This window comes from Capricornis sumatraensis, chromosome 7 (genome assembly GCF_032405125.1).
Source record: "Capricornis sumatraensis isolate serow.1 chromosome 7, serow.2, whole genome shotgun sequence".
NCBI classification, from domain to species: domain Eukaryota; kingdom Metazoa; phylum Chordata; class Mammalia; order Artiodactyla; family Bovidae; genus Capricornis; species Capricornis sumatraensis.
Window position 1 is genome coordinate 16,001,432 of NC_091075.1, and position 72,089 is coordinate 16,073,520.

The 72,089-nt window shown below is 38.8% G+C and overlaps 2 protein-coding genes across 3 annotated transcripts; one reads left to right on the forward strand and one right to left on the reverse strand.

The window, feature by feature from the left end:
• The first annotated feature begins 201 nt into the window (after nt 1-201).
• TIFA (TRAF interacting protein with forkhead associated domain) lies at nt 202-7,618 on the forward strand. Its single transcript, XM_068975594.1, has 2 exons — nt 202-302; nt 6,395-7,618. The coding sequence occupies exon 2, from the start codon at nt 6,419-6,421 to the stop codon at nt 6,974-6,976; it is 558 nt and encodes a 185-aa protein (XP_068831695.1). The 5' UTR covers nt 202-302; nt 6,395-6,418; the 3' UTR covers nt 6,977-7,618.
• A 6,282-nt stretch (nt 7,619-13,900) lies between these two features.
• Nucleotides 13,901-43,154, reverse strand: AP1AR (adaptor related protein complex 1 associated regulatory protein). Of its 2 annotated transcripts, XM_068975247.1 has the most exons (10): nt 42,818-43,154; nt 32,005-32,053; nt 30,477-30,503; nt 26,135-26,160; nt 23,749-23,845; nt 22,473-22,571; nt 20,031-20,089; nt 19,265-19,338; nt 18,312-18,440; nt 13,901-15,530 (listed from the first exon to the last, which is right to left on the reverse strand). In XM_068975247.1, exons 1-10 carry the CDS (start codon nt 42,898-42,900, stop codon nt 15,265-15,267), a joined length of 909 nt encoding a protein of 302 aa, XP_068831348.1. In that variant the 5' UTR covers nt 42,901-43,154; the 3' UTR covers nt 13,901-15,264. The 2 variants fall into 2 exon arrangements, with proteins under 2 accessions (XP_068831348.1, XP_068831349.1); XM_068975248.1 differs by lacking the exon at nt 22,473-22,571.
• Between the last annotated feature and the right edge of the window lie 28,935 nt (nt 43,155-72,089).

Sequence of the window (72,089 nt, forward strand, 5' to 3'; positions counted from 1 at the left end):
CCGGTCGGTGGAAGGAGTCGCCGCGCGCGCCGGGCCTGGAGCCCGCAGTTTCCGTAGCCCCTGTAGCCCCCGACTGGGCCGCGTCTGCGTCCCTCTCCCCCTCGGTCCTGTCTCCCCGTCCCCCACCCCAAGCCCCGTGCGCAGTAGGTGCGGCGCAGCCGGCGGGCGCCCTCCCCGGCTGCGGCGCGGTGAGCGAGCGTGGCGGTCGGCGTCCCGCGATCCCGGGCCTCCGCGGGCTCGCGCGTTAACCCGGTGCGGCGCTGAGAAAGCGAAGCGAAGTTCACGGACACTCGAACCCCAAGGTACCTGCCGGGTGGCGGTCTGGGGGGCGCGGGGGCGGGGTGAAGTGGGGCTGTGTCGTGTCTGTTTATCGCCTGGAGAGAGAAGCTCTGTCCAGGAGCGTTGCAGGGAAAGTCATCACCTTCTCCTCCCGCTGGCTCGGCTGCGGGCAGACGCCCGAGCGATTGTTTACGGCGTGATTTTAGCTTTACAAAATAGAGGAATATTTATAAATGGAGCGGAGGAGCACTGACAGGAACTATTGGGATGCGTGTTCCTTGTACTTTTCTGTGCTTTGCAAAGTCCCCCGCCCCCTTTAGTAAATAGAAAATAATTCCATGTATGAAGTGTAGCTCACCGCGCGATTGCGAGTATACCTGCCTTGCTTCAGACTGCTTGCTGCTGCTACTGCTGCTGCTAAGTCGCTTCAGTCGTGTCCGACTGTGTGCGATCCCATAGACGGCAGCCCAACAGGCTCCCCCGTCCCTGGGATTCTCCAGGCAAGAACAATGGAGTGGGTTGCCATTTCCTTCTCCAATGCATGAAAGTGAAAAGTGAAAGTGAAGTCGCCCAGTCGTGTCCGACTCTTAGCGACCCCATGGACTGCAGCCTACCAGGCTCCCCCGTCCCTGGGATTCTCCAGGCAAGAACACTGGAGTGGGTTGCCATTTCCTTCAACCCACTCCATTGTTCAGACTGCTTGGTTAGGAAAATAACGTAATCCGTGGTTTTCTGGGACTTTCTCTAGCTTTCAGATTGAAAGGAATTTCTCAAATTTTTTGGAGCTTGAATACACACTGAGCCTCGCAGCGGAAGTCCGCTGCCACGGGGCATCCGACGCAGCAGTTTTGGCTAGAAACAAGCCAATCAGGCAGAGTGGGAGAAAGACACCATCTCTGGGGGGAGAAAAACCTGAGCCTTTACTAAGCCTTTCCTCCTGCTGATTTTGGTTTTTACGACTCTTTTAGCAAGACCTGTTGCTTAACTATTAATTCTGCTGAACGTTCCGTTTGTCTTCAGAGCGAGACTGCTGGATGATGACCTGGTGCAGAGGGTCAGTGCTGTTTTTTGCTGTGCTTCCAAGTTTTCTCTTCCTTTCCTGTTAGCTCAGTGTCAGCAAAGTTATTGTGCTGATTTGTTAACACAAGTATTACTGTATGCCACACATCATTGCAGTGTTTTACAGCTTTTTGATGTCAGAGAACATAGTTTACCAGCTTTGATAATAATCTCTTAACTCCATTTAGTTCCGTAAAAATCAGGTGGTTTGTGACCTCCCAGTTGGCTCAGATGGTGAAGAACCTACCTGCAATGCGGGCAGATCAACCTGGGTCTCCACCCAGGTTTGATCCCTGGGTGGGGAAGATCCCCTGGAGAAGGGCATGGCAACCCACTCCAGCATTCTTGCCTGGAGAATTCCGTGGACAGAGGACCGTGGTGGGCTACAGTCCATGGGGTCAACAAAGAGTCAGACACGACTGAGTGACTACTGCTTTCTGACTTTGTAAAGAAAATACTTGTTATATGTTCGAATAGATATTAGATGCACATGGCATAAAATCCCACAGGTACAGAGTGTGCAGTGGAACGCCTCCTTTCCACCCCCTACCCCAGGTTCCCGAAGCTCCCTCACTATTAAGCTCTTTGTTCTTAGGTTTCTTTGATAACTTAGGCCAAATTGATTTGAAAAAGCTACTTTTGAGCACCTGCACGCTAGTGATTATTTAAAAGAGCCACCAATTTTACCATTTTGATTTTTTTGTTAGTGTCTTTTTCTCCTGACCACTCTGAAATGTCAGAGATTCAGGTCACTTTGTAGAGGGAACTTGCAGCTCTGGAAATTAATGAATAGCTTAGTTTCTAAGTTCCCTGAAGTCTGAGACCATGGTTCACTAACTTTGGAGCTCCCTAATCAGCCACCATAATTACTAGAGACATGCCAACATACGTACATGAGGCTTAAGGATAACTGATACTCACTGTAATCTGGTGCTTCACAGCCTCTTCTATGAGGAGGCAGTAACAGTGCATTTTTCTTCTGAACACTAGATTCCTGGTGTCTTGCCAGTTCTGGCACACCCAACCCGTGGCCCTCTTCCCTGTTGATTGGCTGCTATAGTTTGTGAAGTAACTGGTAACGGAGTAGTGATGTCTGTAGTTGGCAAGAGAGAGTGTGCATTTCTCCTGTGTTTGAATCCTCCTTTTGGCAGGGCTTTGTGACCTGGGCTACCTAGCTAAACCCTCTGAGACTTAGCTCCCTCATCTGTGATGTGGTGATTTTGACGGGTTATTTTGAAAAGCAGATAGTATCAATAACCTCAGATATGCAGAGGACACCACCCTTATGGCAGAAAGTGAAGAAGAACTAAACGGCCTCTTGATGAAAGTGAGAGAAGAGCGAAAAAGTTGGCTTAAAGCTCAACATTCAGAAAACTAAGATCATGGCATCTGGGCCCAGCACTTCATGGGAAATAGATGGGGAAACAGTGGAAACAGTGTCAGACTTTATTTTTTTTGGGCTCCAAAATTGCTGCAGATGGTGACTGCAGCCATGAAATTAAAAGACGCTTACTCCTTGGAAGAAAAGTTATGACCAACCTAGATAGCATATTAAAAAGCAGAGACATCACTTTGTCAACAAAGCTCCATCTAGTCAAGGCTATGGTTTTTCCAGTGGTCATGTATGGATGTGAGAGTTGGACGGTGAAGAAAGCTGAGCACCGAAGAATTGATGCTTTTGAACTGTGGTGTTGGAGAAGACTCTTGAGAGTCCTTTGGACTGCAAGATCCAACCAGTCCATCCCGAAAGAGATCAGTCCTGGGTGTTCATTGGATGGACTGATGTTGAAGCTGAAACTCCAATACTTTGACCACCTGATGTGAAGAGCTGACTCATTTGAAGAGATCCTGATGCTGGGAAAGATTGAGGGCAGGAGGAGAAGGGGAGGACAGAGGATGAGATGGCTGGATGGCATCACCGACTCGATGGACAGGGGTTTGGGTGGACTCTGGGAGCTGGTGATGGACAGGGAGGCCTGGGGTGCTGCAGTTCATGGGGTTGCAAAGAGTCAGACACGACTGAGTGACTGAACTGATACTGATGTATAAAGAGCTAGCACTGTGCCTGGCATATGAAAGGCATACAGTAAGTGGCAGTCTTGTTACTGTTGGGCTCTGTAATCATTTCATATATTCCTAAGAAAGGTGAGTGCGTATGTTAGGCAGCATCATGGGTCAGTAACTGCTTAGAAGGCGGGTTGATTTGCTGCTCATATTATAAGTCTCTATGGTTGTTTTTGGCCCTCGCCTTTGAGACCCCATGCTTAGCTGCTCCTTCCGTGGCATTGACATGGCATACATGGAAGGAGGAGAGACAGGTCTATCTACATAGTGGTTTTTAAAACCTACCCTTGGAAATAAGCTTCCATGTTACTTCCATTCACATTTCTTTTATATAGTTGACACTGGAGTGGGAAGTATCATTTTTGCAAAAGGGCAGAACAAGTAGGGACAGGTCTGGTAGTGAGGGGCAGCAGATGGTAACACAGTCTACCTCATTGTTGGAGGGTCACAGTTGTGAAACCAGAAGTTCATCGAAAGCTGAGAACTGATTCACTTTACTGATTCAATTTATAAACCAGAATGTCAGATTTTTCCTCTGCAGTGAATAATGTACCTGCCCTGGGTAACTAGGCATTAAGAGCCTGTATAGGGCAAAATTTTCTTGAGGGTGGATTTGCTCAAAAGGCTAAATTCTAAGCTAATGGGTTATACAAAGATCACAAGAACAAAAGTTGGGTGCTACCAAAAGACAATATCCAGAATATACTGTGTTTTAAAATCCAGGTCTCCTTTTGGAACTGTTACTGTGCAAAGCCCAAGAATGAATTTGAGTGATGGCAGTGTAGCCCAGACAAGGCGGAGATCATGATGATAGATTCTTGCTCTTTTTAGGCTTTTTACTTTTTAACAGCGAATTATTTTCTTGTCAGCCACTAATTGCATCATCTCATGACTTGTTATAATTATTCTCCTTTAAGCTGTCTGCTTCTTGAATAATGACTTTATTATTGTAATTAAAGTATTTTCAAATCATGGTGATTAGCCAGTTCTACCCGCAGTGTGTTAATTCTTGCTGCCTTTGGTTTCATAGCAATTTTTACTACCCTTGCCCCAAGATTTTGAGTATTCTTCTCTTTTTCTGCTTATAGCTGGGCATTTGTTGTCTGATTGGCTAGGGCAATATGATATAATAACGTCAAGAAAGAACCTATTATGAAAGCAAATTAAAAACGTATTTCTAAATCAATAAAAAATTTTGCTTTGTTATATCATTTGCTGAGTAAGTCAATAAACTGAGTTTGATTTTTAGCAATACAACGATGCAAAACAGAAGAAAAGATTGTACTTTAAAAGCAAACAGCATGGAAAGAAAACATTTTGTTTTTTTCCTGTTTAGCAAGCATAATTTTGATAGCAATATCTAATATAGATGGCAGACAAAACCCAGTAAAACTACAGATTACCTTAAGGCTGTTGCTTCCCAAACGCCACGGTAAATACTGTACAGTATTTAAAGAATGTAGGGAGCACTCAGTATCATTCCATCTACTGATGTAATTTACCACACTAGTTTAAAGGAATTCTATGCAGCTGTTTAAGATTGAGGTATATTTACAAGTATAGATAACTGGAAAAAAATCACCCACTTGTATTAGTAACTGAAAAAAATGCAAGGTCTAGAACTAAATACAGTATGTTCCTATTTGTATAAGAAAATTTTTCCTTTGTAGAAAATGTGTATGTCTTTGAAAACAAAGTTTTGCTTGTTGTGTAAAGAATTCTGTAAGGATAAAACCAACTTTTACAATGGTTGGCTCTGAAAGAGTAAAAAAAAAAAATGATTAGGTCAGAGAGGGAAGATACTTAAGAGCCTTTGATTGTGTTTGAATTTTTAAAATCATGTGCATGTAATTCTTTTAAAGCGAATTAAAATGGCAGTTTTGTGTCAAACCTTTCACAGATTTTAGCAACTAATTGCTGCTTAAACTACTCCACTGACTATTTAAGGTGCATACCGTGAAGTGGAGGGAAGGTCACCACAGGGCCACGCGCTCTAGAGAGATGTGATTAAGAACAGTTAGATTGTGCTGCTTGGGGTAAATGACAGTTTGTCTGTCCAGTCATTAGGAACCACTGACAAAAACAAATAACTCCAGTATGAGTACAGACTATGATATTTAGAACTACCTTGTGGAAATTGATTATTTTTTAAATTAAAAAATTATAGAATAAAATAAACTTTTAAAGCACTTACTATTTTTACCTTTACCTACCAGAAATCTAAATCAGGATATAAAGGACAAATGTTGCAGTTACTTGTTTCTAACGTCTACATTTCTTTAGTCACGACAATACATAGTAAAAATCACAGAAGCCTTTCTCTGAGTATGACGGTTATTCATATTGTTCCACCCAAAATACAAAATTCATAATACATTAAATTTTAATTTAGCTAGTAAACTGTAGGTTTTCCTTATATGTATATCCTGAGGATTTAAACCAAAGGGATTCTTTTTTTAAAAAAAATTCATTTATTTTTAACTGGGAGATAATTGCTTTACCATGGTGTGTTGGTTTCTGCCATATATCAACATGAATCAGTATACATATTTCCCCTCCTGCTTGAACCTTCCTCTCACCTCCCACCCCCAAAGAGATTCTTTATTCCTGATTTTCTTTCTAAAGTACAAACAGCTGTTCTATTTGGTCTGGGCCCAAGTCATCCTATTTAAATGAGAAAGGAACTGAAGTTTCTATATGCTTCCCCCCACTAAATCATTTTATCAATAATCATTCCTTGTTATCGTCCAGATTATGGTCTTACTGTCAAATTGGAAATGAAAGAGAAGAAAAATAGAACGCACTAGTGCATATGGGGCTTGGTAGAAGATTTCACATATCTACTAGTTAAATGAGAGCATCTTGCCTACGTATTGTTTTCTTAAAGTCTAAATCAGTTACCTATTGGAAGGCTTTTCATCAAAATATTGGAATCAAAGATCTCAGAATCTGATCTCTGGGGTGAACTAATGTGCTGATTTAATTGTTGCAGGCAGGTCAGATTCCGGTGCTCATCATGTCCAGTTTTGAGGATGTGGACACAGAAGAGACAGTAACTAGTCTCCACATGACTCTCTACCATCCTGGCCACCAGCGAAGTGGAATATTCCAATCAATAAAGTTTTGTAACCGAGAGACACTCCCCACCAGCGAAGTGGTGAAATTTGGCCGAAATTCTAGCACCTGTCGTTATACCTTTCAGGACAAACAGGTTTCTCGAGTTCAGTTTTCTCTACAGCTGTTTAAAAAGTTTGATAGTTCAGTTGTCTCTTTTGAAATTAAAAATATGAGTAAGAAGACCAATCTGCTTGTGGACGACAAGGAGCTGGGCTACCTAAATAAAATGGATCTTCCAGACAAATGCCTGATTAGGTTTGGCGACTATCAGTTCCTGGTCGAGAAGGAAGATGGAGAGTCATTAGAATTTTTTGATATTCAGTTTTTTTTGTCGATAAGACCACTCCTGCAAGAAAACAAGTGGCTTCCCCAGAAGCCCACACCTGAGTGTGGCAGCTGTTCACCCTGTTCCATTCAAAACAATTCTCCCATGGAAGCGGGTGAAAATGAGTGGTAAATGCTGAAAGCTAAGAGAATTATGAAGGACGAAGAACTCTGTACTCGTTTTATAGGCATTCCACTTACTTCGTTTCTTAGTATTTTACTGTCATTTGTTAAAGCTAAGTTTGAGCTCTGGTATTATTGTTTGAAGTCTGCAAATTGTGTTAGTAGTTGATTGAGTCACCCGTTGCATTGTTGGATGTATGAAGAATTTTTCTTAAGTGTATATATGTGAGCATGAATGTACAACATGTATTCTTCGTGATGAAGGAACAGTGTTCTCAAAAGGTTATGTTCTTTTCTTTTTATGCTGGATTTTGTTCCTATGTTTTGTATTGTTTCATTTTGATTTGTATGTTATCGTCTCTTGGTTTGGTCATGTTATCTCACAGCAGCCATTTGTTTTCAAGGTCAAGGCTACAAGCAAATTATTATGTGTGTTGTAGCCTGTTGGCATTTATAGTACCAGAGTATTAGAACAGGGCATGTGTTTTAGTGTGTGTGCCACTGAGGTTTTAATATGGGAAGACTTACTTATTTGAGCAATAATACCTTGATTTTCTGTGTTTTTTTTTTTTATCTATAGATTTATAGTGTTTATTCCCAAGAATACAGTTCTCCTTTTCTATATTCAGTATCTGAAACTGATACTTTAAACATTGCAATGAACCACTGTTTAGAATTATTATTTTGTGTACCAACTTTTAGTTTTTAAATGTACTACAGGGTTTTTAACTCCATGAATTCAAAATTTTAACAACAGCTATGTACCTAATAAAGTCAGAGTCTAATTCTCTAACCATTTTCTTTGGAACTCTTTCTGAAGGAAGAACTGTTGTCGATGTCTGTAAGGGAGGAATGCAGGAGACCACTGGCAAAGGCTGTGAATTCAGATGCGTCCCGCTGTGTCCCTCAGCACATGCTGGCTCCGTTCCCTCTGTTCCTGCCTCCACATGGCGGCACGTGGCCAACAGTGGCTCCCAGATTTTATATGTTACTGAAGACAGCCTTACTCTCAATTCCAGCCCAAAGAAAAAGGGTCAGCTTAGGCCACATGCCCATTTTCCCGATCAACTGTCCTCAGGCCACGCTAAAAGTCGTGGCTGCTCCAGTCAGTGATCAGGTGCAAAGGAAAAGCATTTTCTCAACAAATGGCCACAGTGGGTTGGGGTCTGAGGTTAGACAGTCTAGGTAAGGTATGACATGATTTGGGGGTGAGGGCAAACAAAAATATTGGTGTCTGTTACTACGCACTGCAGCTAAGTTGTGAAACATTTTCAGTTCTCAAGGGCTCATTTGTCCCAGGAACTGATTTTTCTCTTGGGCTCTTTAAGTAGAGGGGTGTATTAATTGGTGCCAGTATTAAGGCAGTGTCTTTTTGAACCTGCAACTTTATGACAAGAGGGGCTTTCCAGTGGTGAAGTCTCATATGCTATATGATTATATAACTACATTCTAGAAGATTCTGTCTCTGCTATCTACAGCATTGACTGATCTGAGGGAGCATTACTTTTATGCTCTAACATGAGTGTAGTATTTAATTAGTAGGCCTTGTAGAAAAATTAGCTAGTATTTTATTACCAGGAGATAACTAGTGTTAACAATAGTTATATATGTTGTGTGTATATCTTTTGTAGCTGCTTCTATGTTATCTGGGCTTCCCTGGTGGTTCAGCTGGTGTGAAGAATCTGCCTGCAATGCCGGGGATCTGAGTTCGATCTCTGGGTTGGGAATATCCCCTGGAGAAGAGAATGGCTATCCACTCCAGTATTCTGACCTGGAGAATTCCATGGACTGTGTAGTCCATGGGGTCTCAAAGAGTCAGACACGACTGAGTGACTTTCACTTTCTATGTAATGGCCCTTTTTAACTTTTTCAGTTCTCCAACATCTGTTTAATTCCTTACAGTAATTGTTATGTTAAAACAACAGGTGAGGTTACTCTTTTACTCTCTGAACCCTGATTGAAACAATTAGATCTTCCATCTCAAGTGAGGATGGAGGATGAGTGCTTGAAAAGCTGTGGCTGGAATTCCCTGGGCTTCTAGTTGATACAAATTGTCCCTAAGTCCACTCACTCACCCTTCTGCTATCCAACCTATATAAAAATATTTATTTGGCCAGTGGTATCTTTTTAAGCAATGCATTTAGGGTAGCAACACTGGTGAAAAAATAGGAAAGCAGTAATTTTAGTTCTGTTTCTGGTTTCAACATTTTGTTGTGGGTTGAAGGCCACTGAGGGACTAGAGCTGAGCCAGCTTGGCACTGCTTACAACACCTTTCTTAATAGTGTTGGCGGAATCACTTCTCAAGAGTCCGTATCAAGGTAGCAACATTTTTTTTTTTAATGTTTTAGTCCTGGCTGTGCTGGGTCTTTGTTGCTGAGTGGCCTTTTTCTCTAGCTGAGGTGAGCAGGAGCTACTCTAGTTGCAGGGCACGAGCTTCTCACTGTAGTGGCCTGACGTGGGGCCCGGGCTCTAGGGTGCGTGGGCTTTAGTAGTTGTGGTACGTGGGCTCAGTAGTTGGGTGCACGGGCTTAGTTGCCCTGCAGCACATGGGAATCTTCCCAGAGCAGGGGTCAAACCTGGTCTCCTGCACTGGCAGGTGGATTCCTTACCACTGAGCCACCAGGGAAGCTCAAGGGGGTAACGTTTTAAAACAGGAAACTTCTGAGGTTAGATAGTCAAGATAAGGTATGGCGTGGGAATTCCCTGGCTGTCCAGTGGTTAGGACTCCTTGCTTTCACTGCTGAGGATACCGGTTCAGTCCCTGGTTAGGAAAGTGAGATTCCCGCCAGCCACACAGCGTGGCCAAAAGACGATAGTGGAACTTCACCTTAGGTCAAAATGCCTTTTTACAATAATACGATTTTTTATATCTCAAAACAATCTTTCAGTCATCCAAAGAAAGACAGACTTAGCCTAATAGTTAAAAAGCCTCCAAACTTCAGAAAATCCTCAAAAACAATTCTGTTCTAAATTCTACAGAAAGGAAGCATGTGTAGTGCCGAGTGTGGGCTCTGAATCACACTGCTTGGGTTTAGCTACCATTTCCTGTGTAACCTGTCATTAGCTCTGAGCTTCAGTTTCCTCTTCTGAAAAAACAGGGATTAAAACAGGGCCTCCTGTGAAGGGCTTCTGTGAAAATCAACTGAACTAAAGTACGGCGAGACCTCACCACACTGCTATATGTGGTACACGTTATTATGAGTGGCACTGAACACAAGCAGCTGCATATGAAAGATTTATTACAGAGAGTACCACTTACTTCTGAGTGTCAGAAAGAACTCCTTTAATTTGTAATATTAAAAATCACACAAAAATTTAATATCATTTTTCCAATTTAATTTCATTTTCAGCTTTAATACTTCCTGAGGATATGAGAGAGAGATACTGGAAATCTGTGTTTGATACTGAACTCTTTCATGACCTCCTTTCCTGCCAGATAATTAATCAGAGGTACCAAGTAAATGAATATGGGAGAACACTATTAATATATTTGATATACAGTCTTTTTTAGATGTCTGTGTTCTAAAATTATGATTAGGACATCTTTAAGTAAAGTAAAATGAAAATTCGGACCTCTACTAAAAAGACATATTTCTCCAATTACTGGATAAAAGAATAAAAGCAGGCATAATTCCTGGTTATACCGTTTTAAAAGTTCTAGCATCTGAACCCTCACACAACTCCACATACCCTCCAGTTACCCCGTTTCTTGCTCTGACAGTTCACTTTTCAAATAAATTGTCTACACTGACCATTCTTTATTCTTCGTCTCTTACAAGATACTTTTCAGTTTCCATTCTTTCATTTGAAAAAATGATCACAAGCAACAAATATTCCTGTCCCCAGACCCACCAGATGTAGCCGTCCTTTCTCTCAGTGCCCAAGTTACATTTGATATCACTGACTCCTCTCTTTTTCTGACTCTGGTGACATCGTTCTTTGGTTCCTCAAATTCCTCCCGTATCTCTGCTTCTGACCCATTCTCTATCCCTGACTTTTAAAGATCAGCACTTAGTTGAGCTTCTCTGCCGGCTTCCTCAGGAGGATCTCAGCTGGAATAATGACTTACATTACTATTCACCTACTGCTGCTGCTGCTGCTAAGTCACTTCAGTCGTGTCCGACTCGGTGCGACCCCATAGACGGCAGCCCACTAGGCTCCTCTGTCCCTGGGATTCTCCACTGGAGTGGGTTGCCATTTCCTTCTCCTACTACTGACTCCTAGACTTGCACCCATTCTCTAAGCTGCAGACATATATCCCCATCACCTACTTGACACCTTCATTTCTGTTTTTTATAGATACCTCAGATTTAACTTTCCAAAACAGAACTTGCATTTCCCATACCTGTACCTCCTACTACATTGAAGTCAGAAACCAAGAAGTTATTGTCAAGAGTTGGCTGCAGTTGCTAGGTTTGGTTGTCATCCTTCCACAGATTTGGCCAATAGGGAGTCAATGAGCTCAAATAGATTTAGAGAGTTTATTGCTCACAGACAGCAAAAGCAAGACCAGTGTGGAGTCAGTGACCCACATCTCTGGTCCCTAGGGATGTCCCTAGCTGACACTGAACCAGGGGAGCCAGATGACAGATGCCTTAAGTGGAGGGTAGGTCTGCTATTGAGGGGCCAACTGTAAACTCCAACCAAGCAGTTTTATTAGCCTACATACTGTACCTCAATGTGGAAATCCCATGCCACACGAGCCAGCAAGTGGGATCAGAAAATGCCTCACAGCAGCCTTCTACAAGATACGAGGCAGATGATAAATGGCCCCGTGTGGCTCCTCTAAGACTGCCTGTCTTGCCACGTTCCAGGGAGGATCATAGGGCTTTCTGTCAAGATGTGTGTCAGGCTATGGTTGAGTGTTGCCATGTGGATATGCAAAGTGAGCAAGGTCATAAGGGCCCCATGCTGACTGCATCACCCTACAGTTAACGGGCAGAGGATCTGAAGATGTTTTTCCAAAGACGACATACAGATGGCCAACGGGCACATGAAAAGATGCTCAGCATCACTAATCATTAGGGAAGTGCAAATCAAAACCACAATAAGATATCACCTCACGTCTGTCAGAATGGCTATTATTAAAAAGACAGGAAATAACAAGCTGAATAGATATGTAGAAGAGGGAACCCTTGTGCACTTCTGGTGGGGATGTAAATTGGTGCAGCCACTACGGAAAACAGTGCGGAGATTCCTCAAAAAATTAAAAACAGAACTACCATGAGATTCAGCAGTGCTACTCTGGATACTTATCTGAAGAAAATAAAAACACTAGCTAGAAAGGATGTACGTGCTCCGGTGCTCACTGAAGCATTACTTACAATAGCAGAGAGATGGAAGCACCCAAAGCGCCCATCAGGAGGTAAATGGATAAAGAAGATGTGTATCACTCAACCATAAAAAGGACAAAGCCTTGCATTTTGCAACAACATGGATGGACCTAGAGGGTATGATGGCTAAGGGAAGTGAGTCAGGGAAAGACGAATACTGTGTGATTTCACTTATGTAGAATCTAAAAAACCAATAAATGTAACAAAAACTGTCATAGACATAGAGGATAAACAACTGGTTCCCAAAGGGGGGGGTAGGTAAAGGGAATACAGAAATAGGTGAGAGAGATTATGAGGTAAAAACTTCCAGTTGCAAAATTAATGAGTAATGGGTATGAAATGCCCAGTGTGGGGAATAGTCAGTAACTATGTAATAGTATCTTTGTATGGTGACAGATGATAACCAGACTTATTGTGGTGATCATTCTGGAATGTATAATAGAAATACCAAATCATTATGTTGTATAACAGGAACTCACAGTGTTGCAGGCCAATTATACTTCAAAAACAATACAAAACAATAAAAAACAGATCAGATTTATGATTAACAGCAGTGGAGGGGAAGGTGAGGGTGAGTTGGAAGAAGGCAGTCAAAAGGTACAAATTTTCAGTTATAAGATAAATAAGTACTAGGGATGTAATGTACAGCATGATAAATATATTAAATAAATGCTGCTGTATGTTATATATGAAAGTTAAAACAGTAAATACTAAGAGCTCTCATCACAAGAAAAATAACTTTTTCCTATTTAATTTTATATGTATAACATGATAAATGCTCACTAAATTCACTGTGATAATCATTTCATGAGGTACGTAGGTCAAATCATTATGCTGCATACCTTAAACTCATACAGTGCTCCGTGTCAGTTACATCTCAAAATGAAAACACCTTGTTGGTCTACCTCTGCAGTTAATCTACTGTGCACTCCTACAGCAATCATCAATCCAAGCTGCTCCATGTGCCACTGGGAGCGCCGTACATTCACCCACAGAGGAATTTTTCAAAGATGCAAATCTTATCCCTGCACACTCTGGCTTACAAAAATTAGTGGCTTCCTATTATTATACATCAAGTAAAATTCACTCTCCCTAACATCCTATCGGATATAGTAGATTCTCCAATATTTGCTGAATAAATGTTATTTCTAGTGTTTTCTATAAACATATAAAGCAAGAAAATTGATATCCTTTTCTTAGCAGTTCAAACACAAACATTTTCAAGTTTAGTTCCATCCTGCTTTACTAATTCATTCCTTTTTGTCTTCAATAAAATAGCTCTGTCAGGAGTCAAAATTGTTGCATGTTTATGGTATAAAACTAGTAATAATCAAATAATTTATTATTTTTAAATGTAAAAATGTGTTTATTCACAATCTTTGAGAAGTCACCATTCCTTCAAAAAGTTCTTTATGAACAAAATGCCAAGAAAAATTACAATAGTAGCTTATGCCAAACCAAAAATATACATTTTATGTATACAAACTTTAAAAAGCATAACACAGGCAATGTGAATATAGATTATCTTTAAAATATTTCCAGTGACATAGCTACAACTTAAATTATGTTAAGAGACATAAATAACAGCATTACCTAATATATTTACATATTTAAAGTGTCATATTTATTTCTAAGATTAAAAAAAGGAGACAAAACTATAGATGTTATGGCCCAGCTGTTCAAATATTGAAAGGGCCACATGATTGTGTTTTAAAGTACGGCAAGAACTTTAAGTTACTATTTATATCTGGACCTTCCTATATTTTTGAGAACATGCACTGTCATTGTTGCAAGAAAAAAAAAAAAAAAAACAACTAAGGAATAATTGAAAAAAGTTTGCTTACTAAAATCATACTCAATCCTCAGCAAAATCAAGACAAGCAATAAGGAATGTGCCATATCCTTGGTCTTTTAAATTGAAACATAAACTTAAGAGCAAAAAAAGTTAACTGTATATCATAAAATACAGTTATACATTGATTTACTTAGTTCCATCCTATTAAAGTACCTTGTATTACAAGGCAAAGGAAAGCTTAATGAAATCCATGAGATTCTTTCATATCAGAAAGGATTTTATTTACTTTGAAATACCCGTATTACCTTTTTTAGGTTTTCCTTTCTTAATAAACCATGCACAGAGAATATGTTCCATGTAAAATATTTCAAGACCATTCACTGGAAATATAGAATTTTAAAAAATGACACCTAGAAATTTAATATATCAATTGACTAAATTCAACAATCATTTATAGTGGCACAGAAAAGGAACTGAAAAACCTAAGTATATATATTTTCTTAAATATCTTTTGATACTAACTTCAAGTGTCCAAATTCTGAAAGATTATTTTAATGTATCATATCCTTTGTTCAGACTGAATGAACATTGATATACTAGGATATGCAGTAACTGTAGGAAGAAACTGATATTTCAGGGTTTCTTTAGGGTCATCTACTCAAATTAATTGTGCTTACTATTAGATGACATAATTTAATAAGTCATAAGAATAAATAATGCTGGAAAAGGGAACACTATTCTGTCTGAATCTGGCAGTCCCTCTTCAGGCTCCCTTCATGTCTGCTGAGAATTAACACAAAATGCCTTAATATTTTCATACTTAGCTACTGAAATAGGATTAAGGAAGCATTTGAAGTAAGATCAACAAAACTATTTTAAAAAGTGAAAAGCAATAAATAGTAAACAGGATTGCTAAAGAGTTAATAAATTTAATTAGTAACATGACAGAACCATTCAGTTGTATTTGAAAAGCAGAAGGCAGATGATGAAATTGCACTTAATTCTGAAGCAGTTCAGACACAGCCTATCATTCCTATTCCTTTCTAATAAGCATTTACAAAACAATTTCTTACCTCCCCTCACAAAAAGGCTCAGCACAACCATTTATACATTCTAGTTGGTTTATAACATTTGGTCATAACTGATAAACAAGATCACACAATGTTTTCCTATCGTTTTTGTTGATCTGAATCATATTGCTTTAGACCAGAATCGGACAGTTCTAATACAGGATTTACAAATCCACAATACTCGGAATTGCCATTATCATCCATTTCGGCACTAACAAAATCGTTCTCCCACTCCAGCCCATTGGAATCATCAGAGGCTGATGTAGGATTACTTCCAGTCTTCTTGCAGCTATACTTCAGTGCTGCCCGGAGAATGTCTTCCTCTGTTTTGGAACGTTCTCTCATTGGGAGCATTCGATTCATTCCTATTATATGGGCAGAGTTGTTAGAAATCTCAGTGGAGATTTAAAAACTTTATTCAAAGACTGAAACTATCAGGCTTGACTTGTGAATTAACTTAAAAAAACCAATCCTGGACTTCCCTGGTGGTCCAGTAAGTCCAATCTTCCTTGGTTAAGACTCTTCTTAACCAAGAATCTGTTTGCCAATGCAAGGGACCCGGATCTAATCCTTGGCCCAGGAAGATCCGACATGGCGCGGGGCAGTGAAGCCCGTGAGCCACAGCTCCTGAAGCCCGCATGCAACAGCCCGTGCCCTGCCCTGCGGCAAGAGGAGCCGCTGCAGCGGGAGGCCGGCGCCCTGCGGCAAGAGGAGCCGCTGCAGCGGGAGGCCGGCGCCCTGCAGCAAGGAGCAGCTGCGTCTTGGATGGAGACCCAGTGCAGCCAAAAGTAAGGTTAAAGTCCCTTTAAAAATTAGACCAAGTTCTCAAAAATAAACAGTCCCATGGAAGACTTTTTAAGGGAGATGTTAAAAGTCTAGTCCTATAGTGAGCATGAGCACTCAACAAAGGACGGTTTCCATGTAACTGATGAGATGAAACTTCTGAAAAGCTGTAAGTAAAGCAGAATGGATGGAGGATTTCGATTGCTATTAGTCTTATATGGGCAAGTTAGTGTGTGGGGCAAGCTTCTTTCCTACCTAGATGACAATTTCATTTCCCAGAGTTATAATAACTCTAATGATAATGATAACAATAGGCACATTTCTAGTACTTACTAGGTTCCAGTTAACACTGTTTGCAAATGACATATATGAGCTGATCTGGTCCTCAACCACTCTATGAAGATACACACAGCACGATCAGTACACCCCATTCTGAAGCTGAGGGAAGCAGGGCAGGAAGAGGACGGTGATTTACCCGTGGTCACACAGCTGCAGGGGTGGTGGGGCAAGAATGTGACTCCATCCCCTTGGGCTTCAAAGTCTGTGTTCTTGCTATTCTGACTCTAGCATAACAAAACAGAGACATTTCTAGGGGAAACTGCTCTAGATCTAATTCTGAACAGAAAGAAACTGGTCAGTAAAGTGAAAGTAGCAAAAATCTTGGAAGAAAAAAACATCATTTTGGCAGAACGAAGAGAGGGAGGACAGAAAAGAGCCTTGATCTGCGCGTGTAGGATCCACATTAGGAAGATAATTAAAATCAAGGAAGAGATCATAAGAGAGTAATCCCTAGACACATTCAGCAATTTTGTTTTCCGAGCTTAAGGAATCCAATCCTACAATAACAATAATTAAAAAAAATTTAATCTATCACTGTTATCACTCCCCCAAATCACAGACTCAACCTAGCACACTACATCATCTTTGTAGACATGATAAAAATGGGAGCTGGAAACTAATATAATTTTGAGGATTTGTATTTAATTGAATAATACTATGTCTAATGGAAGCTGAATTGTACATCATAAGGTTTCTAGTGAGTTCCGTCCTCTACGAAGTCTAGTTTAATAATTCTATTATAATGACTTGAATAATGACCTTGAAAGTCATGTTATCTAAAAATTTAATTAGCATACAGCAAGGACGACAGAATCAGCAATTAAAAGACCTGAAAAGTCTTTAGATCAAATTGAACAAGTTGTTAAAATTAAGTTTAAAATTTTCTAATTGGGATCTAAATAATAAGAAAAATATAGGGCTGGAGAAATGGTGTTTAGTTGAGAAGACGACTTAATTCAATCTTTGCTGAAGTTATTCAGTTTCTCTATTGATAAAACTAATGGCTTGTCTAAAGGATATCTAAGGTCTATTCCATCTCAAAATTCTAGGAAATATTTAATGTTTATGATTTTTCTTAAAAGTCCTATATTTTGCAATTGGTTCTTCCTTTTTGGATTACCTATTTCTTAAAATTGGAGAAGGAAATGGCAACGCACTCCAGTATTCTTGCTTGGATAATCTCATGGACAGAGGATCCTGGAGGGCTACAGTCCATGGGGTCGCAGAGTCAGACATGACTGAGCGACTAACACATTTCTTAAAGTAAAAATAAAGGCTTGGGCCTTATTCAGTGAAAAAGCTTTAAACAAAATCTACATTTTAGCTACAATTTTGAGTACTTGCTATGTGTCACACTATGTGCGGGATGTTTTACACAAATTTCATTTAATCCTCACAACATTCATGTTTTCATTTGTTCAAATACCTATAGATGCCTATTATGTGCCAAGCTTTCTTAGATCTTCACTATATAACAGTGAATAATCATTCTTTAAAGCAGTTTTATAATTTTCTTTTTATGATGAACTGCAGCTTAGAGAGATTAAGAAATCTATCTTAAGTACTACAGCTAGGAAGACATACCAGTAAAATTCTAATTCACGCCTGTGTTATGGCTTTTGTACTGCCAAAAAACCTAACAGACTGCTTATTTATTTCAGTTCAGTCACTCCGTCGTGTCCAACTCTTTGCGACTCCATGGACTGCAGCACACATCATTATGAAGAAAAAGTTAATTAGTTGCTCACAATGGGGCAGTGATTCCTACTGAGTTAAGCGGCTGCATTACAAAAATCTTAAAATGAAAAATAACATTTTCCTTCTAAATCTCAAGAAACATTAAGAATTAAGCAACTTTCTAAACAGTTCACCAACAAATGATAATCACTAATACAATAAGAGTCTAAGAAATTTTAAAGGCCTTGCATTCATTTCAGTTTAAGGAAAGTAAAAGACGAAGTAGATTTCTATAAATTGACACAAATTAAATAAAAATTTTCAGGTAAAATTCAAACATAAAATACCTTCTTCATCTTCCCATTCTAGATCTAAAGATGTGCTGTCATCATTTCCACTAGTTGATTTAGTTTTGGTCATTAAATCACAACTGCTTTCTGTATTTGGTGTCAAAACTGTGGCATCTGATGGGAGCCCTAGAATATACACCAAAGCCAATTAGATGTGGTGACACAATACTCCTTTACTACAACCACTTATTTTGCAATAATGATCTCTCTTCAAATAATACTACTCCGTTTAACGTCGTAAGAAACAATTATATTGAATTTCAATTATACTGAAATCATTACATTGGTAAGCTTCTGTTAGACATAGTATAAATGGCTTCCCCTGCTTTCTTTTTACTCTTTTTTTTGTCATCTAGCACAGTAAATACACAAATTTAAATGAATTACAAATTTTTCAAATATGATGAACTCAATGGAAAAAGGAGGGCCAGACTCCCTACACATAACTAGAAAAATAGCCTGAGATTTTTCTTTACTCCAACAGCTTTTATTTATTTTAAAATTTATTTTATTGTAGTTGATTTTAAGGTCATGTTAATTTCTGCTGTAAAACAAAGTGAGTTATATATATATACATATTCATATTCTTTTCTATTATGGTTTATTATAAGACATAGAATATAATTCACTGTGCATACAGGGGCCTTGCTGTTTCCACATTCTGTGTATAACAATTTGAATCTGCTAGTCCTAAGCGCCCACCCCATCTCTCCTCCACCCCTCCTCCCCCTTGGCAATCACAAATCTGTTCTCTATAGCTCTGAACTTGTTTCTGTTTCTCCAACTCCTTTAAAAAAGTAAAAATACAACTGTATATTTAAGAGCTAGTTATTTGGGCAACACAAATTGAAGGGCAGGAAGTTCGAGAAAAACAGTCAGGATCTTCAATTATCTGTTTAATGTGGCATAAAGTAACTTTAAAATGTACCCACATATTTTAAAAGACTTACTACTACTTCGAAAAACTTCATACTGTGACTTTATATTTCTCAAACAAGATTCAAAGTCATCTTCTGGTCCTGGACTGTAATAAAAGTGAATTTTTAAATATATATTAATAGTCAATACAACCTAATGCAGGCTAAAGTTAAATGATGTCATTTTGATTAGAAAAGGTATATCCCACACAAATTCATAATTACTTACAATCAGAATACCCTAGTCAAAACAGGTCTCACTTTTCTTAATGCTAGCAATAAACTGAAAATAATATTGGTAAGATTTTGGTTAGTGTTGAAGTCAAATCCAAAGCTCAGCCATAAGTCTAACTTTATAATTTACATTACTGAAGCATGAATGAGGTTCTTTGGATGAGCAGGAAACACTCCTGGAAATGTGACACTGAAATTACATCTTCTAAAAAATGATCACACATAAACTTTATTTTAAGAAAAGAGCTAAGGAAAACAAAAACAAGCAAGGCATGAACAATTCATCCAAAGGTATTTCAATGTGCTATTGCATCATATTCTATACGAAAGATGTAATCACTCTTAAGAATGCAATAAAGTCAATTTAAAATAAATAATGATGATTTTCTAACATAAAGAAACAAATGTTCTCAGTATTTTACAAGACAGTATCTTCAAGAAACAACTGTTCTTTTTACGGAGCACGTACACACAAACATGTATACAAACATCTAGAGATGAAATGCTTTCTCTTTAGAAATAATATTTCCTGCCACAAAGGGAAGAAGTATGTTTCATTATTTACCTTTGATAGTCTCCATTGTTGGAAGCACGGCATCGCTGCACAACTCTCTGCCTTTCTTGCTTTGGAAACATAATGTGACACAAGATCAGTCTGCTGTAAAATTATATTTTCTAAAACTATTCATGAAATGCCAATATTTTAAAACTTAAAAAATTACTCTATTGAAGTCTTTTTCCTTAAATTCATCACAGTTCACTTCTATATCATCTTATTTAAGAGCAGAATTTCTCTTAATTTTTCAGTGTATAATCCTTACATGGTCAGAATATTCATAGGGCTATTAAAAATAACTTTCAAGATATATATTGGTAACTTCCTTATTGCACCTAAGAACTTCTAATAACTGGAAAGATGAGGAGCAAGAAAGTAATAGTTAAAACAGTATATGAAGTTCTGTTCTGGGTGAAATTAGCAATAAAATAAAAGAACTAAAAGACCTGGCTGAGTTTACTCAGAAATATTAAAAACAAAGGATTTAGAAAACCTGTCAGGAGTGGTGGCTCTGACAGTTATTAGTCGTGTGTCCCTGGCATGTCCTATATTTTCTGTTTCTTCATCTGTAAATTACAGATGGCTATAACACTGCCCTAGCAAATTCACAGGGCTATTGTGAAAATCGAACGAATTCGCATAATGTGTAACCTCTGTGCCAGTGCATGCTGTACAGACTGCATGTGTTCCCATATCTATTTATTCAAGAAGAAAAAAACTCAAGAACTCAAATAGATTCTGCATATGGAATCCTTTTTAGTCTTTAAAAGGCAAGCAGCAGAGAATTACAGTAGAAAGAGATGGTTAAATCAGAATCAGAAAAATATTTACTTTCTTAGTAAATGGTAGTTCATTTTAAACCTTTTCCATGCCTTAGAACTTACTAAACAAAATAAAACTCCCTCATATAATCTGATTAATCTGTCAAAAACACCAAAAACAGGAGAAAGGGAGATAAAGAGCACACGTCACACAGAAATCACACAGAAACATGATACATGATTTTTTAGTTTCTCTAAGTTACAGTAGTTATTATGCGACATAATCCTTGTACTGCACTTCAGTTCACACGGCAGCAGAGTTCATGCGGGCAAAAGATGGCACAAGACACTAAGCAGAAAACTGGCTGAGCGATGCTTGAACATGGGCTCTGCCACTTATTAGCTGTAGGATCTTCAGTTATTTAATATCTCTGTTCCTTGGTTTCATCGCCTGTGAAATGAGGATTAAAAACACTATCTTTCTCCCAGGATTGTTGTGAGGACTAAATAAGGTAAAACATGTAAACTAATCAAAACAGTTCCTGCCAGGGCTCCATAAATGTCTGGTATTAAGCTTGTCTGGCATTATGAGAATGCCATATTTGAATACCACATGGTAAATTATGATAACACTATTGTTTTCTCTGATAATATGTCAAAGATTTCCAAAGACCCAAATTGTCAATCTCCCAAACACAAAAGTACAAAGATGAAAAATATAGTATTTCTATATGGCGAAATCACTTAGCTTATCCCAATTTTAGGAAGCATAAGAAACTCTTAACAGTTCAAGAAAATGGTGGCGGGGGTGCGGAAAAACTTCACAAAAATAAACTTAAAGCTGCAAAAATTGTATTCAAAGGTCACTTTTGCAGTGTTTCACTGAAGAGTATATTTATTTTTCCAACAGAATACTGAATTTTGGAAAAGTAAATTTGTTCTTTGGGATAAACAAGAATTGGTGTTGTTCAGTCATTAAGTGGTGTCCAACCCTTCTGCAACCCCATGGGACTGTAGCCCGGTATGATTTCCCAGGCAAGAATACTGGAGTGGGATGTCATTTCTTTCTCCAGGGGATCTTCCCAACCCAGGGACTGAACCTGTGTCTCCTGTATTGGCAGGCGGATCCTTCACCATGGAGCCACCTGGAAAACCCTAACAAGAATTAGCTTCTCCTAATTTAAAGCCAAACAACGCTCAATGTCAAGTATAAAATTTGATGCTATTTCTAGCTGCTAATGGAGAAGGCAAATGGCACCCCTCTCCAGTACTCTTGCCTGGAAAATCCCATGGACGGAGGAGCCTGGTAGGCTGCAGTCCATGGGGTTGCTAAGAGTCCGACACGACTGAGCAATGTGACTTTGACTTTTCACTTTCATGCATTGGAGAAGGCAATGGCAACCCACTCCAGTGGTCTTGCCTGGAGAATCCCAGGGACGGGGGAGTCTGGTGGGCTGCCGTCTATGGGGTCGCACAGAGTTGGACACAACTGAAGCGACTTAGCAGCAGCAGATAGCTGCTAAAGACCCACTAATTTGCCTTTAAAATTCCTAAGAGTATAGGAATAAATACATTCATTGTTAAACAAGAAGCCCTTGATTCTAGGGGAAAAAATGTCCCAACTAAGATTTGTCGGAGAAAATCAGGAGAAAAGCAGCCCTAAGCATATGCTGGGGTCTTCTCCCCTCACCTCCAAGAGCTCTCGCTGCTTTGCTGCCCTGGCTGCTTCACGCTGTGCAGCGTATAAAGCTTCTTCTTCTAGTCTTAACTTCTCTTCTTGTAAGGCTAACTGTACATGAACAAAACAATAAGGATTAACAAAAATCAGAACCTGTCTAACTGCTCTAAAGATAAAATGTTTCTATTTATAAAATAAAAAGAAATTATTAAAAAAAGAATTGAGCTCTACAAAGCATAATAGAATTGAAATTTTTGTGATTTATTTCAATTTCTCTTTTTACAAAGTATTTCAAAGAGTATCAAACATATTACAGAATTCTTAGAAGTTGAGTTATAAGGTACAGCATCTAGTTTGCATAAATACAAGACTGTTTCTTTCTTTAGAATATGCAGTGATCTTAGACCTATCACCCTACTTAGTTTATTGTTCGGGCCCTTGTTAGTTCAAGGTCTTCAAAACTAAGGTCAATCATATCACTGTCTACCAAAGTGAAGTAAGCTTTCACAAAGTTCATGTCACATTGATACATGTGTCCTGAATTTTATTACTATCATTAAAAAATTAATTCCAAATTTAAGTTCCTGCCATTCATAGTAGCATACAAACTGCTTTAGTGATAATCTGTTACAAGTCAAATCAAATTTAAAAATCAAATTCCAACACAATATTTTTCTTTAGCCTAATATTAGCATCTATTGTATAGCTTAAGTTAATGCTGTTGAAATCATTAATTGGAAATAATTTAGTATTAAATAGGTACTAAACAGACTATTTTAAAATGTATAATGGAATATGACTAATTCCATTTAGTTGAATGAATAGCAAAACTAATTATAGGCCATTTCTGTAAATATACTAAAATAAATAGAACATTTATGATTGTTAGAAGTACTTGGTTCACTTAGTGACAGTAATTAAATCCAAGACTAACAGAAAGATTAAAAAAAATGAACCACTTTTTGTGAAACACAATCATTTTTTAATCTTAGTTTTAAACACGAAGGTTCAGGTATTTTACCACAGTGCCTAATTGTGAGTTCAGAAGATCATTTTCAGAAGGATGTATTCTCTTCACTTACTGGCAGCATACAATTACTGATAAATTAAACCAAACTAAGCCAAATTATTATACGCTGGAATAATTTTTAACTTTTAAATAATTTTCATCTGCGTATATCTAAATTTAGGTCCAATGACTATTCATATGCAATATATTATTTAATAACACCTTTCTTCTATAAACAGAGACATGATAAAATATATTAAGCAACATGAGACTAATTACCTCTTTTTGGATTTTCATATCAAGATCTTTCTGTTTTTCAACAATGGAATCATAATGCTTCTCTCTCAGGTCAACAATTTCTTCCTCAGTAAGAGGCCTACACAGAAAAATAAGGAAGAGAAAGAAAGTGAAAAAAAAAGTGCTGATAAGTTCAACTTTAAATAAAAGACTCATAAAATCAGTGAAATTCTGAAATTTTACTGTCAAAATGTGCTAAAGCAATTTGATGCTGATTTCAACTCTTAAGGGTAAAAGAAAAATCATACGTTCTCGTACTTTTTGTATGTACTAATTCGGTACGTTAAGTTGAAGACGACATACTATCAAGAGTGTTTTCTAGCACTACAATCAACTGTAAAGAAACGCGGACTCCATGTACCCTTACTCTGGCTCTGGTTCTTTCTGACCATATCCCTCGATGTGCATCATAAAATATAAACCTCAGTACACTATACTCTTGGTATCAGCCCTCATGTCATTCTGTAATTCTTAACTCTCTTGCCCACTGCCCTCCTATTTATCCTGCTCAACCCCCTGGCCACCTGTCCTTCCCTTGTCTCTCCTGTTTATCTATCCTGATCATCTTCTGGCTTCACTTCACTTGCAACCAATATGGACCCCATGGCAAATCTGAAGGACTCTCTTACCCACACAATCACCCTCCTGCACAACCTTCATTATGCCGTATTCACCCAGATTACTCATTCTCTGACTCTGGATCATTTCCAAGATTAGCTCTTCCTGCTGAGAGCTGCTAGGAAAAAATCAAACATACACTTGGGCCTCTGCCCCTAGCAATAACCCTTTATTTACACGTGGCCAACTTCCTTGCATATACTATTCTAATTATTTCAAAATCTTCACATACACACTCTTTAAGTTCCTCATGCAAACTCTTTTCTCTTAGAAGTCAATTGCATCCCACTATGAGACATGAGGAAACATGTCTCCAACCATCAAATCCCTCAATTTCTTGCCAGTCCTCCTCTCACCTAGGTCTATCCTCCCTTCTCTCCTTTCTTTCCTCTACACAAGTGGCATTCCTTAATTTGTTCAGGGTCACCCACCCTGCTTATACTTGATTCATGCGTCACTGGTGCTACTCCCATCCTACCCTTACTCCAGAGAATTCTGTGGGCCACTGCACCATCAATTAGCACCTCTCTTCTTAAGTCGACTCTTATCTGTTTTTACCTCTCTTCCTTGTGAAGACAGGAAGAAAGGAAAGAAGAAGGAAAAACTTTCAATTGATCTATACCTGTCTCTGACTACTGCTCCCTCTCTTTCCCATTTCGGCCAAAACGTCTGAAATTAAGTTTGACTGAAAACACATCTGGCAGTTACTATGTGTCAGGTTCTCTTTTATGTGTTTTGCATATACTAATTTTAACTTTTGCAACAACCCTGTAAGGTAGATGGATACGGGAAATGAGGCAAAGACAGATTATGTCCACGTAAGTCATGGCAAAGCTAGAATCTGAACCCAAGTAGTCTAGCTCCTTGCTCTTAACTACTGTGTTTCTCTTACCTTCTATGTTCTTACTCCCCATTCTCTCATCGAAAAATGGCTGTCTGCCTCTGCTTTCATTGCTAGGTAATCAATGGCTTCTATGTTGCCAAATGTAATAGACAGTTTTAAGTCCTTATACTATTACTTCCGTTTCCTGTGGCAATGCTGGCCATTCCCTCCACTCCATCTGTCTGTTAGCCTGTCTCTACCTCCTTCCTTGGCTTTCTATGCTCTTCTGATTGCTTTTGCCCACTGCTTCTTGATTGTCTTCTGAATCCTCTTCTAAGTGTCTGTCTATTCAATCCTCAAACCACTAAACCAATGCTCTCTCTCCATGATCGAACCACCCCACCTCCTCATCTTCTCCAACCTTAGGTCTTGATAATTATCATGGTTTTAACCAGCACTGTATATAGTAATGTCTCCTCCTACATTTGTTCCTCTAGCCCTAACTTCTGCTGGGCTTTTTTATTCGTGTGTGTGTGTGTTTTGAGGTATTATTTATACAAAGTGAAAAACATGGTTAGTAAAACAAGTTTCAGAATGTCATTAAGGAAGGAAAAGGGGTATAAAGTTTTAAAAAATTCAAACAAATGTACTTATCAATATTAATATAGTTTTTTAAACCAAAATATACATTAAAAACTTAGGTTCAATAAGAAAGCACTTAGGCACATTAAAATCTTTAATGTTTAAAACAATCTTTTGAAATGTTATTATTTATCTCAATCTTATAGAAAGAAATAACCAAGGTCCTGAAATGTAAACTGTTCAATGCCTCAAAGCAAGCAGATGACACAGCCTGGATTTTTAGAAGCTTATTATAGTTTACACAGAAGTAGTTTGTTTTAAAAAAAAAAAAAAAAAAAGCCTTACCTATGACTGCTTCCTGGGCTTTCTCCCTGTACAAGAATTAATTAAACAATTACACAAATTTTACTAGCTGAATTCTATTTAAGGCAAGCCAATAAAATTTTTATTTAGTCAAAATTTTTTCTGCTTATCTATCTTTAACAGATTTCATTACTAAAAGTGTTTTAAACAAAAAGCTTTAACATTTTACTATTTCTCAAAGGCAGAATTTACTTTAATATCTAGCTTAATTAAAAAGCAACCAATTGCTGAGCATTTCCTAATTTTTTAATAACAAATATTTACTATATACCAAATGAACTTCTGGGTTCAAGATGGTACTAGACAGACATACTCTCTATGCTCTGATCATTTACAACTGATCTTCACTATTTGCAGACTCCAAAACTGCAAATTCACCAATGAGCTAAAATTTATTTGTAACATCAAAACCAATACTCCCTGCATTCTTGGGGTCATTCGTGAGCATGACCAGAGCAGCAGCAACCCAAGCTGCCTGATACGCACACCCCAGCTCAAGCGGAAGGCGATGCTCTGCCTCCCTGTTTCAGCACCTGCTGGGCACCCTCTGAGCAGCCTATGCAGTGCCACTTTTTTGCCCCTTTTTCTGTTGCTGATTTTGCTGTTTGAAATGACCCCCATGTGTAGTGCAAAGTGCTATCTATTGTTCCTAATCACACAAGAAGTTATGATAGTTTGTGAAGAAAATATGTGTTAGATAAGCTACACTCAGGCATAAATTATTACGTGCTGTGCACAGTGAGTTCAAAGTTAATGAATCAACAGTATACATTAAAAATAAGATGTCAAACAGAAACGCAAAACAAAGTTATATGTTGTTCAGCTGATAAAAATGTGATCAGAAGCTTGCAGGAAGCTAATGCTGTATTTTCCCTAGGAGTAATGTTCTGGTATTCACTAACGGAGCATTCACAGCAACTTTATAGAACATAATTACCATGGACTTATGCATTTCTTACATATTTGAGCTATTCACATCCCACAACTAAAATATATGACTAAGTAACTGCAGAAAGAAAATTCCAAATGGTCCACATCAACTTAGGAAAAAGCACTGCAAAGCAGGACATGACATTCAATTAAACCAAGCACTATGACATGAGAGAGGAACAGACTGGTCAGCAGACAAACTCAAACCAACAAAACGCCGCTTAGGAAAACACAAGCAATCACATTTTTTTAAAGAAAAGTAGTGAAATGTGAGGATGAACTGTATTGAAGGTTAAGAGAACTCTTACATTTAGTACTTGTCAGAAACTTTAAAAATACCCTGTTAAGTGCTTATTTAAAAAAATACATAAAATTAAAGTTACTTCTGAAAAGGGAAAGAAACTAGATTCTACGAAACATTATAACTATCTGGGAGAGATTTTACTGGGAAAACAAAAGGTTAAAAGATAGTTTCTCAAATATGTTCTATCAGATGATAATAAACATGTATTACTATTTTAAAAATGGAGTTATACCCAAGTTAATTTGGGAAATGCTAAATTGGACAATTTGAAATGATTTTAACAGTTCTTTAACAATTTCTTTAATAGTTCTTCTCAGAACCTTTAATATGCTAATTTATACTGAGACTAATATCATGTACACACTATGGGAAATGCTGGGCTAAAGAATAATTTAAATTTGGTGTAATATATTTTCCTCTTTCCTCAGAAAACAAAAATGATACAGAAAGAGAAAACCAGCAATGCTCTTCTATATGCATTCACTTTAGAGATGTGAGAAGTAGGCTCAAGGAAGGTTAAGTAATTTGCACAAACTCATATAATTAGTAAAGATCAAAATTAACACACAAACTAAAACTCTACACCAGTGCCTAAGAAACATATACCATACTGCACTAATTCTAAACTGTACTTTTTTTTCTTCCCATTTTAACATTTCTGTACTTGGGATACATCTTTAAATTGATTTTTAGATGAGGTGAAATGTAAAAGGAAAGATATATAAGCATCTGAATGCAGAGTTCCAAAGAATAGCAAGAAGAGATAAGAAAGCTGCCTTCAGCGATCAATGCAAAGAAACAGAGGAAAACAACAGAATGGGAAAGACTAGAGATCTCTTCAAGAAAATTAGAGATACCAAGGGAACATTTCATGCAAAGATGGGCTCGATAAAGGACAGAAATGGTATGGACCTAACAGAAGCAGAAGATATTAAGAAGAGGTGGCAAGAATACACAGAAGAACTGTACAAAAAGATCTTCATGACCTGGATAATCACGATGGTGTGATCACTCATCTAGAGCCAGACATCCTGGAATGTGAAGTCAAGTGGGCCTTAGAAAGCATCACTACGAACAAAGCTAGTGGAAGTGATGGAATTCCAGTGGAACTATTTCAAATCCTGAAAGATGATGCTGTGAAAGTGCTGCACTCAATATGCCAGCAAATTTGGAAAACTCAGCAGTGGCCACAGGACTGGAAAATGTCAGTTTTCATTCCAATCCCAAAGAAATGCAATGTCAAAGAATGCTCAAACTACCACACAATTGCACTCATCTCACATGCTAGTAAGTAATGCTCAAAATTCTCCAAGCCAGGCTTCAACAATATGTGAACTGTGAACTTCCTAATGTTCAAGCTGGTTTTAGAAAAGGCAGAGGAACCAGAGATCAAATTGCCAACATGCGCTGGATCATGGAAAAAGCAAGAGAGTCCCAGAAAAACATCTATTTCTGCTTTATTGACTATGCCAAAGCCTTTCACTGTGTGGATCACAATCAACTGTGAAAAATTCTGAGAGAGATGGGAATACCAGACCACCTGACCTGCCTCTTGAGAAACCTGTATGCAGGTCAGGAAGCAACAATTAGAACTGGACAGGGAACAACAGACTGGTTCCAAATAGGAAAAGGAGTACGTCAAGGCTGTATATTGTCACCCTGCTTATTTAACTTATATGCAGAGTGCATCATGAGAAATGCCGGGCTGGAAGAAACACAAGCTGGAATTAAGATTGCCAGGAGAAATATCAATAACCTCAGATATGCAGATGACACCACCCTTATGGCAGAAAGTGAAGAGGAACTAAAAAGCCTCTTGATGAAAGTGAAAGAGGAGAGTGAAAAAGTTGGCTTAAAGCTCAACATTCAGAAAATGAAGATCATGGCATCTGGTCCCATCACTTCATGGCAAATAGATGGGGAAACAGTGGAAACAGTGTCACTTTATTTTTTGGGGCTCCAAAATCACTGCAGATGGTGACTGCAGCCATGAAATTAAAAGACGCTTACTCCTTGGAAGAAAAGTTATGACCAACCTAGATAGCATATTCAAAAGTAGAGACATTACTTTGCCGACTAAGGTCTGTCTAGTCAAGGCTATGGTTTTTCCAGTAGTCATGTATGGATGTGAGAGTTGGACTGTGAAGAAGGCTGAGCGCCCAAGAATTGAGGCTTTTGAACTGTGGTTTTGGAGAAGACTCTTGAGAGTCCCTTGGACTGCAAGGAGATCCAACCAGCCCATTCTGAAGATCAGCCCTGGGATTTCTTTGGAAGGAATGATGCTAAAGCTGAAACTCCAGTACTTTGGCTACCTCATGCGAAGAGTTGACTCACTGGAAAAGACTGTGATGCTGGGAGGAATCGGGGGCAGGAGGAGAAGGGGACGACAGAGGATGAGATGGCTGGATGGCATCACTAACTCAATGGACACGGGTCTGAGTCAACTCCGGGATTTGGTGATGGACAGGGAGGCCTGAAGTACTGCGATTCATGGGGTCACAAAGAGTTGGACACGACTGAGCAACTGAACTGAACTGAACTGAAATGTAAAAATAAACAAAAAGAAAACTGATAAAAATATAATGGCTAAAGTCAGAAAGTGACTGTAAAACAAACATATATAAATTCTACTCTCAGAAATTTGTGAAAACTATGGGTCAAAGAATGGTTTACTCTGGATCATTGAGGAATTTCACCTACTTAGTGGCAAAATGTTAGAAATATCTTTTCTTAAAGTTCCTCAAGTTCTACAAAATACTGTTAAAACCTGTTTTAAAAATATGTATATATAAACACATATATAAGTGATAGATGAAACTATATATATTATATACATATGTGGTATTTTACAGAGGCTGCATATACATATGTAGTGTTACCTATCTTTCATCATAGAAAATTCTGAATAATTTGCTAATATAAATTACTAAGAGAAGGAAATAAGGGACTAAAAAGTAAAAATAAAAACTAAAATGTTAAAAATTCTAAAAGAAAAGATAACATAATGAAAATGTTAAAAAATAACTGTCAGAAGTAGTGAGATGCTCTTTGAGAACAAATTGGATTTTGTACTACTGTGAAAATACTTACTTCATCACTTTCTACTAGATTCTCAAACTGAAACAACAAGAAAGAAAGTGTTAGGATGAATATTTGTCTAAGGTACATGTCTCACAAAAAATTTTAAGTCACTTTTTCATTTCAAAAATAATATACCTTTATAAGATAAGATATAAGTAATGTATCTCTTTATACACCATTTCATTTGATTTATTAAACAAGACAGCCAAGACAAGAATACATCATTTGTGACTTTTATTAAAAATAATATGGAAAATTACAGCAATTTTCTACATAAATCAGGAACTTATATACCAAAACTTTCATCTAAACTAGCTGAATTAACTATTTCGTGGATCTTTTAAGTCCACACTGCCAGAATTTCCTAATTCACCTGAGCTCAGAAAGAATTATTTAATACTGTAAGTCCCTCAAGAAATAGAACTAAAAGATATTCAAGAATTTATCTTATGTTTTTATTTATTCATCTATTCATTTATATAACTATTCACTGAAAATCAAGATGGTAGTTGCTATTTCTAAATACAGTGTCTTTCTAGAGATATAAATGTAAAAAATTTGATCATAATGTGATGAATGCTATCATGTCAAATGACCAAATGAAAGTCATCATGTTAAATTATATTATGAAAATATTTATACTTTAAAATAGAAATAATATGATATGTGACTACTTGAAAGAAAGGAAAATGTAACTGTTAATATTTTTTTGTTGTTTAAAGATCAGGAAACAGTGAATTCAAAATGTTTAGAAACTACAAGAATCTAAAGTGATGACTTTAAAGTGTTTAACCTTATTACTTTGAACTTATATTTTGTGCTGGTTTGTAATTTATTAAAAACAAACAAATAAACCTAATTCCTGGTTCACATGTTTCTTTAATATAACAGGCAGTTTTGGATTGGCTATAGGTGTTGCCACATATAAGTGATGCAAAGTAGTCCAATTTGTTCTCCTGTCTAAGCCTCTGATTCTCACCCATAAAGCAAGGTGACAGCCACCTGTTCAACAGAATTGTAGCAAGAATGTGCAATGACATTGATAAACTATATGGTGAAGGCTGGTGCATAGTAGGGACTGAGCAAATGGCAGATTCTGTCATTATGTTTTACATAGGAAAGAATAATCAACTCAGTGAGTCTTTCTGTAGAGTTGCTTCAGATCAACTTGCTGCTCTGATTCTGTCACAGCTCTGCTAGGGCTGGCCAGCAGCTACTAAGCCGCTGTAACTGACAGAAGAGTGCCCTCAACCTCAGCTGTGCAGGGCAGAAAAGACAAAAACAGAACACAAAAACAATCTCTCTTAAGCAATTCTATTAGAAGAACAGGACCTTAATCTTCTGCTAACTTGTTTTCCCCATTTACACTTTCCCCACCACTCCAATTCTTTCCTTCTTCACCAGCATGGGTGATACTGAAATATAAATAGTCCATACTAAATTTAGGTTCACATCCTTCCCCCTTAATAAAAAAAAAAATGTCCCTCTTGCCCTTCTCAAGGTATTTTTATCCAATCAGACTTACAACACTACTTACCTCTATAGTTAAGTGCTCACCTCTTGAGCATGTTCTAAAATACTTGGATCTGGGAAGAAAAACAGAATAACAACTTTAAAAATTACAATTAATGCTAAAACTGAGTTACTATAGTTTATGATGTAATAAAAATTATTTCCTCAAAAGCAACTTTAAATTCTCCAATATATGGCATCTTATATTTACAAAAAGGAAACATCGAACTTACAAAAGAATACAGATAGTCCAGATTTTTAAATGCAGTTTAAGCGTTTAGTCAACTCATAATTTTCTATTGGTCCTAACAGTTATGAAACTGGTAATCTTAAGTTAATTTATATATATTTATTACATAGAATAGAATACAATTAAATTTAAATTTTTATCTCATTCTTTTTACTGTATCGAGAAAAATATCTTGTTAAAATACTGGTGTGAGTCAGAATGGCTGCGATCCAAAAATCTGCAAGCAATAAATGCTGGAGAGGGTGTGGAGAAAAGGGAACCCTCCTACACTGTTGGTGGGAATGCAAACTAGTACAGCCACTATGGAGAACAGTGTGGAGATTCCTTAAAAAATTGCAAATAGAACTACCTTATGACCCAGCAATCCCACTGCTGGGTATACACACCGAGGAAACCAGAATTGAAAGAGACACATGTACCCCAATGTTCATCGCAGCACTGTTTATAATAGCCAGGACATGGAAACAACCTAGATGTCCATCAGCAGATGAATGGATAAGAAAGCTTTGGTACATGTACACAATGGAGTATTACTCAGCTGTTAAAAAGAATTCATTTGAATCAGTTCTGATGAGATGGATGAAACTGGAGCCGATTATACAGAGTGAAGTAAGCCAGAAAGAAAAACACCAATACAGTATACTAACACATATATATGGAATTTAGAAAGATGGCAATGACGACCCTGTATGCAAGACAGGAAAAAAGACACAGCTGTGTATAACGGACTTTTGGACTCAGAGAGAGAGGGAGAGGGCGGGATGATATGGGAGAATGGCATTCTATCATGTATACTATCATGTAAGAATTGAATCGCCAGTCTATGTCTGACGCAGGATACAGCATGCTTGGGGCTGGTGCATGGGGATCACCCACAGAGATGTTATGGGGAGGGAGGTGGGAGGGGGTTTCATGTTTGGGAACACATGTAAGAATTAAAGATTTTAAAATTTAATTAAAAAAATAAAAAAAAATTAAAAAAAATTAAAAAAAAAAATACTGGTGTGTTAAATAATCTATAAGAGCATGTTCCCAATTTTGTTAGAGAAAATGTATAAACATATATGATCCCACAAACAACAAAAATCTAAAAAGATGCTAAGAGTGGTTATCTCTAGATGGTGGGACCACATGCAAGCATGCATGCCAAGTTGCTTCAGTCGTGTCTCTCTGTGACCCCATGGACTGCAGCCCGCCAGGCTCCTCTGTCCATGGGATTCTCCAGCCAAGAATACTGCAGTGGGTTGCCAGGCCCTCCTCCAGGGGATCTTCCTGACCCAGGGATTGAACCCATGTCTCTTACGTCTCTTGCATTGGCAGGAGGGTTCTTTACCACCAGTGCCATGTGGAAAGCCCCAGTGGGATCATATATGTTTATACAAAGCCATGCCTGCAAAATTAAGAGGAAGAAAATGAAAAACAATATACTTCATATATACATCGACCAAATAATCCATTAACTTTTCCAACTAGGGCCAAATATTGACTTTACTTTTAATTCCTCCTCACAATGTATACATATGTCAACTCACCATGATGCATACCTTATATGTCTTACAATTATGTCAATTCTATCTGAATAAAGCTGAAATTTAAAAATTCTAATCATTTTTTTCTGCTCCTACTAGTGAAACTCACATGCAGTCAATAAGTGTCTCCTATGTAATACCTGCTCCAAAGAAATGACCACATTCCATTAACTGTATGTCTTCTAACTATTACAGTATACAAGTTGGTACAGGTCAGAGTCCCTCAAACTCCTTTACTACTGCAAGTGCATGGAAATTTTAAAACTTTCACTTATAACATGGATCCTGTTATTGTTGCCTAAACTGATGGCAGAGAACACCCGCCATCTTCCCATGGGGATCCAAAACTCACACTGTGGGTTCCTAGTGTGTCAGGATTCTTTAACAGAAAGCACCCCTCTGGGAGATGGAAAAATCCAGGAGTTAGGACAGATCAGAATACTTTTTATTATGTGTATATGTTTGCAGAGATGGCAGACAGGTTTAGTAAAAGAGAATGGTATATTACCACGACTAAATGTTTATTGTCATAAAGAATAAAAAATAATTTTTCCTGTACAATCTTTATTTGCTAACAGATGCAAAGCAGTTTTATTGCCCATTAAGAGATCATCAGTAAAAACCAAAACATTTGGTATTATCAGAATAATAATATTATTACCATAATAATAATCATATTATCATGATAATTCATGAAATATATGCAATGTAAATAAAGTACCCTAATATTCCAGGCATCTAGTGCTCCCATTCTTCTATCTTTCCCATTTCTCAAATAAAAGCAGAAATGAGTTGAGTTTTCCAGTAGCACTGTGTTCTGGTATCATGATTTATGTTTAAAGTGCTATATGCTCTCCCTCAGCAATCATCACTCTAGTCCTTTAATGAAGAATTTGTCTCTGACTATATGGGGAATGAAAACACCATTATTTCCTTCAAGTTAAGAGAAAACGTGGGCCCTCATAAGAATTTGCTCCTGCAAGTGTCAGGAACCATGTGGATCATAGAGAAATGAGTGGGGATAAAGGCACAGAGAAAGAGGGGATGTACGGATAATTATGCAATTAAAATGTGAGCCTAGACAGTGTGGACTAGAGTGGTGTCATTGAGAGAAATGAATAGATTAAAGAAATATTTAGAAGATAAAAATCAGCTGGTGAGGGAGATGGACTGGAAAATGCAAGATGATGAGAAGGGTCATAATCTCAACGGGGATGTAACAGAAAAGAAGCAAGAGTCAGGAATGGAGGTGCAGGAGAAAAAATAAATGTGGTAAATCCAAGACCCAAAACTTAAATGCCAGAGGGGGAAAAGGAAAAAGGACAAAGTGGTGTAAAAAGCTGCAAAAGCCCTCTAGGATCACAGTAGCACATAAAATACAGCTGAGCGGTGATGAGCGGTGAAATAATTGGTTAAAGTCACATCACATGTGCATCATGAATTTCGTCATAAGCCCTGGAGGGAAGGGGAAGATGACAAATAAAATGGGGAACAATCCACCATTGTACTCAAGAGCATGTATATTCAGGTGCACTAATTATGAGCTGCTGAAACAGGTTCCAAAACCAATAATTTAAAACAAAAGTCTATTTTCCCTCTTTTTAAATACAGTCTAGAACTCTCCAAAGCAATCCTTGCACATTTCTGTACACACAATCATCATGTCCCTGAGAGCTTTCTCTAAGTAATGTGAAGTTTCTGTATAACCATTCTACTGTTGCTAAAGATGTGAAAGTTGACTCCAGTATGTAAAGGATATTAAGGAGGTAGAACAGATAGGCTATCCTACTCCAAATGATCATGGCAAGTAAAAGAGCTTGTAAGAGTCTGAAAGTAAAAGGGTACAAAAATGGTGATTCTTGTATCTATTTATATATTTATATCTATTCTTATATCTATTTATCAGTGTTATCAAGGCAGATATCAAGACAATCATTTATTTAGGACAAAATCAGTCTCATTAAGAATAGAATGAAAATACAGTTATTTATGCTTCTACATGTTATTTTGCAAAGCAGGCAAATACTCTTTTATATCAAAGTGACTTAAGTAAAAGATAACTTAAAAATTCTCATAAATCCTACATTCTTGTAGTTCCTTTTCTTCATATTCTACTGTATAAAATCTGTTAAAATAACAGTCTTTCATCTTCTGTTTGACATTATAAATAATTAATGAAGAATCATGGTAAATTTGTTCCATAGTCTATTAAAAATTAAAAGCTCCTCAGGACTCTTCTTTTCTGGACAGAGGATTGGAAAGGTTAGAGACAGAAGCCCTGGCAAAAGCTATTACATTGATGACTATGGACAAATCATTTTTCAAGTAGTATCAAATACATCAATGCAGGTTTAACCATTCCAATCTCAAGGGATAATCCATCAACAGATTCTCCAGGAAGGAACAGCATCAACATAGGTGGTAATAATAAAGTAATAATATTTGCTGTTAAATAAGTCTCTCCCTAATGGAGGCAAATTTAGGAAGAATGGATGTTCAAAAAACTTATTATGTTCTTTGGAAGAGAAGAGGCAAATCTTCCTGCTAAACATGTTGAAGACAGAAAACACGGATTAAAAAAAAAGCCACTGTCCTTTAAGAGAAACCTGACTTAGAAGAAACCAATAACTAAAAGGGACCTTAGAGGTCTTTTATTTCTTTCTCACTCATCTTCTGCAGTCTATGAGCAGCATCTGAAATTGTCGATAACCTTCTTCTTTTAAAAACTGTTGCTGCTTAATGTGTCCATGATTTTGAACCTTCTAATTCTTCTTACTTCCCTGGATGAATGACGGACATAGCTATGTATTTATATTTAAAACATAAAAATGAGTAAAAATTGACCCATGATTCAGGAGATTTACAGTCTAATGGGACAGACACACAGGTGAATTAACAACTACCATGCTCTGAAAGGGCTATGTTCTCAAGAGGAGCATCAAAAATCAGCTGAAGAAGAAGGAATCAGCCAGGCCCCCAGTAGTGGAAAGAAATGTTTAGGGAGCAGCAGTAGCTACCAAAGGCAAAGGGGAATGAAAAGATCAAGACTGTATACATTAATTCTGCCAACAAGTATTTACTAAACATCTACATACCAAGCATATAACCTGGAGTTGGGTAGTCAATGGTAAGTAAAGTAAGCATGAACGTGTTCCTTTACACCGAGAGCAGAAAACGACCATTAATCAAATAAGCACACTATTGCAGGTTTATAGTCTGAGGAAGTGCTGACAAGACAAGGAAGACGGTTCCATTACGGTGAGAACTTATCCTCAGAGTGTGGGAAACAGACTGGGAAGACTTCTGTGAGAAATAATCTTTGAGATGGCAATTAAAAGATGAGTAAGTAAGATTTATCTAAGTAAATAGGGAAGAAATTGATTCAAGGAAGTGTGTGACAAAATGAGGCAGAAACAAACAAAAAAGGCAAGGAATAGATAATGTGAGGTCTTGAAAGCTACACTGGAGATTTCAGTCTTTATCCTGGAAGTATGGTAAACCACTGAAGAAAATGGTAGGGGACATTCAGAAGGTATAATCTACAGAACGTGACAACTTGGACTTGGAGGATGAGTGAAAGGGAGGACTTTAATATGCTTCTCAGACTCATGGCTTCGGTAATTGTATATCGTTTTGTCATTCACAAAGTATGGCACAAAATAGTAAAAATACTTGGGGTTTTAAAAAAATGGTGGGAAAAAAAAGGAGTAAAGAACTGTGAGAAGGAAAGAAAGGTGAGCTCAACTTTACAAACTGAATTTGAGGTTATGTTTGATACCCAAGGGGAAATACTCAGTAGGCAATTAAGATACTCAGGGCTCAGACTGAGATGACTGAGCGCATTAGTATGCAGGTAGTAGGTAAAACCATGTGCTTTCCCGCCATCAGCCAGGAAAAGTATATTATGGAAGGCAAATATATTAAGGAAGAACAGAGGGAGCTTCAGAACAGAGCCCTGGGGAGTCCTCAAGGTACAACACAGAACGTCCAAGAAATTCATACTCATTTCAGGCCACTACGGTTTTCCTTCCTAACTTCTGAAATTTCAAGAGAAACGTCTTACTCTTACATATTTCTCAAAGCTGACAAATATGCAGAAAACAAAACTAAATCTCTCAATAATGACTACTGATTACTATATTTTAGTAATACACATTATTGTAAAATATTTTAAAATTCTCATCGGTACTCTATATGGTTTCTAAAAAGAAAGTCAACACAAAACTGGTGGGATGTATGTTTCACTGTGTAATGTTTTTCCAAAGGTAGGGGATAGCTTGGAAAAAAAGAAGAATACGTACTATTTCCTAGAACTTACAAGTTCATAAGTAATATTCATTTGACAAACATGAGATACTAAAAATGAAGAAAGATAAAACATAGATCCCGACCTAGAAGAGCTCTCAGCCCATACCACTGTATATACCAGGAGGCAGCAGACTACAGTCCACAGGCCAAATATGGCCCAATGCCTGTTTCTGTTAATAAAGTTTTAATGGAACATAGTCACCTTCATTTATTTACATATTGTCCTTGGCTGCCTTTGTGCTAAAATGGCAATGGTGAATAGCTGCAACAGAGATGTTATGGCCTGCAAAGCCTAAAATGTGTATTAGTTGGCCCTTTACAGAAAAAGTTTGCAATCCCTAATACACAGGAGACTTAAGCCTGTAGGAAATACTATTTCCTCAGGGAGATAATATTGTTTCAGGGGGTTAGAGCAGGTTTCATAGGGAAGGTAATATTGAAGGACAAGTAAAAGGTCACCAAGAAGAAGAAAAGAATAAAAATATCACATACAGAAAGGCATAAGAAGAGAGAACGCTGCATGTTAGGAAAGCAGAAACAGGTAGCATCCGTTTGGTATACCGGGTACTTGGCATATGCCAAGCGAAAAAATGACCGAGAATCCTTTCACTGACTTCCCCTGCCTATGCTGCCCTGTTCATGTCAACAAGGAATAAAACCTACAATTTTACTGCTGTACTCTAAGGGAACTATAAATAGAAAATGTAATTAGGCTGGAAAAATAGATGAAGGTTATCTTGTCAGGTGTCTGAACTTCATACTACTCTGAATTGGAAGATTATCATTTATCAAAAAAAGTTTAAATACTAAGGTTTATGAATGAGTTAAAAGTTTTCTGAGATTAGAATAGTCAATGTTTTCCTTTTAATGTTATTTGATTGGTATTCTCACAAGATTTTCTGAATGAGAGAACAAAGAGTGAGATCACACTCTTTACCCAAATGCACACCTGCATATAATCCTGCGTATTCAGATGGACACTATGTTGTATGTTTGAATGCCATGCAACTCATCATCTGTCACGGAAGGAAAAAAAGGCTGGGCAACTTAGCTGCAGGAAATAGTGTGCAGATGGAAACTGTTAAGCCAGGGAAAGCCAAGTATGGGTTTTAGAAAGTTTAATTCCACTGACAGGAAAGGAAGATGGCCCAAAGCACAGAGATACACCAGGGAGAGCAGTCTAGATGTCACTGAGCAGGTGATTTGAAAGACAAAGTTTAAGGAAGAAGCACAGAGGAAGGACACAGGTTCAGTATATGTTAAGAAGACACTGACTAGCAACTTAAGTGGTGCGTGCAGGCTCAATCGAGCCCAATCCTTTGCAACCCCATGCACTGTAGCCCGCCAGGCTCCTCTGTCCATGGAATTTTCCAGGCAAGAATACTGGAGTGGGTTGCCATTTCCTCCTCCAAGGGATCTTCCCAACCCAGGGATCGAACCTGCATCTCCTGCACTGCAGGGGGATTCTTCACCCCTCTCCCCGTAGAGGACATAAAGTTTGTAGCACAGAGACTCTGAATGGGAGCTGTTACAGGAGTCCCTAATCCCTGATTAGGGGATAAATGAAGCAGAAGAAGAAATCTAGGGGGAAAGAAAATGCAGGAATTCAGACATTTAATGGTAGACAGCTATTAGATTCTTTAGATAAGTTGACATGAGGAGCCTTGGTACATCCAAGTGTCCCTGTTCATGATAAAGGCTCTCAATTCAGAAGGACCTGGGCTGCAAACCCAGCTCTGCTATCCTGGGCAAGTTAAACTTCCTAACTTTTAATTCTCAATCTATCATGTCTCTAACAGTACTCACCTTCCTCACAGGATTGTGGTGAGGAATAAATGAGATAGTGCAAAATACTTACGAATAGTGCCTGGAACACAGGAAGTAATCAAATGTTGGCAGTTATTATTAAAATCACTTTTACTAGGAAAAAAAAAAAAAAACAGAAAATCATTGTGGACTATCATCTGAAGGTAACTTTGCTGCTGGAGCCAAAAAGGCCAACACATGTTAAATATCAAGGGGGATATAAAACATGACCATTTCTTTTTATCGTCCATCTTAGCTGGAAGCACTATGTGGAATTAGACAGTAAGATAAAAATGGGAACTAAAATACAACACAACAAAATATATTGGATCTTCAGTTTGAGAAAGAAAAAAACTAACATGCTAAGTGTCTATGCACCAGATTTCTCCTATCACTCAAGAAAAAAGAACTGACCAGCAGATGGAGCCCTCTAGACTATATGGGTAAGGCAAAACTCCCTATGGTGAAAAAGGATGACTCATTAGGATGTCTAAATGTTATCCCTGAAAGATACTTAAAAGATATTTAACTTCTTTTGTTTTAACCACCAAATAACTTTACTAGTATCAAGATTTCTGACATAACACTGATATTTATATTCTGACTAGTCGACATATTCTAGAACATAAAATACCACAATTCTCTAAAATTTTACAAATTTAAAAATAGATAATTCTGGTTTTGTACTCGGATAGTGAAAAATGAGTGATCTGACTCTGAGATACTTGTGGGAAATCTACAAGGCTCAAAAACCAGTCCCTGGATTATAACGTACCCTTGTGAGGCCCAGCTTAAAGTGGCCTAAGAAAGCCCAGGATTCTTCATCTAAGGTCATCACATTGACAAATAGAAATCAAGTTTTTGTGATTGCTCCTCAACTTTTTTTTCCTTGGATGAACTACTAGTTAACCATGACCTATACCTGAAAGAAAATCAGAACTACCAGGAGATTAAAAAAAAAAGCAACTACTAAAATGACAGGTAAAGTTTAACCTTATTTGTAAACAAAAACAAACTATATTCACCTATCTCTGCATGTTTATCAGAAGCTCCTAAAATATAGTTAAAATGAATAACAACAATAAGTTAATTAAAGATTCAAGTAGTGGACTGTCCAAACCTACATTTCAGGATTAAAACAGAAGGATGGATGTCATCATTATATTGTTTTAGATGACAGTGTCTACAACCCACAGACTCTCATTGCCTCAACAGAACTTGTTTGTTCAAGTCTGGCCCACAACCAAATGAGTACAGATCCCACTATTAAGATTTTATGGCATATCTACAGACAATTAGCACTGACAGTGATTCACTGATTTTTCCCTTATCTTCCCTAAGCTGCCAAGTTCATGTGCTCAGGGAGTAAAATCTGTAATTTTAATACTATACTCTAAGGAAAACATTTTTAGTTTGCAAAATCACCAGGAAAAGAACAAAAAGCCAAAATCCCAAAGACACCAAATAATATACTCTGAAGTGAAACATAATGTTGTTTACTTCATTTGGGTATAAGATCCTATTTTTAATTATCCTACAATATAACTACATATAAGCATAAATAAAAACAATAACAAGGTCAAGGATTCTGTGACATCTAGTCCTAAGGCAAGCCTATTAAAGCAGCTTGACTAAATGAGAGCATCCACAAATAAAAATTAGAAGTAACTTAGATAACTTCTGTTGAAAAGATAAAACAGCTGCCATGCTCCCCTGTAATGGTAATAGCCCTTAAGTTAGGGAAAATAAAATACGAAACTAGGCCCAAAGTCTTTAAATCCTTACTTTTTCATTCAAGGGACACAGTGTAAAGCCCTAGCTACTCAGAATCAGAGAGGTGACAAAATGCCTGATGAACCAATGAGTAATTCATATTAGATCTACATCACCAAAAGATCCAAATGATAAATCATTTGGCTTCAATGTATGTTGAACTACCTAATGATGTTGGTTAAATGGGACAGATCCTGAAAACTTGGCAATCTGTTTTAGAAAGTGCAAAATTAATGTCATTTCTTACATAAAGCGGTGTGCTTCAGATTTTCAATTCTAAGTTTGAATTCCTGGGAAATATTAAACAACAACAAAGTCAGTTTCAAAGGCATTTGTTTTAAATTTTTCAATACCTTATGAAATAAACACAGAAAAAAGGAATAATTATGAAATTCTATTATTCTATGGATGATATGAGTAGAAAAATCTATGCATATCCCAGATTTAATCAAGAAAACTTCAGAAGGACTGTGATTTCCCTGGTGTCACAAAATTTGTGGGTAGCAATCCGGGCATGACATTCCTCTCGAAATTCCAAACAATTAATATTAAAGAGTTATACACTGTCCCTCTTGTTACTGGTATTACGAATCTAAATGCCCACAGGAAACCTAGCAAATCGTAAATATCGAAGAATTAACTGCTCAATGTCTGGAACAATTTTACTCCAACATCCAAATGATTTCTACTAAAAAACAAAAACAAAACCCCTCTTAGAGACATTAACTTTTTGGAAGCAGATTCTTCACCTGCTCCGTCAGTGCCAAAGAGAGAATCAAATACAGAGCTACTACCACCTTCGGCAATAAACCCAAGTTCAACGCAGGGTGTGCTCAGGCTGCCGTGGATCCTCCTGCTCTACCGCCCTTTCTTGGGAGGGTGCCCCGAGCTTCCCAGACACGTTGCCTCCCGTGACTCTTCCCCGCGTGACAGCGCGCCCAGCAGGAATCTCGCTCGGAGGCGGCAGAAGCGACACCTCGCCCGCTTTTCAGCTTTCCCTGGAAGGCCCCTCCAGATCAGGGCCCCACTACGACCACCCACTCGACGTCTGTGCAGCCGCAGGGTCGCTGGCCTCCCAGCCTCCTCTTAGCCGACGGGGGACTGACCCGGGTTCCCCGCCAGGCCGAATAGGAGGAGCCAGGGGCGCCGGGCCCCTCCTCCCGGGGGCTTACCCTCCGCCGCCTCCTACACGCTGCAGCCGCCCAGCTTCCCTGCGGAGGAGTCCGAAGCACTGCGTCCAGCAGCAGTTCCCCATCGCATGCCGTCCAGGCGTCGCCGCTCCTCCTCCTCCCACTCAAAGCCCAAACCCAGGCCCGGAAGCCGCATCCGCGCGGCACGAGCCGAATGGGGACTCGGGGGCCAAGGGCGGGCCGGCCGGAGCGCGGCGGCCTGGAGGCGAGGGCGACGGAAGGAACAAAGACAGGGATTACTCTTGCGGCCGCCGAGTCGCCGCCGCGCGAGGGAGGAGGGCCGGGCAGGGTCTGGACTCCCTCGCAGTCCGCATGGCCCCTCGGTCGCCTCAGCCCCCGAGCCCAGTTCGAGTGACCGCCTCCCGCTGCCGAAGGAGGGCAGTCCCCGCCCTCCGGCGCGCCCAGGCCGGCGCCTCGCCACCGACGCCGCCACACCCCCGGCCTCTCCCGGGCCCCAATAGGCCGTTCCCTCGGCCGCCCCGCCTCCTGCGGCGACTGTCCCTGACGTCACTTCCGCCAACACCGGCGTGTGCCGGGGAGTTCTTGAGTGTGTTTTTGTTCTGTTGGACCTTGACCTGACTAGGAAATCTTAACACCTTGCAGGTACCCGCCTCTGGTCCCAAGAGTCTCCAGTGTCGTAGGAGCAAGGCTCTGTTTTCGAACTTTGTACCAAAGCCTTGTGAGCCCCAGGTCAAGAGGCATCAGGTGTGAAGGGGACACTTCTCTGGGAGGTGTGTGCTTAGGTTTTGTGTATATTACACCCTAAATGGCAACTAGTCAGAGAACCGATTGTGGTTGTTTTGGAGCACCAAGAATTTTTTCTATTTGGTCTCCAGTTTGCGTTTCAATCTCCATACTGTGAGCATTGTACGGAAGTTTATAAACAGTACCCTACTGGCTTTGCTTTGTTTAAAATCAAATCTTCAAATAATTTCAGAGGTCTAGAGGAAATAAATTAGAGGCCTAAGATAATTCAGGGACACCAGACTTACCAGTCCAAGCATATTTTCCAGAACAGTAGTAGATGGGAAGAGATAGCTACTCTGATGCGACTTGGTTTGCCCCACTGTCCTCAAGTGCTGCTTTACGACTGGGTTTTTGTCTGTGGTTGACCTTAAAACCGGTGTAAGGCGTGGCTTAGTAAACGCATGGTCTAGAATGCTAACTAACCAGAGGTATCTATTTTTAGACTGTCTTAATTTAACCTAGGAAAATTGTTACATTAAAAAAAATTATTATTAATGATAACATGTTCTTTGACCTATTCATTTTCTTGCTTCCTAAGTTCTAGACCGACCTGGGTTTCAATCTTAACCCTGCTGCTTAACTCATTTTGACCCTATTTTGGTCTTAGTCCTTTTTTGTAATCAAGTGTATAGGGATATATTTGGCCCAATAATCTGCTATCAGTGAATGTTGGTGGAATGACTTAATAACTTCCTGAATAATGACTATTTTCTTTCCCTCTCTCACCCCTGAAATCAAGTAATATGTTTGTGAAACTGTCTTTAAATTTTAACTCTAATTGTTCAAAGAAACTGTAATTTCTATTCCAGCTGGAATTTCTATTCCAATGGAATTTCCACTCCATGGAGTACTACTTAGCAATGAAAAGGAACATATTATTGATACACACACTGGAGGAGGGCATGGCAACCCACTCCAGTATGCTTGCCTGGAGAATCCCCATGCACAGAGGAGCCTGGCAGGCTACAGTCCACAGGTTCACAGAGTTGGACAGGACTGAGTGACTAAGCACAGCAGAGCACACTGATATATACATGTTGGGGCCCTTTAATGGACCAGAACCTGGTGGTCTGGAGTCGAAGATAAGAAAGTGAAAGAAGGAAAGAGGCTAATATTCCCTGGGTTATGCAGCTGGCCTTCGTGCTCCAGGGAATCAGCCAGAAATAGAGAGAGAGAGAAGGAAGGACACGGGGACCCAAGTTTGATGGAACAAAGGTACTTTATTGAATTCTGTGTGAGTATATATACCATATTACAAGGTAGCTTCTTCAGATAAAGATCAAAAGACCAGGCTTTACAAGTTACCAAGGAAACAAGGAGCAATAGAGGCCATAAGGCCAAAAGGCAATCCATATCAAAAGAGGGTCGTAGATAATCTCTTTCACCATATGGAAAAGCTAATGAAGGAAATCCTATGCAAGAATCCCATCTCTTTGACCTCAGTCCTTGGAGTGGCTTGCCACTTCTCTTGATCCTTTCAGGAACTGATAAGGAACAGAGGATTCAAGGGAGATAGGAAATAGCACACAGGAATCCTACTGTTAAACATACCCTGCCATACACACGTTAAGAGAATCTGTAGGAAAGTATATTAAGTGGATACAGCATCAGATTCCCAACTATGGGCTTCCCTGGTGGCTCAGAGGTTAAAGCGTCTGCCTGCAATGTGGGAGACCTGGGTTCAATCCCTGGGTCGGGAAGATCCCCTGGAGGAGGAAATGGCAACCCACTCCAGTACTCTTGCCTGGAGAATCCCATGGACATAAGAGCTTGGTGGGCTACAGTCCACGGGGTCGGACACAACTGAGCGACTTCACTTTCACTTTCACATTTGGGAATGGTTATGAAATCAGTAAGACAATAGACAAATGTATCCTGGTAAGATATATATGTTTCATTCATTACAGCTAAAGAATTTATTCATATGGCAATTACCCAGACACAATATTCAGTTTACCGGTAAAAGACACAAATAGATTATTTACAATGATAGCCACTTAATGTAAGCCTTCTAGATAGATACCACTTGCCCACCTTCCAGGTAGTGGGACCTTTCTATGTCTTTGCCATCCCTTTCAGAAGTTCTTTTCTGTCTTGTAGTTTATCCTGTAGTCAAAGCAAGAGTTTTTCTTATAGATACTCTGGAGTCAATCAGGATGCAATCTGTACCTTGAACTGTCTTTTGGATTATGTAGTTCCAAATTTGAATCTCTTTTTGCTCATAACTCCTTCTATATTGACTACTAATCACTTTTTGTTGTTTTGAGATTGGTTGCTACCATCATGTTGTTCTTGGGCCTAGGGTTTCCCTGCTTGGGAAGAATTCTCTGCACCCCATTAGAACCCTGGCCTACTGAGTTTATAGAGGTAAATGCATCCTTTTAATTCACTGGAGCATGTTTGAATTACCAAAATTTGCACAGGATACTACATATGCCCACTACAGATAATAAAATTTGGCATTGTCAGTATAAATGATTAAGCATTTAATCAAATGCTTAGTAACATAAAAGTGCTTAGTGTAATATACACTATAATTCCGGTAGTGTGCTGTATATTATGCTGTAATTATGTGTAATTTCATAAATGTAATATAAATATTAGTTGTTAGTATTATCCACAAGCCAAAGGAGATTTTCATCAACAAGTATTCTCTCCTTTGTAGCTATATCCTTGGCATTCCATGAAAAAAAGTTAGCTTTTTCAAAATTCTACCTCATATACATGCATTCAGGCATACCCTACATGACTTCTTAAAGTCAGGCTCTAAGAAAGTGTGGCCTACACAGGAATGAGTTCTCCAACTCTCAGGACTTATCTGTCCCATGATCTGCTTCTTTCTAGGATGGTCAAAATTGAGAATATCCGCTAATAAGGAGACCTCATCCCTGGCCAACTAGGAGTTTTTGTCTTGGAAACCCCAAATCTCACCATAACACAATAATCCAGTATCATTATGGTCCCTAAAGTCTTGTTATTAATTTTGTTTTTAAATTTTTGATTAGACTGGGTCTTCATTGCTGCGTATGAGCTTTCTCTAGTTGCTGTGAATAGGCTTCTCGTTGCGGTGACTTGCCTTGTTGCAGAGCATGGGCTTTAGAGCATGGACTGGGTAGAGTGACTCATGGGCTTAGCTGCCCTGCAAACTGTGGGGTCTTCCCAGAGCAAGGACTGAACCTGTGTTCCTTGCATTGACCACTGGGACCACTTAACCAGTGGACCACCAGGGGAGTCCATTAGTTCTTAACTATGTAAAAAGACCAATAGTCCAGTCCGGGCTTGACTTAACCCAACATTACCTAGTTTTTTGGTACATATTTACTTGCATTAAGAAGTGAAAAATTAAGTTGCAGTAAAGCTAGTTTCAGCCTCTGAATACTCAACAACAGCTTGAAAAGAGCATAGTTCTATAAAATTAAGTCCTAACATTTTGCAGGCATGTCGCAGCTTAACTTCAAACTTTAAAAACAAATATTTCTCCAAAAAAAGTGCAAGTGAACTAGCTCTGCCTACAATGCAGACCACCTTTGTGTTATGATACAAGAGAGGCTTACCTCCTTAAAATCACTCTTCTCAAATGCCTTTAATTTCTGGAGTGGTCTTTTTGCAGAGGTAAATAGCTAAATGGACACTTTAAGTGATTTTCTGAGAACAAAGGAATACAGAGACAGGCTTAAGATAAAAGGAAAACTAGAAGGGGAAATTACTTAACTCTTGGCTGAATCACCAGTGCTCCATTTATTCTCACTTTTGGTTGTATAATGAGCTTTATTAGTTGCTCAGTATGACTGAGTACAATGCACACAGTGATTTCCTTCCTTCTTTGCTCATTCAACATTTACGCTTCACAAAATGAGGGATTAATAAGAGCAGTTATGTGATTAATATGGAGTGCGTCCATTGGGCAGTTTGGTTTAGATCTTTCTTGCCTGTTCAGAAACTATACTAGTAATCTGAGCAGGGAAAACTTAACAGAAGGAATCATTACGTAGGAAAGTAGTGGTTAATTCTAGAAGGAAACTCGACAGTCTAAAAGATGTAGGTACTACAGGGAGTCACCACCAGCCCAGGGCTGAGGAAAAATGAAGAAGAAATTTAGATATTTAGAGGAAGGCCTTACATGGTAGACATTCAGACCTCTGAGAAGACAGTGTGAATGCCGTAGAAACATGCTACCCATCACTGTGGTAACTGAGAAGCTACATGAGACATGTCTGCCTGTGAACCCATATCTGTGGGCTGGGGGTGGGGGCATTCACCATTGAAGTAGGAAGGCTGTGGCCACTATGGTAATCACTACCAGGGTTCCCTCCTGCTAATCTGCTTGCCACCATACGGAGAATAGAACAGCAGAAAAATATTGAATTGCTTCTTCCTTCCTTGCAGTGTTCCTCCATCACCCTTATTAAAAGATCCCAACATAGAACCTGCCAGCGGAAGAGAAAGGTAGTGTGCAGAATTGATTTGTAGCATCAAAAAACAGGGCAGAGAAAGGTGGAAAACACAAAGGAAGTTTGTTAATGTTAATGTGATCTGGATTAGGGAAAAACAAAAAAAAGGCTTACCATCTTACTAGTTAAGGAACTGGAATTTACAGTAACCTCAGGGTCTTGAAATGCCAGGCCAAGACATTAACATAAAAAGTGGGTTTTGATGCAATGATACCTTTGAGATTTCTTGCAAATTAAAAACAGAATCTCTCCGGGGGGAGATAACAGATCTAGTTTGCACAGGACTTCTGTAAATATAAAACCACACTGAAAATAAACCTGCAGTCACATATTACAAATGACCATGACATAGGCAAGACACAGGGATAGCAGAGGAAAAAACTCCCATGAATTTTATAGAATAAATGTAATAAAGCAATCAGATACTATTAACATATGTTTAAAATACTTAATGTCATAAAAAAAAAGCAGGGACACAAGAGAATAGTTAATTAAAACAACTAATAGACATGAAAAGTGAAGGTAATAAAATTAAACTAATAGAGAAACTCCTGCTTTCAGTTAAGATGTAGAAGGATGTGAAAGACAAATTGTAGCAACAAGAAAAACCTCAACAAAAAATCATATTTTTCAATGAGGTCAGCAAGGAATGAAGAATGAAAGAAAGCCCCGAGAAAGTGCTTTCCAAAGAGAAATAGGTATTCATAAATAAACAGAAAACCTCCAGTAGTCACCTGGAGAGTTGGACTGTGAAGAAAGATGAGCACCGAAGAACTGATGCTTTTGAACTGTGGTGTTGGAGAAGACTCTAGAGAGTCCCTTGGACTGCAAGGAGATCCAACTAGTCCATCCTAAAGGAGATCAGTCCTGAATATTCATTGGAAGGACTGATGTTGAAGCTGAAACTCCAAAACTTTGGCCACCTCATGCGAAGAACTGCCTCACTGGAAAAGACCCTGATGCTGGGAAAGATTGAAGGCAGGAGGAGAAAGGGACGACATAGGATGAGATGGTTGGATGGCATGAGTGACTCAATGGACATGAGTTTGAGTAAGCTCTGGTAGTTGGTGATGGACCGGGAAGCCTGGCATGCTGCAGTCCATGAGGTTGCAAAGAGTCAGATACGACTGAGTGACTGAACTAACTAACTGACTGACTAAATACAGGTGGATGGATAATTAGCTTGTCAAAGATGGAGAAGAGAAGAAATCAACCAAGATTTAGACAATAATGTGGGCTTGTGGGATGCAAAGGAATTTGGAAGAAGACTATAGTAGATTGAGTTTTCAAAAAAAATGTCCTCAAGTGTATCTTCCATCCTGCAGAATCTTTGCTACAATGTGACAATGACATTCCTTCCATGGAGTAGTAGTGTTCATGATTCTTGCCTTGAATCGGGTCAAATTTGTGACAATGGTGAAAATAATGATATGTGAATTCTGAGGCTAAGTTGTAAAAGGTGTTATGGCTTCTAGCTGGCCCTCTTGGGATACATGATGTTGCAACTTCCACTGCAGTATAAGGAGTCCACAGCTGCTATGGTGTGAGGAAATGACATGTGGTGGTGCTCAGGGTCAGCCCAAGCTTAATTCTCAGCCAACATTTGGGATCAACCAGCAGGTATGTGATTGGAGCCATCTCTAGAAGATTCCTGCTCCCTGGAGGCAGGTTACCTCCAGCCTGATTCACATGGTTCCTGAATATAATACAATGGTCATATTTCAGTTTTTATTGTTTTATTTCAGTTCAAATGTCAGTATATCAAATGTTTAAACTTCTAAATTTGGGGCAATATGTGATGAAGCAATAGATAACCAGAATAAGCTCCAAATTTGACAATAAATTACCCACCTTGATAGTTCACCCCTTTCTACATGCCACTTATACTCAAATATTACCAAGAAAGCAGCAATAAGGAGTAAAGCCTGGAAAATAGGTATTTAAAAACACAGTCCTCTATATCCTCACAATGTTTGGATTCTGGACCTTATCAGAGTTGAATCTAAAAATGAGCCCAAAATATCTGAAAGTACCCAACCTCTTCCCAACTCAAAGACTAAAAAAACAGAAAATCAAAGACATAGAGTTAATGTGTTGGGGAGTTAGGCTGATTATGAGTGAATTAAAGCTTGAAAATAAACCCTGTGTTGAACATAACTTGTAATAATCTGAATAATCACCCTCATCTTAACTAAGGAGTGGGCTTGCACTCTCTGGGAATAAGCAAAACAAAACAAATTATATTTCAGTTTTCAATGCTCTTAAAAATAAATATCTAAGTTAATTTTTTAATGGATGTGAAAATAAGCAGAAAAAAATGGGACCATAGTCAAGAAAAATATAGTCAATAAACATAGACCTAGAGATGACCCTAGACATGAATTTGAGCTAATTCCAGGAGGTAGTGGAGGACAAAGGAGCCTGGCATGCTATAGTCCATGGGTTTGCAGAGAATTGGACACAACTTAGTGACTGAACAACAGCAAAGAGAAGACCCACCTATTAGACTCTATAGACTGGAACTTTACCACAACTATTATAAATATATGGAAGCATATATAAGAAAGCGTAGATACAATAGGTGAAGCTATATAATATCTCAGTAAAGAAAAATATCAGAAGAAAATAAATTTTAGAACTAAAAACTGTATTGAAAAATGTAATACCAGAAATATTCTTTAAAAGTATCCATTAGTCTTAACATCCAGATTTGATAGTGTAGAAGAAAGGTTTAGTTAACTCGAAAATGTTAAAAAGAAATTAACTAATCCCAAGAGAGAAAAGATAGGGGAAAAAATTCAGATTGTCAACAGTCTATGAGATAATATCAAGTAGTTCAACCTATTTGCACTTGAGTTACAAAAGAGAGGGAAAGAGAGAACTGGGTAGAAAAAAGTATTTGAAGAAGAAGTAGTAGCAAAAAAATTATTTACATTTGATGAAAAACATCAAACCATATATCCAAAAAAACTTAACAAACACTAAACAGGATAAATACAAAGAATCAATACCTACACATATCATGGTCAAATTGATAAAAAATAAAGGATAAAAAGAAAATCTAAAAAACAAAAAAAGCTTCGAGGGAGAAAACACTCATTGCAGGATAACAATAGCAAGAACTCCATCTGATTTATTAGAACAAGTGTAAGCCACAATGCAGGTCAGGAAGCAACAGTTAGAACTGGACATGGAACAACAGACTGGTTCCAAATAGGAAAAGGAGTACGTCAAGGCTGTATATTGTCACCCTGCTTAGTTAACTTCTATGCAGAGTACATCGTGAGAAGCAGTGGGCTGGATGAAGCACAAGCTGGAATCAAGATTGCCAGGAGAAATATCAATAACCTCAGATATGCAGATGACACCACCCTTATGGCAGAAAGTGAAGAGGAACTAAAAAGCCTCTTAATGAAAGTGAAAGAGGAGAGTGAAAAAGTTGGCTTAAAACTCAACATTCAGAAAATGAAGATCATGGCATCTGGTCCCATCACTTCATGGGAAATAGATGGGGAAACAGTGTCAGACTTTATTTTTTGGGGGCTCCAAAATCACTGCAGATGGTGACTGCAGCCATGAAATTAAAAGACGCTTGCTCCTTGGAAGAAAAGTTATGACCAACCTAGATAGCATATCCAGAAGCAGAGATATTACTTTGCCAACAAAGGTCTGTCTAGTCAAGGCTATGGTTTTTCCAGTAGTCATGTATGGATGTGAGAGTTGGACTGTGAAGAAGGCTGAGCACCGAAGAATTGATGCTTTTGAACTGTGGTGTTGGAGAAGACTCTTGAGAGTTCCTTGGACTGCAAGGAGATCCAACCAGTCCATTCAAAGGAGGTCAGCCCTGGGATTTCTTTGGAAGGAATGATGCTAAAGCTGAAACTCCAGTACTTTGGCCACCTCATGCGAAGAGTTGACTCATTGGAAAAGACTCTGATGCTGGGAGGGATTGGGGGCAGGAGGAGAAGGGGACGACAGAGGATGAGATGGCTGGATGGCATCAGTGACTTGATGGATGTGAGTCTGAGTGAACTCCGGAAGTTGGTGATGGACAGGGAGGCCTAGCGTGCTGCGATTCATGGGATCACAAAGAGTCAGACACAACTGAGCGACTGAACTGACTGACTGAAGCCACAATGGACTACTTTAAAGGGCTGAAAGGAAAAAACAACAACAACTGTTAACTTAGATGTCTGTATTTAGGGAATATATCCTTCAGAAATGAAGGCAGATTTTCTGATAAACACACACAATTTTTAATGCAACATATTTTTACTATAAAAGTGCTGGTCGGGCTCATCAGGCTGTATGGAAATGATACCAGATGGACATGCAGATTTATAAGAAAGAATGAAGAGTGCTGGAAATGTGGATAAATATAAACCATTGGTTCTTTTCTTTAAAATTTTAAAAGGAAAACTGACTTTATAAGGCATAGTAGCACAAAGGAATGGAGAGGTTAAATAGAAATATACAGTTGTAAGATTCATCGATTAGCAGTATGTGTGTGTGTGTGTGCTCAGTCTTATCTGACTCCTTGCAACCCCGTGGACTGTAGCCTACCAGGCTGCTGTGTCCATGGAATTTTCCAGGGAAGAAATTCTGGTGTGGGTTGCCATTTCCTGCTCCAGGGAATCTTTCCCACCTAGGGATAGAGCCTGAGTCTCTTGCATCTCCTGCGTTGGCAGGTGGATTCTTTACCACCGTGCCACCTGGGAAGCCCTCTATTAGTAGAGAAATAGTTTAATATAATTTCAATTTCTATGGTAAATTAAGGACACGTATGATAATTCCTAAAACAGGATTGCTTAATCTCAGCGTCATTGACATATTGGACCAGATGATTCTTTGTCATGGGGGTCTGTTCTGTACACTCCAGGATGTTTAGCAGCATCATTGGCCTCTAACCACCAGACGCATGGTATCCATGACCCCCAGTGTGACAACCAAAAATTCCTTCAGTTGCCAGTGTCCCCTGAGAAATAATATTGCCTCCTATTGAGAACCACTCTCCTAAGGCAATTATTGGAAGACACACGATGAAGGAAACACACACACACACCAAATAGTAATAGCTATAAAGTCTGTGGAAGAAGTAAAAAGGAATATTAAAAGCAAGGAAATAAACAGAGAATTCAATCCAAAACAGTGCAGTAAATAAGAAAAAAGAGGAAGAATTGATGGGATAAATGAAAGACAAATTACAAGATAGTAGAACCAACCATATTAATTATTACCGTAAATGGGCTAAACACTTCAATTCAAAAGTAAGAATTTTTTTCACAGACTGGATTAAAACAAAATCCCACTATGTGTTTTTCACAAGAGATGCACTTTTAATGTGGAAACAGATTAAAAGTAAGGATCAAGATAACTATACAAACACTAATTAAACCATAGAACTGGTATGATTATGTTAATATGAGACAAATTGGACATCAGTACAAGGAACATTACCAGTGGTAAAGAGGGATGTTTTAATTGTGGTAAAACTGAATTAATCAAGAAGACATAGCAATTCTAACTTGTGCGTGGCTTGTGTGCTAAGTTGTGCTAAGTCACTTCAGTCATGTCTGATTCTTTGTGACCCTATGGACTGTAGCCTGCCAGGCTCTTCTGTCTGTGAGGATTCTCCAGGCAAGAATCCTGGGGTGGGTTGCCATGCCCTCCTCTAAGGGATCTTCCCAACACAGGGATCTAAACTATGTCTCCTGTGTTTCCTGCATTGTAGGTGGATTCTTTACCATCAAATCACCAGGGAAGCCCTAACTTGTGTCAAGTACTTAATAACTGAATCTGTGAATTTGGCTACCATGTTAGACCCTATGAAAAAGAGCTGAAGTGCTCTGCCCACAGCTCTGGCTGAGCTTCCAACTGGCAGCCCAGACAAATGGCCAGCTTCAAGAGAGAGTCATCTAAGCCCTCCAGTTATCCAGTATCTTAGTTGGTATCACATGAAGAAGAACCACCATGTCACCTTACAGTATTATGAAAGATAATAAGTTGTTTTAAGTCAGTACATTTTGGGTGGTTTGTTGTACAGCAATAGATAAGAGATACGATACCTATATATCTGAAAAATCAAGAACCAGCAATAAAAGCATGGTATTTAGTGATACGAAAGTCATATCAAAAGGGATCAGTAGAAAAAATTAAAATGGTTACCTCTTTGATACTTTAAATTCTTACCATGGTACAAATAATTTTTTTAAAAGAGAACTTATGCATTAATAAAAATTCTGAGCGAGTTGCCCAGGATTTAGTACAGAAAGATGGAAATATGAAAAAGAAGTTAATAGAGGAGGAAATAGAATGGATGGATATAATAGGAGTTCTAGACGGAGAAACAAGAAAAGATAAAGTTTGGAAATACTCAAAGAGATAATAGCTGAAGTATTATCAATACTTGATGAGAAATGAAGCCTCAAATTTGGAAAATGCAATTCCTGAGAAAAAAGGAATCTATTTCTAGAGGTATCATATGAAAACTGAAAAACACCTGCATCATAAAGATATTAAAAAAGAATGCCAAAGAAGAAACATATTATATTTATAGGAATAATGACCCTCAAAAGACTTCTCAATGCCTCAATAAAACCCAGAAGACCATGGAATAATATACTCAAAGTGCTGAGAGAAAATAAACCAATACCCAAATAAAACATTGTTCAGCAGTCAGAGCAAAATAAAAATATCTGTTATACCTATTTTATTAAAAATATCACACAACTGTTGTTCAAATACTGGGGTACTTTCATGTTGATTGGTAAATAGCTATTGCACCAAGCCCTCTGGGGTCTTCCTAGGAAGCGCAGTGTAAAGAATCTGCCTGCCAATGCAGGAGGCACAAGAGATGTGGGTTTGATCCCTGGGTCAAGAAGATCTCCTCGAGGAGGAAATGGCAGCCCACTCCAGTATTCTCGGCAGGAAAATTCCATGGACAGAGAGTGGTGAGCTACTGTTCATGGGGTCACAAAGAATCGTACACGACTGAGCACACACACACAGAAGCCCTCGGAGTGTCCCTTAGCGCCTTCCCTCTCATCTCTCTACAGTCTAACATTAAAAGGTTAATCCCTGGCACAGAGAGAGGCTTACAGGACCTTGCTCCAGCCCTGTGATTGGTTTCTAATTTGTTTAGTTGTGTCCAGGCACTGCCACTGGGTGTCCCAGAGAGCCTCCCAAGGACCGGCCTATGCTCTGCCTGAGCCTGTCACCTGGCACTGGTTGTGGGGGTGGGGTCCACATGGGTGCCACTGACAGTACGTGCAGGTGTCTGTGGCTCCCGGGTGCCAGCACACGTCACACAGTGTTCTCCAGGCCAAAGTGGCCATCTGCCACACTGGTAGCAGCGCTTGTATCCTGGGGGACCAACACCCAGCACCGGGCTGGCTCTCTCCCCAGTGCTGTGGCCACCTGCTGCAGGCTGACGCTCCTTTGGATTCACCTTTGAATGACCACTTGTAGAACCTGTAATCTCCTTAGGACTTTGCCTCTGAGCAAGCTCTGATGAAACAGAGAAATCAGTTGATAGCAGTACTGGAGGACACCTTTGGCCCTGTTCCGATGCTGCAAGTTCTTCCAGCATAAGAGACATTCTGTGACAGACACAAGGCCAGAGAGGATAAGCAGACCAACATGAGTGGTTTGAAGCCAGAGGGTGCCCCTTTTGTTACCCTATTTATTTTCAGTTCTATTTAATTGGATGACTTTGTTAAAACCATTTTTACACCCTCCATCATAGGCACACAACATTTGTTCTTGTAATAAAAATAAGCACTAAATTCTATACTGCTTCCTCTGTGCCAGGTGTCCCATTAAACGTGCATTAACACATTTGGGTCATAGAATTGTTACTACCACTCTCATTTTACAAATGGCAGTGCTAAAACATAATGAAGATATTAAAAACTTAAGTTGTAGAATTGAGATTTGAACCCAGGAAGCTTCAACACAGAGCCGGTTGTGATCACTGCCATACTGTGCTGCTTCTGGATGGTAGGATTAGAAAGTAAAAGTGAGTAAAGACGCTCAGTCGTGTCTGACTCTTGGCGACCCCATAGCCTGTAGCCTACCAGGCTCCTCTGTCCATGGGATTTTCCAGGCAATAGTCCTGGAGTGGATTGCCATGCCCTTCTCCAGGGGATCTTCCCAACCCAGGGCTTGAACCCAGGTCTCCCACATTGTAGACAGACGCTTTATCGTCTGAGCCACCAGGGAAGCCATACATTGTAGGATTAGGTGTAACCTAATTAAGTATGATAATCCAGTAGGAGATAATAGACTTAGTAACTATGTAAAAATCTTAGATGGCAATATGAGAATTGGGAAGAAATTAATATAAGTCAGTATTTTAACAGTTAAAATTGTTAATGTAATTTCAGGACCAGCTCAAATTGGTCCTTCTCTGTCAACAGATAAATGGATGTCTAGTTGTCTTGCAGACACAGCAGAGCCAGAAGTGCAAGTCGTGAACCCGAGCATGTGCAGATAAGGAAAATCTCTCTCAGGTAACACTCAGAACCCACATTTCCTTCACTTGGAACCTGAACACTGGAACCCTTTCAGAAATGAGGGCTCCATTGTCTTGGAAGATCCGGTGCTAAAACCCACCATTCTGTACCTTACCGTCTATGGCCAAGTGTTGGGAAGATCTCCTGGAGAAGGGAAAGGCTACCCACTCCAGTATTCTGACCTGGAGAATTACATGGACTGTACAGTCCATGGTGTCGCAAAGAATCAGACACGACCGAGCGACTAAACACAAAGCTCTCCAATGGGAAACTGCCCCGCTAGCGCTTCTACATACCAGCCTGTCGTCCATAATTCAAAAAAAAGTTTAACCAAACCCTAGACAGGGGAGACAGACTTGAGCCCTGCCTCCTGCCATGACAGTTGACCTCGCACACAAGCTCTTTTTTTTGCTCAAAGGCTGGTGCAATATTATTGGCTTCTCTGCATGTCAAGCCCTTGCTCGGTAGCAATATTAAGAGAACTTCTTTATGTATTGACACTATTAAGTCACCCAATTACTCTCAGTTTAGTGCAGAGTTTATTGAGAGAAGGGGACAACAGAGGATGAGATGGTTGGATGGCATCACTGACTCAATGGACATGAGTTTGGGTAAACTCCAGGAGTTGGTAATGGACAGGGAGGCCTGGCGTGCTGCAGTCCATGGGGTCGCAAAGAGCTGGACATGACTGAGCGAATGAACTGAACTGAACTGAACTGAATTAGTCTCAGTACCTGTTGCTGTTGTTTAATAGCTAAGTTGTGTCCAGCTCTTTCGTGACTTCATATACTGTAGCCTGCCATGCGCCTCTGTCCATGGGATTTCCCAGGCAAGAATACTGGAGTGGGTTGCCTTTTGCTTTTCCAGGAGATCTTCCCAACCCCGGGATTGAACCTGTGTCTCCTGCTTGGCAGGCGGATTCTTTACCACTGAGCCACCTGGGAAGCTCTGTCTCAATACCAAGCATGGGTATTTTGAAAAGGCTCTCTGGGTAATACTAATTACTGTCAAGGTTGAGAACTACTGCTCAGCAGCTGAGGCTGGCAAACTACCGCCCTGAGCTGCGTATTTTTGTAGATAAAGTTTTATTGGAACGTGGTCATCCTCATGTGTTGGGTGTCCTTTATGTCTACTTCTGTGCCACAGCACAGACTAATTGCCACAAAGGCCATATAGTCTGCAAAGCCTAAAATATTTTCTATCTGGCCCTTAACAGGAAAAGTTTGCCAGTCCTTTCTCTATAGCACTGAAAATGAATGAACTAAGGCAATGGCACCCCACTCCACTACTCTTGCCTGGGAAATCCCATGGACGGAGGAGCTTGGTAGGCTGCAGTCTGTGGGGTCGCAAAGAATAGGACACGACTGAGCCACTTTACTTTCACTTTTCATTTTCATGCATTGGAGAAGGAAATGGCAACCCACTCCAGTGTTCTTGCCTGGAGAATCCTAGGGACGGGGGAGCCTGGTGGGCTCCCATCTATGGGGTCGCACAGAGTCGGACACGACAAGCAACTTAGCAGCAGCAGCAGCACTACTATGGTAATATTTTTTTTAAATCGCCAATAAAATTTTTAATGAAAAAAAGGCAAGCTGGTGAACAATGTGTACAGAGTAATACAATTTCTATGGAATTCCAAAATATACAATACTACCGTAAGGTACTAATTTATATAGCAAATTTTTTTTTAACACACAGAAATGTTAAGCACAACATTGAGGATAGTAGCTACAAGTAGGGAAGAAGGAAGGGAAATAAGATTGGGAAAAAATAGAGGCAAAGGAGAGCTAAACCAAACAAAGAAACAAAACAAGGCACAATGGCAAGATTGACTAGAGCTGGAGTAGTTTTATGTCATTTCCCATACTTTTCTAAATGCTTAAATAATCAAAGAATGGTAGACACTGAAGCTTTTTTTTTTCTTCCATTACAGCAAAATATTTTGAGTATATTAACTGTTTCTTTCTCACAATTATTCAGTGAAACAGATTTTTGTTGTTTTTTTAAAAATTGAAGTATAGTTGATTTGCAAAGTGAAACAAGTTTTAGTGTTAACTCCAAGAGGGTAGAAACTATATCTGTATTTGTTCACCACTGAATCACTAGCAACTAAGCAGTGCTTGGCACTTAGTATATGATCAAGAAACATCTGTTGAATAAACAAACTAATGAGTAATGAATGCATTCGTAACTGCTGAAGCCCAGCCAAATAAAGTGGCTTATGTGAAGTAAAATTGTTCATTTGTTTCAATTCAGGTTACTGACAACTAGTTGAGTCATTTATAATATTCTAAGGTAGCCTCTATTCTCCTCCTTTTCTATAATGTTATGCCTTTGAACCAATGGCCTTGACAAGAAGTGAGCTCATGCTAGCATTTTTCCTGCAATTATGAGAAACATAATCTTGAGACCATCAAGTTAGTAATTTCGTGTTTTTTGTTGTTTAGTATATACGAGAATTAGCTTATGACTTGGTTAACTGTTTCTTATGGTATTAACATATTTTATGAATTATGCACCTGGGAAGAAGGGCTAGATTCACTGGTTAATTAGGATGGCTGCCTAGAAGGTAGATTGCTTTAGTATACAAATCTAATATTGACATTATTTCTAATGTAATTGTTTTTGTTAGTCATTTATTGAATGGACAGAACGCCTGCTCCACCAGACTCCTCTTTCATGATGCCATTGTATCATTTTCTTTTTCTTTTAATGTCTTGATTCTATTGATTATAGTTAAGGTGGTAACACTGTCAACCCCTCATCATCAACACCAGTTTCATTAAGGACAGAAACATAGTTTCATAGCATTTTAGAATCTTAAAGTTTAAATTAGTTATTTCATTTTTCCTTCTCAGTGAGGAAATTAGATTTGCAAATGAGAAAGCTGAAGTTAAAATAATTAGGCACTGTCCAAGCTCACAAAACAAAAATGTGGCATAGTTATGATTTAGGTCCAAATATGGTTTCAAAAGCATTTTTTTCTTTACTGTTCTAGGAGGCTAACATCAAGCTGGACATGGGAAACTAAGGAGCAAGTCTAAAACAGTACCTTTCCTGATCTTAGAAGGTAGGTTGCTTTATTCGTCTTTCAATTCGTTTTTAGGTTTTGGATTTGTTATTTTCGGTTCAAAGTACCTAGTGAGTTCTAAAATTGTGTTGGGTTTTTAGGCCAAGGCTAGATTTCCAGAAAAAAATGTCTGCCACCTATCCTGCACTACACACTTGCTGACAAATGAGTGTTTACTCCATAATAGACTTTTTTCCCCAGTCTGTGAGTCCATGGTGGTTTAGATCTCTCCTACGAGGGCTGGCTCCAAACCAAATGGCTCAGTGCTTCCAGGCAACATCTGTCTATGCTTGCCAGTTCATACAATGTATTTCCCCTAGCCATATAAATCCTCACTTGTGTGGATAGGTTATAGCTGTGTGCAATATAGCTGGATTATCTGTGTGGCCCAGTGCAATAGTAAGGGTTCTGATAAAGAGGGAGGTAGGAAAGTCAGAATCAGAGAGGAACATGTGATGATAGAAGCAGGCTGGAGCAGGATAGTTAGAAGTCAAGACATGCAGCAGCCTCTGAACACTGGAAGAGCCCCAAAATATATTCTCTTCTTGATCCTCCAGAAAACTCTCAGCTCTGCCAACACTTTAATTTATGCCCCATAAGACCCATTTCAGACTTCTGAACTTCAACCTGTGAGATAATGAATTTTTATTGTTTTACGCTACCAAGTTTGCTGTATGTTGTTAAACAGCAGCAATAGGAATCCATACACCTATATGCTGTCACCCCAGGTTAAGCGATAGAACATTAACCGCGCCTCTGAGAGCCTCTGTCTGTGCCTCTCCAATAACGTCTCTCCCCCTTCCTACCAAGGGTAACTATTATTCTGAATATTAGTTTTATTATCTCCCCACTTTTCATTATATTCCGTCTGTATATACTTCTAGTGGTATGTTAAGTGTTATTTATAACACTTACTGGCTGAAATGGCTTTGTCACTCAACATCATGTTCGAGATTCATCAATGTGATATGTGAAGCTGTGGTTCATTTATTTTACTGCTGTTGTATTCTAGTGTTATGAGTATATGGCAATTAAATTATCTTCTTGTTAGACATTAGTCTACCTTTTCATTCTTGATTTAATCTAGTAAAATAACTGCAGGTTGTCCTCTGAAAGGGTAAAAGCAATATCTAAGGAAAAGCCCATCAGAGAGATCAGTGTAATATCACAATCTTTTCCTTTCTGTTTACCTCATCTTCTTTCCTGGCAAATGAATATCCTTCTCATTTTTATGACTTAATTTAAATAAGTTCCTAGGAATTGTGGTGCTAAAATTGTTATATATTGTTCAATGTTTTGCGTAATGTATTACTGCTGCTGAATAATTATGAAATAATAACAGCAATAAATGTTATGTACTACCAGCATGTAGGGGTCAGGACCATTTGGTTGCAAACAAAAGAAACTCAACTCCTACAAGCTGAAGTAGAATACATACTGTTTTGGTTCATGTATGTGGACATTTTGATGGGAGGAGCTAGAACTTTAAGGCACAGATAGATACAAGGGTTGAAATGATGTCCTTAGGACTCTATTTCTCTCCATCGCTCAGATTACCCATCTTTGCCTGACCTTCTTAGAAAGAGATGATCATAATGAAAAGATGCCTAATCTACTTCATTTTACAAGTCATTTGTCCAGAAAAAGAGAACATCACATTCCCTCCTAGCGACCTGATATGAAATCTCTGATGATCTGGAGATATTTTAATTGATTTTGTTTGAGTCATGACAGTCTTACCTGCTTTGCATGGACTGAAAATATTAATATGGAATGGATGAACTTCTACACTAATCCAAAGGAAAGGATGCTGAGCAGAAAGGAAATGTCCTCTACCACATATATCAGAAAACCTTCTCAGGTTTAATATATGTAACATTATGCCTAACGTGGGGCTTCCCAGGTGGCTCAGTGGGTAGATATTCCGCCTGCAATTTAAGAGACAAAGGCGATGCAGGTTCAATCCCTGGATTGGGAAGATCCCCTGGAGGAGAGCATGACAACCCCCTCCAGTATTCTTGCCCGGAGAATCCTGTGGAGAGAGGTGCCTGGTGGGCTACAGTCCATGGGGTCACAGAGAGTCAGACACTACTGAGCACACATGCATGCATACTTAATATGAAGTGCCTGGGGTCTTAATCTAAGCAAAATAATCCTTATAAGCATGGATTCTCCCAGTCAGTCATAAAAATCCAAATAAAATTCAGTTTTATAACCTATTATCTGGTTACATTTTCTCTGGGATCCAGATTGCTCTTAAAAGAAAAGTATAACTATTTTATTGAACTTTGAACCACAGAAGATTTGAGCTTTGAACATTGATTTTTACTGTATTCATGCTATGAAAATCCCTACGTTAAAACCAGTTAAGAGTAATAAGGCTTGGATTCCCATACAATTAAAAGTAATGTGTTAACCCTTACTATGTTGCAGTTATCTCTCACGTTGTAATGTAGCCTTTTACTTAATCATCAGTAGGATATGAACATAAGAGCCAAAACATAGGATTGTATTTTAGTTATTTTTATATTCCAAACCTAGGCCAACACCTGACACATAGAACTCACTGAATAAACATCTATTGAATTCTTTTTGTTAACATAATGGTTATCAAAAATAGCAATAGTAATCATAAAACTGAGGAAGGCTTTCTTATATCTCCTTGCTATTCTTTGGAACTCTGCATTCAAATGGGTATATCTTTCCTTTTCTCCTTTGCTTTTCACTTCCCTTCTTTTCACAGCTATTTGTAAGGCCTCCTCAGACAGCCATTTTGCTTTTTGCATTTATTTTTCTTGGGGATGGTCTTGATTCCTGTCTCCTGTACAATGTCACAAACCTCCATCCATAGTTCATCAGGCACTCTATCAGATCTAGTCCCTTAAATCTATTTCTCACTTCCACTGTATAGTCATAAGGGATTTGATTTAGGTCATACCTGAATGGTCTAGTGGTTTTCTCCACTTTCTTCAATTTCAGTCAGAATTTGGCAATAAGGAGTTCATGATCCGAGCCACAGTCAGCTCCTCGTCTTGTTTTTGCTAACTATATAGAGCTTCTCCATCTTTGGCTGCAAAGGATATGATCAATCTGATTTTGGCATCGACCATCTGGTGATGTCCATGTGTAGAGTCTTCTCTTATGTTGTTGAAAGAGGGTGTTTGCTATAACCAGTTTGTTCTCTTGGCAAAACTCTATTAGCCTTTGCCCTGCTTCATTCTGTCCTCCAAGGCCAAATTTGCCTGTTACTCCAGGTGTTTCTTGACTTCCTACTTTGGCATTCCAGTGCCCTATAATGAAAATGACGTCTTTTTTGGGTGTTAGTTCTAGAAGGTCTTATAGGTCTTCATAGAGCTGTTCAACTTCAGCCTCTTCAGCATTATTGGTCGGGGCATAGACTTGGATTACTGTGATAGTGAATGGTTTGCTTTGGCAACGAACAGAGATCATTCTATTGTTTTTGAGATTGCATCCAAGTACTGCATTTCGGACTTTTTTGTTGACCGTGATGGCTACTCCATTTCTTCTAAGGGATTCCTGCCCACAGTAGTAGATATAATGATCATCTGAGTTAAATTCACCCATTCCAGTCCATCTTAGTTCACTGATTCCTAGAATGTCGATGTTCACTCTTGTCGTCTCCTGTTTGACCACTTCCAATTTGCCTTGATTTATGGACCTAACATTCCAGGTTCCTATGCAATGTTGCTCTTTACAGGATTGACCCCTGCTTCCATCACCAGTCCTATTCACAACTGGGTGTTGGTTTTGCTTTGGCTCCATCCCTTCATTCTTTCTGGAGTTATATCTCCACTTATCTCCAGTAGCATACTGCGCACCTACCGATCTGGGGAGTTCATCTTTCAACATCCTACCTTTTTGCCTTTTCATACTGTTCATGGGGTTCTAAAGGCAAGAATACTGAAGTGGTTTGCCATTCCCTTCTCCAGTGGACCACATTCTGTCAGACCTCTCCACCATGCCCGCCCGTCTTGGGTGGCCACACACAGGATGGCTTAGTTTCATTGAGTTAGACAAGGCTGTGGTCTGTGTGATCAGATTGGCTAGTTGTCTGTGATTGTAGTTTCAATAAATATTACTGAGTGACTAATACATGCTGTGTTCTGCCAGGTACTTTTCCAAGTTATTTTATTGTTTATTAAAGTATTAACACCACTGCTTGGATGAGTCTTCTCATTTGTAAAAACAGAATGTCGCCACAGAATATAATATCTAATATTATCTCTTTAAAGTTAAATATTGTAGGAATTTTATTTCCTGTTAACTTCCATTATAAGATTGGAGATGAATTCTTATGGGAAGTATTTAGACCAAGTACAAAAGTCTAGAAAAGGACTTCTGTGTTATGCAATAAGACATGTATTTCCAACTTGCCATTCTTTCTTCAAGCTGACTTTTATCATAGTCCACCTATCAACATATCTCATGTGTACATCAGCAATAACTAGTTTATTCACATCCACTCTAATCCTCTCTAATCTCTTTTCCACACTGAGACCAGAATATCTTCAAAATTCCTATTAGTCCCTACTCACAATACTTAAATGGCATCCCATCGTTCTCAGAGTGGACAGTATTCCACAACCTGGTTTAGAAGGTTCTGCAAGATGGGCCTCTGCTTCCTCTCAGAGACATCTTCATGCTTATTTCCCCTCTCTGCTCTAGCCACCCTGGACATTGAGTCCCCATTCTCACCAAGCCCACAGGGTATTTTCATGGGCTGTTTCATCTGCTTGTAATTCTTTCTCTCACCTTTTCATCTATTAATTCCATAGTTAAGAGTGTGGACTCTTGAACCAGTTGCTTTGGTTTGTAATGACAGTTCTACTACTTACATAGCCTCAGGCAAGACACTTAGCTTTTCTGTTGCCGCAGTTTTCCAATTTGTAAAATAGTTTTGTAAAATAGTTTTAGTTTTGAGCACACAATTCAAAGTTGCAAGGCGAGGAGTTTGATTCCCCACACCTCTAACAAGCAATGTTTTGACACCAGCTGGGTATTCTATATTTCTACCTTATCTACCCAGAGATAGCACTGGATTCCACAAGTTGAGGGCTTAGTTGCACAAGACTTCCCAATCCCTCCCTACTTCCTATGCCCATTGCAAGCTGAGGTTGTTATCTGTGCTTTTGACCAACCAGTTATATAATGAAGGTTCCCATGACCTCTTCCTTCAGTTTGATTAATTTACAGAGTGGTTTACAGAACTCAAAAAGACATTTTCTTTATTAGATCACTGGTTCATTCCAGCACAGTGCCTTGGTACTTCATAGGTACTGCTTCCCATTTATTGAATGAATGAACAAAGGTTTAGGGTGAAGCAAGTCTAGAAAGATATTTGGGATGTTTTGGATGGTCTTGAAAGCTAGTTGGAAAGTCTGTATTTAATTTGGCAAGCAATAGAATTACACAGAATTTCAAAATCATGTTCTGAAGTGACATAATTAGAGCAGCACTGTAAGATGCTTATTCCGACAGCAATATATTAGATACCAGCATAATGGAAACCAGTTGTAGTGCTATGACAACAATGCAGGTTATACAACGAAGGCCTGAACTCAGATGCTGGGTGTGGCAGTCACAAACTGGATACCTGAAACTAGCACAGCATTGTAAATCCACTCTATTTCAATTAAAAAAAAAAAAAAGAGGAGTGGGAGAATCTTTTTCTTATGGGCTGGAGTATTTCATAAGTTTTCTTCATCATTGGGGTCCTTTCTCCCAGGATTGAAATCTTCGCAAGTATCTGCAATAGCTGGTAACAAAAAGACTGGTAACAAAAAGTTCAGGTGACAGTAAAATTAACGCCTTTACACAGAGTGAAATTAACAACACTGGCAAACAAGATTGCTAAATATAGAGGTCATGGGATGGAAATGCAATAATCAGAGTCTATGAGTTAATTATTAGGGCAGATTCCTCACGATTCTTTCTAACATTCTTCTGCTTTCAGAGGTAAAATCCTTTATTATGTAAACTCAGTTTATCAAAGACTATTCTATTATTATTTTTTAATATAAATTTATTTATTTTAATTGGAGGCTAATTACTTTACAATATTGTATTGGTTTTGCCATACATCAACATGAATCTGCCACGAGTGTACACATGGTCCCCATCCTGAACCCCCCTCCCACCCCCCTCCCCATACCATCCCTCTGGGTCATCCCAGTGCACCAGCCCCGAGCATCCTGTATCATGCATTGAACCTGGACTGGCGATTCATTTCACATAAGATATTATATATGTTTCAATGCCATTCTCCCAAATCATCCCACCCTCGCCCTCTTCCACAGAGTCCAAACGACTGTTCTGTACATCTGTGTCTCTTTTGCTGTCTCACATACAGGGTTATCGTTCCTATTTTTCTAAATTCCATATATATGTGTTAGTATACTGTATTGGTGTTTTTCTGGCTTACTTCACTCTGTATAATTGGCTCCAGTTTCATCCACCTCATTAGAACTGATTCAAATGTATTCTTTTTAATGGCTGAGTAATACTCCATTGTGTATATGTACCACAGCTTTCTTATCCATTCATCTGCTGATGGACCTCTAGGTTGCTTCCATGTCCTGGCTATTATAAACAGTGCTGCAATGAACATTGGGGTACACGTGTCTCTTTCAGTTCTGGTTTCCTTGGTGTGTTTGTGCAACAGTGGGATTGCTGGGTCATATGGAAGTTCTATTTCCACTTTTTAAAGGAATCTCTACACTGTTCTCCATAGTAGCTGTACTAGTTTGCATTCCCACCAACAGTGTAAGAGGGTTCCCTTTTCTCCACACCCTCTCCAGCATTTATTTCTTATAGACTTTTGGATCGCAGCCATTCTGACTGGAGTGAAATGGCACCTCATTGTGGTTTTGATTTGCATTTCTCTGATAATGAGTGATGTTGAGCATCTTTTCATGTGTTTGTTAGCCATCCGTATGTCTTCTTTGGAGAAATGTCTATTTAGTTCTTTGGCCCATTTTTTGATTGGGTCATTTATTTTTCTGGAATTGAGCTGCAGGAGTTGTTTGTATATTTTTGAGATTAATTATTTGTCAGTTGCTTTGTTTGCTATTATTTTCTCCCATTCTGAAGGCTGTCTTTTCACCTTGCTTATAGTTTCCTTTGTTGTGCAGAAGCTTTTAATTTTAATTAGGTCCCATTTGTTTATTTTTGCTTTTATTTCCAATATTCTGGGAGGTGGGTCATAGAGGATCCTGCTGTGATTTATGTCGGAGAGTGTTTTGCCTATGTTCTCCTCTAGGAGTTTTATAGTTTCTGGTCTTACATTTAGATCTTTAATCTATTTTGAGTTTATTTTTGTGTGTGGTGTTAGAAAGTGTTCGAGTTTCATTCTTTTACAAGTAGTTGACCAGTTTTCCCAGCACCACTTGTTAAAGAGATTTGTCTTTTCCCCATTGTATATTCTTGTCTCCTTTGTCGAAGATAAGGTGTCCATAGCTGCATGGATTTATCTCTGGGCTTTCTATTTTGTTCCATTGATCTATATTTCTGTCTTTGTGCCAGTACCATACTGTCTTGATGACTGTGGCTTTGTAGTGTAGTCTGAAGTCAGGCAGGTTGGTTCCTCCTGTTCCATTCTTCTTTCTTAAGATTGCTTTGGCTATTTGAGGTTTTTTGTATTTCCATACAAATTGTGAAATTATTTGTTCTAGCTCTGTGAAAAATACCATTGGTAGCTTGATAGGGATTGCATTGAATCTATAGAATGCTTTGGGTAGTATACTCATTTTCACTATATTGATTTTTCTGATCCATGAACATGGTATATTTCTCCATCTATTAGTGTCCTCTTTGATTTCTTTCACCAGTGTTTTACAGTTTTCTATATATAGGTCTTTTGTTTCTTTAGGTAGATATATTCGTAAGTATTTATTCTTTAATCAATGGAATTGATTCCTTAATTTCTCTTTCTATTTTATCATTATTAGTGTATAGGAATGCAAGGGATATTTGTGTGTTGATTTTATATCCTGCAACTTTAGTAATTTTCTGGTGGAGTCTTTAGGGTTCTCTACATAGAGGATCATGTCATCTGAAAACAGTGAGAGTTTTACTTCTTTTCCAATTTGGATTCCTTTTATTTCTTTTTCTGCTCTGATTGCTGTGGCCAAAACTTACAAAACTATGTTGAATAGAAGTGGTGAGAGTGAGCACCCTTGTCTTGTTCCTGACTTTAGGGGAAATGCTTTCAATTTTTCACCATTGAGAATAATGTTTGCTGTGGGTTTGTCATATATAGCTTTTATTATATTGAGGTATGTTCCTTCTATTCCTGCTTTCTGGAGGGTTTTTATCATAAATGGATGTTGAATTTTGTCAAAGGCTTTCTCTGCATCTATATAGATAATCATATGGCTTTTATTTTTTAATTTGTTAATGTGGTGTATTACTTTGATTGATTTGTGGATATTGAAGAATCCTTGCATCCCTGGGATAAAGCCCAGTTGGTCATGATGTATGATCTTTTTAATGTGTTGTTGGATTCTGATTCCTAGAATTTTGTTAAGGATTTTTGCGTCAATGTTCATCAGTGATATTGGCCTATTCAATTCAGTTCAGTTGCTCAGTCGTGTCCAACTCTTTGTGACCCCATGAATCGCAGCACACCAGGCCTCCCTGTCCATCACCAGCTCCCAGAGTTCACTCAGATTCACGTCTATCGAGTCAGTGATGCCATCCAGCCATCTCATCCCCTGTCGTCCCCTTCTCCTACTGCCCCCAATCCCTCCCAGCATCACAGTCTTTTCCAATGAGTCAACTCTTCACATAAGGTGGCCAAAGTACTGGAGTTTCAGCTTTAGCATCATTCCTTTCAAAGAAATCCCAGGGCCGATCTTTAGAATGGACTGGTTGGATCTCCTTGCATTCCAAGGGACTCTCAAGAGTCTTCTCCAACACCACAGTTCAAAAGCATCAATTCTTCGGCACTGTGCCTTCTTCACAGTCTAACTCTCACATCCATACATGACTACTGGAAAAACCATAGCCTTGACTAGATGGACCTTTGTTGGCAAAGTAATGTCTCTGCTTTTGAATATGCTATCTAGGTTGGTCATAACTTTTCTTCCAAGGAGTAAGCGTCTTTTAATTTCATGGCTGCAGTCACCATCTGCAGTGATTGTGGAGCCCAAAAAGGTAAAGTCTGACATTGTTTCCACTGTTTCCCCATCTATTTCCCATGAAGTGATGGGACCAGATGTAGTTTTCTTCTTTTGGTGGCATCTTTGTCAGGTTTTGGTATTAGGGTGATGGTGGCCTCGTAGAATGAGTTTGGAAGTTTACCTTCCTCTGAAATTTTCTGGAAGAGTTTGAGTAGGATAGGTGTTAGCTCTTCTCTAAATTTTTGGTAGAATTCATCTGTGAAGCTGTCTGGACCTGGGCTTTTGTTTGCTGGAAGATTTCTCATTACGGTTTCAATTTCCATGCTTGTGATGGGTCTGTTAAGATTTTCTATTTCTTCCTGGTTCAGTTTTGGAAAGTTATACTTTTCTAAGAATTTGTCCATTTCTTCCAGGTTGGCCATTTTATTGGCATATAATTGAGGATAGTAGTTTCTTATGATCCTTTGTATTTCTGTGTTGTCTGTTGTGACCTCTCCATTTTCATTTCTAATTTTATTGATTTTATTTTTCTCCCTTTGTTTCTTGATGAGTCTGGCTAATGGTTTGTCAATTTTATTTATCCTTTCAAAGAACCAGCTTTTGGCTTTGTTGATATTTGCTCTGGTCTCTTTTGTTTCTTTTGCATTTATTTCTGCCCTAATTTAAAAGATTTCTTTCCTTCTGCTAACCCTGGGGTTCTTCATTTCTTCCTTTTCTAGTTGTTTTAGGTGTAGAGTTAGGTTATTTATTTGACTTTTTTTCTTGTTTCTTGATGTGTGCCTGTATTGCTATGAACCTTCCCCTTAGCACTCTTTTACAGTGTCCCATAGGTTTGGGGTTGTTGTGTTTTCATTTTCATTCGTTTCTATGCATATTTTGATTTCTTTTGTGATTTGTTGGTTATTTAGCAGTGTGTTAGACTTTCTATTTTAGAATAAATATTAATTATAAAGCAGTTTCTAGAATATGAAGCCTAATCTCTAATGTGTTTCAATCTTCAAGCAATTATTCAAAAACTTTTTATTCTGGAAAATTTGAAACATATACAGAATTAGAAAAAAAAAGTGTTAATCTCCATCTGCTATCACTCATATTTAACAATTATCAACATCTCACCAGTCTTGTTTCATCTATGTCCTAGCACATCTCCCTACCACACACACACAAAAATGTCACTCTCATCCTAACAATGAGAAAAGTTCAGGTAATATCATAATTTGTCAAACCTACCAGAGAAGTGAGGTTGCTAGGCAAACAGATAAATTCTAAAGTGTCTCCAAGGACAAATGGCATGTACGATCTGTTTCACCTTTCACAGATCACAGATGGAAGAGGTTGTTGTCATAAAATCAGGGAAAAGAAAACAGCTAAACTTTTAACAAATCCTTAAAGGCTGAGTGTAAACTACAGTGGCAGTTTAGGGTCTTTGGGAACCTTGGAGTCGTTCATTTATCAGTTCTTTTCCATTGGTGTCTACCTGGTATTCATGAAAATGACTATGAGTACAATCTTGGGTACAGACCAGGGGATCTGAGAGCATGCTCCTTAGTGAAAATTTGTGCATTTTCTAGACTCTTCTTACATCCAAAGCAGAAGCTATAAACCTCTGGGAGATGAGCAGGAAACCATTGTACTACCAGGGCCCAGGCAAAGGTATAGTGCTATTAAGGAAGGGACAGAAGCAAAAGCCATGTCCTATAGTGAGAAGGACAAGAAACCCCGCTGCCCAACCATGAATTTTGCAATGAGTAACAAGAGGAGAAGTATGATGATGGAGGAGGGGCAGAAAACCTTCTCTAGCCCAAGACTCTCAAGAAGTTGATTCTAAGAGCTGGCAGGGTTGGGAAAACTGGGAAAGCTTACCTAAGGCCCCAGGTACACATGGCCTGGCTAAGGCTCAGGATGGACAGGAGAAATAAGAACCTTCTTCATTCCACCATGGGGCTTCCCTGATGGCACAGTGGTAAAGAATCTGCTTGCAAATGCAGGAGACATGGGTTCCATCCCTGGGTCAAGAAGATGCCCTAGAGAAGGAAATGGCAACCCATTCCAGGATTCTTGCCTGGGAAATCCCATGGACAGAGGGGCCAAGTAGGCTACAGTCCATGGGGTTGCAAAGAGTTGGACACAACTTAGTGACTAAACAATAATAACAACAACAAAGTCCCATCATAAACTACCCATCAAGTAACAAACAATAACAGTTTACTGGTGGGAGAAAGGAAAAAATAACACAGTGAAGGTGAAAGTCACATCTGACTCTTTGCAACCCCGTGGACTTTAGTCCATGGAATTCTCCAGGCCAGAATACTGGAGTGGGTAGCCTTTCCCTTCTCCAGGGGATCTCCCAGGAATCAGACCAGAGTCTCCTGCATTGCAGGCGGATTCTTTACCAACTGAGCTATGACGGAAGCCCAAATAACACAGTGGTAGATTTAAATTCCCACTCCAGTCTTCTTGCCTGGAGAATTCCATGGACAGAGGAGCCTGGTGGGCTATAGTCCACGGAGTTGCAAAGAGTCAGACATGACTGAGCGACTAACACTTTCATACTTCACATAAATAATTACATTAAATATAAATGCTTCAAACATCCCAGTTGGATGGCAGACATTTTATCAATAGATTGAATTGAATTTATAGTCAAAAACTTCTCCATAAAGAAAACTCCATGTTCAGATGGCTTCGCTGGTAAATTCTCCAAACATTTAAGGAAGAAGGAAGAAATATACCAATTTTACTCAAATTTTTTTGGTAATAGAAGAGAAAAGAATACTTCCCAACTTACTTTATGAGACTAGCATTACTCTGATACCAGGTCAAAGACATTTCAAGAAAAGACAATTTATGTCATGTAAACATGGATGCAAATATTTTCAACAAAATATTAGCCAATAAAATCCAGAAATATATAAAAAGGATAAAACATCGTAACTAAGTTGGATTCTCCCAGGACTGTAGGCTTGCTGCTGCTGCTGCTGCTAAGTCGCTTCAGTCGTGTTTGACTCTATGCAACCCCTCTGATGGCAGCCCACCAGGCTCCCCTGGGATTCTCCAGGCAAGAACACTGGAGTGGGTTGCCATTTCCTTCTCCAATGCATGAAAGTGAAAAGTGAAAGTGAAGTCGGTCAGTTGTGTCTGACTCTTGGTGACCTCATGGACTGCAGCCTACCAGGCTCCTCCATCCATGGGATTTTCCAGGCAAGAGTACTGGAGTGGGGTGCCATTGCCTTCTGCATGACTGTAGGCTTGGTTCAGGCTAATTAATCAGTGCAATTCACCGTATCAACAGACTATAAAGGAAAAACCATGCAACCTTTTCCAAAGACACAG

What these genes read in the sequence shown, in the direction of transcription:
- AP1AR (XM_068975247.1), bottom strand. Translation starts at nt 42,900, where the DNA reads ATGGGGAACTGCTGCTGGACGCAGTGCTTCGGACTCCTCCGCAGGGAA. An exon ending in AACAATGGAGACTATCAAAG is followed by an intron (nt 19,339 to 20,030) that starts GTAAATAATGAA and finishes CTTTTATTACAG; the next exon opens with TCCAGGACCAGAAGATGACT. An exon ending in AGAATGGGAAGATGAAGAAG is followed by an intron (nt 15,531 to 18,311) that starts GTATTTTATGTT and finishes CCCATATAATAG; the next exon opens with GAATGAATCGAATGCTCCCA.
- TIFA (XM_068975594.1), top strand. Translation starts at nt 6,419, where the DNA reads ATGTCCAGTTTTGAGGATGTGGACACAGAAGAGACAGTAACTAGTCTC.